The 68375-nt window shown below is 46.8% G+C and overlaps 2 protein-coding genes across 2 annotated transcripts; both read right to left on the bottom strand.

Moving 5' to 3' along the window:
• Positions 1-17499: 17499 nt before the first annotated feature.
• Positions 17500-20211, bottom strand: LOC123050264 (probable WRKY transcription factor 47). Its single transcript, XM_044473086.1, has 3 exons — positions 19922-20211; positions 19676-19816; positions 17500-18157 (listed from the first exon to the last, which is right to left on the bottom strand). Exons 1-3 carry the CDS (start codon positions 20209-20211, stop codon positions 17500-17502), a joined length of 1089 nt encoding a protein of 362 aa, XP_044329021.1.
• An 11929-nt stretch (positions 20212-32140) lies between these two features.
• Positions 32141-35124, bottom strand: LOC123054823 (uncharacterized). The gene is made up of 3 exons (XM_044478675.1): positions 34882-35124; positions 34633-34788; positions 32141-32446 (listed from the first exon to the last, which is right to left on the bottom strand). The coding sequence occupies exons 1-2, from the start codon at positions 34952-34954 to the stop codon at positions 34637-34639; spliced, it is 225 nt and encodes a 74-aa protein (XP_044334610.1). The 5' UTR covers positions 34955-35124; the 3' UTR covers positions 32141-32446; positions 34633-34636.
• Between the last annotated feature and the right edge of the window lie 33251 nt (positions 35125-68375).

Genomic DNA, 68375 nt, shown 5'->3' with positions numbered 1-68375 from the left:
TTGAACCAAGTAGTACTAGATTTGAGTGCATGAACTAGTTTTACCTCTTAAACGTAAAAAAATTAGGTGGTTTTCGAACAGCCGATCGATCCTATCTACGAGGGGGCCTGAGAAATAGTAAAAGATACAAATGCAGCGACGTCAGGAGCTCGGGAAGTAGAGCAAGGCCGGTTTCAAAGGAAGTTATACCTGATGGTCGCCGTGATGTCGCTAGGTGGGCGGCGGGAGGCCGGATCTACCCACACTACGGCAGCGAGGAAGAAGGGGTCGAAGGCCCTCCCTCGCCAGCGGTGCTTGGGAGAGAACGGCAAGGCAGGCTGATCAGGACGCGGCCAGCAGTGGGTAAGAGCCGTCGCCGAGGACGACCGCGTGAACGTTGCACCTTCTCACCTTCCCCGGCGGAGAGGATCCGGCTGGATCTGTGACCAGCGGTGAGCAGAGAGAGAGAGAGAGTGTGTGTGTGGCCACCGCTGTCGTGTTTAGATCTGGAGAGGCCGAGACAGTGTGAAGAGAGCAACACTAGCAAGCAAGCGCGGAGGCTCCTACCTATATAGTGGAGTAGTACTAGTTTTCTTTTGTCTACCGGAGCCGGCTTGACCTCGTCAATGACTGTCGAGAAGTCTTCATGCACGTGGCCCGGAGGCGCAGTTGTCGTCATTTTGATCTGAAGCGCCGGATTATAACATATAACACGAAAAAATGCCAAATGACAAGAAATCATAAAAAATGCCACATGACAAGAAATCATAACCTCACTGCCCAAAGGAGACAACATGAATCCCGACGGACAAACTAGACGAGGAACAAAGCTCAAATTAAAGATAAACTCGTAGAAAAGGGGTTCATCGATAGATGTCCTAATTAACATAGCCGGCTTGACCTAGATGGCAGCCGAGTAGTCACTGTTCGTGCATGTGCTCCCAATGACTAGCCCAACTCAGTTGTCGCTGTTTAACCCTCGCAGTGATCCGAAGCACATGACACCTAATTTTGCGAGATGACAAGAAACCTTTTTTTAGATTTCTCACCACAACTACAGCCATGTACAACACAGCCTGCACGATATGTAGATGATAGCCAATCCAGGCGTGTCTGCTGGAGTCTTGTCACATGCATGGACGAACTGATCTTCCGTGTCTTGCAGGGATCGTCCAGGCACCAACGTAGTACAACACTTCTCTAGTACTATCGCTCGTCTCCCTCTTCTATTAAGTCACCCGACTTGTGGGGCCGGGGAGTGTGCCTCTGGTCGGTTCTCAATTGCCGTCCCACATGTGTGTGCAAACTCAATATGACGAGCGTTCCATTCGAAGAGCAGCGTGCCAGACCGACCGACCGTCTCGGGTGCGACGCGAGCGCGACGGGCGTGCTGTATACTCCGTACATGTGTACCGCCGTTTTCTAGTCGCTTTGCTCCATGGCGCGGGCGCAATCCATGGATACAAAATTAGTATACTATATACTATTTAAAAGTCGAGGGCGGGGCTTTTCCTGCGCGGTAGGCGGGGCAGTTCCGCCTAGTCGGTTTGACAGAGACACGAGAAGACGAGGGAGTAGGCTGCTGCAAACGTAGGGCTATGTGATTTGACAGCGAGTTACTGCTGGACCGGTGGGGCCCGTGATTTGACTTGCCATTATCATTTTAACTGCGGCGCTACGACCGGCATGAGTCTCCCGATTCCTGACCACCTCCATACAGGTGCCTCTCCCAATGCTCCACCATGTAGTAGAGGCTGGCTCTTGCATGAGAGCCCACTTCTCCACTTTTTCCTTGCCTCTCTTTCCTCCACATATGCAAAAATGCCATGTAAAGCGCACTATTGTACTTACTTTTACTTGCTCCTACAGGTGCTTAAGCTTGCCACATAGGCATAAAGTCTGATGTGGCAAGTTAATCAAGAAGAGAGAGACTAGTTTGGTGACCCAAGGAAGAAACGGTGCTAAGCGCGTGTACCTAGGTGAAAAGACAATTTTGAGTCTATAGCTAATTAAATGAAGCAAACTTAGCAACACCATTTCATTGGAAGAGGTCACTCCTTGGCAAATGCAATAAATACTAGTACTCCCTGTGTCCCATAATATAAGAACGTTTTTGGCACTACACTAGTGTCAAAAATGTTCTTATATTATGGGATGGAGGGAGTACGAAGAAAGAGAGAGAGAGGAGTGAAAAAAATTACACTTATAGCCAACCTTGTTGTAGTATGAGTGACTAAGTGATGACTATGTATGACATGCCAACATCAGATAGCCTAACGCACCATGTTAAATCTCCAAGGGCGCGACCGCGCGAGCGACGCGACGGTCGTGGTAGGCGCGACCATGATACGGGCTGCTGGCAGCCCTTGGATCTGAGATCAAACGGTCGCATGCTAAGTTGCTGAAAATTTGCAGAATAACCCTTCAGGATAGGATATTCACCCATAGGTCTAGAATCACGCCATGCAACCTTTCGATCTCAGATCCAAGGGATCTCGGAAGCCCGTATCATGGGAGAATGGAAAGCCACTACCCTGCCGTTCACACGCTGGCAGTTCGCTCCTACTCGTCCCTGCACGTCCTTCAATACTACGGCGGTTCGCTCCTAGTCGTCCTGTCCATTCACATTACGGCAGTTCCACTAATCCTAACCCTCCTCCCAAATCCATGGCGTCCCAAATCTCCACGATCGGCGGTGAGTACAAGGTTAGAACCATCACCGGCGATGAGTTCGACGTCATCTACACCCGTTCTTCCGCGACGGTGAAAGGATGCCTTTCTCACTTCAGACGCATGTTCGAAGACTCAGATGATGAGTGGGTCGCTGGGCTAGATGTTGAGTACACCATAGTCCTGGGACGAGAGAAGGATCTAAAGGACGAAGAGAGGAAGAAGCCCGCCGTGATCCAGGTTTGCGTGCATGACTTATGCTTGGTCTACCACATATGCCATGCCGACGTTGAGTGCCGGGATTTTAAGGACTTCCTCGAGAGCAACCTAGTCAAATTCATTACTGTAGACTTTGGTAACGACAAAGAAGTCCTGCGTCGGATAGGCCTCGTTGTAGGCAACACCTTCGACCTCCAGAAGAATCGGCTGGTGTCCTCTCGTCAGCCTTCAATGCTGACCCTGGCAGGAGCCATGGTTCATGCTTCGTACGGTAAACTGGAGAAACCTCCATACACGTTTCATCGTCATGCATGGCAGCGGAATGTACTAGATATAGACCACATCCACTACGCTGCAATGGATGGCTACCTTTGCTTCAATATCTACAAGGGTTGGATGAAGAGCAACAGCCAAGTGTGCGGTTCAAGCAAAGAAGTATCGGCCAAGAGGAAGAGGGACACGGACGAAGTCGAGGACGTGGACGAGGACTCCGAGTAAGGTGGCAGTGTCGTTGCTCATGGTGGTTCTAATGCAGTGTCTACCGGAATAGTTGCAAAGTTTAATTTCAGGTGTGCTTAATTTAATTTGAGGGGTGTGTTGTGTTGAGCCCCAGCAGAACTATGTTATGTTTCTTCTCGTTACTTTAACTCTTCAGTACGTACATACTAGTATTTCTTACATTTCATCTTTTAGTTGGTATAGTACTACCACTCGTTTCTTCACATTATATACGTACAATATATATGGCCAACATCATATAGCCAGCAGTTTAGTTGTCAAAGAATTTCAGGGTGCTTAGTTTTGTCAAATAATTTCAGGATGCTTAGAGGGTGCTTGGATCCAAGGGACTTATTTTAGTCTGACTAAAAATAGTCTCTTTTAGAGGCTAAAGTTCCAAGCACCCCTGACTAAAGAGGGGCTAAAACTAGTCTTGAGACTAATTTTTTTTAGTCAGGGGTACCCCTACTAAAATGTGGATTAGTCCTCTCTCTACTTATTTAACTCCTCTTCTTTAACACAGGCGAGTTCTGGATTGGAGGGTTTGGGGGATAATAAATGCTCATTAACTTGATTTTAGCCTTTTTAGTATTTGGATCCAAGCATGGGTGAGGCTAGCATGTTTTAGTCCCACTACTTTTAGTCATGGGACTAAAACGTATCCAAGCACCCTCTTAGTTTTATTTGAGGGTTGGGTTGTGCTGGACACCATTATTGTGACTAGCCTTTTTAATAGTACTATATGCATAATTTGGCGACGAGCGCTCTCTATATGTACCACCTTTTTTTTAATTTCAAGTTTTGCTCCATGGCGCAATCCATCGATACTACTGCTGTACAAAAGTATACATTTTTTAAAAGGCTAGAGGGCGGGGCAGTCTAGCTTGGTCGGTTTCACGAGAGGCGAGGGCCTTTGTGATTTGAAGGCTCATTACTGCTGGAAGGCGGGGCCTTGTGATTTGACTGCTCGTATAAATCCGCCGACGACCTGATCGAGGAGGAGCAAAGAACCGTGCGGTATACTCAAGTTTCCACTGGAGTAGTACTGCGACGGAGGAGCACGAAACACGGCAGCCCAGTGCCATATGGCGATAAAAAATGATCTAATTTGCTAGCCATCTCATTGTTAGCATTGTTCTATTCATTCCCTAAAAAAAACGTTGTTCTATTCATGCCTCGCAGAGAACGTGACACGTGCGGCGAAACACCCGAAGCAAAAGATGAAACACAGGAGCAAAAGAAGAAGGAAGATTATCACCCCAAATGATCTAATTCGCCGCGGAGTCGTAACTGCTTCTTCATCGCCTCCACGACCTCCATCTCCTTGTGCGTCTCCTCCGCCATCTTCTTCATTCTGTCCATGACGCGGGATTTCTCGACGCGAGCCTTCATCATCTGTTCCACGGCCGCATTACGTACCTTGACAGCAGTCGGGTGCTCGATGCGGAGCTTCGCCAACTCCTCCTTCTGTTCCATGATGAGGGCCTGCAGCATCTTCATCGAGGAACTACTATTCTCATGCAGCTTCTTCCAGCCGGCGTTCTTCTCCTTCAACAGGTCGATCTCGTGGCAGAGCTTCGCCTTGTCCTCCTGAAGTCGGAGGATTTCGCCGGTCGCCTTCTTCTCCGAGGCAATGCTCTTCTTTAGCAGCATCACCAAGCCGGCGGTGAACTCCCCCTACTGATTGAGCTCAGCGGGCATGTCGTCGAGGCTCTCCTTCAGCAACTCCATCAAGCCTTGGATAAACTCCTTCTGCTTATTGAGCTGATCGGGCATGCCGTCGAGGGATAACGACTCCAGCTCCGCCGGCTCGGCATGTTTGCCTCCGCGGCTAGGGCGCTCCTGGGAGCCATCGCCTGCCCGTGAGAGATCTTTCGAGGTCTCTGCGTGGCGGCGAGCCCTCTTTTTTTTCCGCAGCCTTGGTTGCCGCTCCCTTGTTACGAGTAGTTCTCGACCTAGAGCTCTGCTCACCGGCCATGGCAACGACGGACGAAGAAGAAGCACTTATGAGGAGGAAAGGTAGAGTAATTTTCGGTTAGGTAGTTCCCCTTTTTATAACCTAAGTACTAGCACTAGTACTAATACCTGCATAGTGGGAACACGTTCAGGTTTGGTACGTACTAGTAGGTGTGAGCAGGCTTTTGAATGTGATGGGAACAAGGTAAAGATTAATTGATGGTTTTGGTTTTGAGGCCCGAAACGGCTCCCGATGAGTTTAGCGGAACATAAATTTCAAGTACTACACTGCTCAAATGCGTAAATATTATGTTACTGTCAAAAATTGGCACAAAATACGAAGGAGACCAATGAAAGTACTACTAGCAACCCACGATTTAACTACTCGCATGCGCGCAGTGGAGTAATAATGTCTTTCTTCCGCCCTCACGTCCACTCAATTTGCATGCGCTGTATTAATTGACCATCAATGAAGTGAACGACTTTACACGCGTCAAATTATCACATTGGGTGCATCTTGGTACAAAATTGCGTCCGCCCGTGTACCCGCGTGTGCGTGCGAGGGAATGAGTGCGTGCGTGGCGTGCGTGCACATCTTCGCTTCGTGCATGTACCGCCAGTATGGCTCAGGGAGGACGAGTACATTCTTCTCGAACCAGCAGCACGTCACTGTGATCAATCCACGCAAGGAGGTCGCGACAACGCCTCCACATGTGCCACGTGGCTTCATGAACTGTAAGAGAGACACTGTGTAGTGTGCCATTGGTATTCTAATTGACGTGTTTTGCACATACTCGAAGTACTAGTAAGGTACACGTGCATTGCACGCATCAGATTTTGCAACCAAATTATGAATAAATACCACACTATAGCTAGTAAGCTCTGAGTCATATATGCCTGACGTAGCCCTTCGTTTAATTCTTATAGTTCATATCATTCAAAATCAATTAGTTTTTATAAAAAAGCTAAGAACGCGGGAATAGGAAAAACATGGGATTATAGTGGAATGTCGTCTTCAATCCTACAGGATTGTACGAGTGTTTGATTGTGCATAGAAAAAACGCAGAATTCTTTCAAAGAGGTTTGAGTGGATGGGATGTTTCCTATGAAATCTAGTGCAAACGAATCATATGGAAAAATTCCTATGGTTTACAATCCTACGAATCAAACAACCAAGATAGGAAAAATTCCTAATGATTAGAATCCTCCAAAATTCCTTTGAGAATCCTTTGAATCAAAGAAGCCCTTAATCTATTTTATGATTCATGGAATTGTGCGTTGTAAAGCATACAGTAAAAACAATTAATGGCAATTCAACTAGAAAAAAAGTTTGGGCAGTTATGATACGGAAGATTCTAGAACAAAAGAGAACCACTGTTGTTTTGAGGTTTGTGCATTATGCTTAAGTTCAACCATGGAGTCTGCTAGATTGTACATGTGGCAAAATCCGGTGGGGGCTAGAAGATGGTGCGAGGGGCCGAGTGGAGGGAGACTATGAAGGAATGCACAAGTGCGAGATCGATATTTAGAGAGAGGGGCGAACACGTGCGCTGTTGCGCGCAGTGGCGGAGCCATGAAAAATAAATGAGCTAGGGGGGCCAAGCATTGCTAATCCTTTACGAGGAGGGTCAATTCATGAACTTAAACCATTTTTAGCAGCAATTGTCTAATGATCACATTCATATTAGCCTCGATATATAGTGATGTTAGGGGGGAGGGGGCAGGGCCCTTACTGCCCCCTGTCTTCGCCATTGTGCACGCGTCTGAGAGATGAAGCGGAAGGCATGGATGATGAGAGGGGGACGTTGGATATATAATTAATGTGGGTGTATTAGCTATATATGTTAATCCTATATAGAGAGGTATAGATTGATCGATGTGGACGTGGGAAAGAGGGTGAGACCTCACTGGATATATCGATTGATCGGTTTGTGTGGAAAACTATGAAAGACCTAGCTATATACACACATACATAGAGGAACATCGATCGTTGCGCATGCACGCGTGAGAGATAAAGAATGCCCGATATGATGGAGAGGGGGATGTGTGTGGGTGTGTGCCTTCATGGGAGACCGACCTGAAGAAAAAGATTGCATGCGTGCGATGGATAATGCCGACTGGTAGTGTGTGTGCATGCATGCACGAGAGAAAGTTAGTGGTACAATTATAAAGAGAAGACTACTGTGTGGGTGTAAAAGAATAGGTGAGGTCATAATCAATGTAAAGTTGAATTCAAATATTTGAATAAGAGATCCTGATGTTTGAACCCATGCATGCATGAATATAACGGAGATCTGCGCGGTGTGGTTTGGAAACGAGCATGTTGTAATGTATACACATTGAACAAGGTCAGACTGATTTGAATTTGAGATACCGATGGCAGACATCATTTGGCCACGTCGCATCCGTGCATGGACACACTATTCTAATTGGAGATGATGGGCGGCTTTCGCATCACATATCTATATCTATACCCCTATATATATATTATATATTATTTTATATTTTTTATATTGTGTGCGGGTAACTTTAACTTTGAAAGATGGTCGTTGATGAGGCGAATCCGATGGTCCAAAGATGGCAAATTTGAGCACTACTGGCCGTTGGATATCATCTAGATTCCACCAGATTTCGCCACATGTATAATCTAGAAGACTCCATGGTTGAACTTAAGCATAATGCACAAACATCAAAACACAAGCACTTCTTATTTATTCTAGAATCTTCCGTATCAGAATTTCCCAAATGTTTTTCTACATGATTTGCCATTATTTGTTTTACTTTATGTCTTACGACGCACAATGCCATGGATCTTAAAATAGATTAGCTTTCTTATAAAAACTAGATGATTTTGAATGAAATGAACTATAAGAATTAAACGAACATCTACATCATGCATATATGACTCAAAGCTTGCATGCTATAATGTGGTATTTATTCATAATTTGGTTGCCAAATCTCATGCGTGCAATGCACGTGTACCTTACTCTAGTCTAAATGGTGTTTGTGCGTGTGTTGTGCGTGTTGAGGTGCAAATTGTCTTTTTTTTGGTACATGTTAAGCTTGTTCTTTCGAAATTTCAAGCCGCGCCTTGTTATGCCGAAAATTCAAGCTAGCGTCTCTGTCTATCGTGCTGCGAAACTCCCGCCTCTTCAACCCGCGCCTTGTTAGCCCGAAATATTTAAGATATATCTTTGTCTCGTTGTGCTCCGACAACTCCCTCCATCTCAACCCGCGCCTTGCTATTCCGAAATTACAACGCACGCGAAAACTCCCACCTCCCGTGAAATCCCGACACGCGAAATGCCCGTGGTACCCCTGAACCGAAAGAACCGCCTCAAATCGGTGGGGGTACTTTCATAACTTACCCCACATTTCGGACAAGCGCGTCTCTAAGCCATGGTTCCCCACTGCCATCCCATCCGCCCACCCATTCGTACACCGATGCCGCGAAAAACCCGCGACGAAACCCCACACCCTGCACCGTCCGCCACCCAGCCGGAGCCTCTTCCCCGACGACATCGTCCACAGCAACACCTCGACGTCCCTCATCCACCGTACCGGATGAGGATCCGTCGTCGATCTCATCGTCCCGCCGGTTCAGCCACCCCGTCCTCCACCTCCAAGGAGCTGCCCCGACGTTCCCCTCATCTTTCGCGCCACCTCCATTCCCACACCGCCGTCTTCACCTGCACCACCGGAAGAGCATCATCATCACCGTTTCGTCGGATGAAGCTGCGGCCTAATCGGCGCCACCAAAGAGGTTGTACACTAATCGCCGCATTTTCTTCTTGATTCGATCTCACGGTGCTGCCGGCGCTCGGTCCCGAGCCGACACGGCGCGGCTCCATCCACGGCGGCATCGCCGGCCACTTCCTCCACGGCGTCGCTCCCTCGACGGCGACGTCCACATCAGTAGGAGCTGCTGCTGCTTTAGCTCTTGCTCGCGCTGCTGCTCTGCTCTTGCTCTCGGTCCCCTGCCTGGTCTGCTCTTGCTCGCGCTGCTGCTCTCGCTCTTGCTCTTGCTTGTGATGCTACTCCGATTTAGCTACACTTCAGTCGACTGAATCGACTTTTGGGTCAGTCAATTTTCAGGGGGTGGGGGGCTCGTGAAGGAAGAACCAGCCGCAGCGGGGAGGGGGGCTCGCCGGAGAGGTACCCCACTATCTATCTTAGGGTTCAGGATGGGGGCGGTGGTCGCCGGCAGTGGCGGGGCGTTGGCGGGGCGGTGGCGTGGGGATCGCCGGAGAAAAAGCTCGGCACGGGGGGGCCTAGAGGGATGGCTGGGGCGGCGGCGGACCGGCGGTGGGGAGTGTTTTCGGGGCGGGCGGGGCGGCGCACCGCCGGCCGCGGGCGGCGGGGAGCTGCTGTTTGGCCGGTGGTGGCTAGCGGCTCAGGGGGGTGGAGGTTGAAGATGAACCGCAGGCCATTGATTTCGTATCCAACGGCTGCAAAATCGACTGATCAGAGATGAAAAAGTCAGTCGGCCGACGTGTAGCCTCACCTTGCTAGTGCGTTCAGTTTCGACAGCAAAATTCAGTTTCGACAGCAAAATTCAGTTTTGACAGTTAAGTTCAGTTTCGACAGTTAAGTTCAGTTTCGACAGTTAAATTCAGTTTCGACAGTTAAGTTCAGAGATGAGCGGCTGATGTATTTTACATCTAGCACTTTGTGGTTATGTATTTTACGTCATGTATTGGAGATGCTATTAGAATTCCACTCAGGTTAACGTTGTTCGTTGTCTCTCTTGTCCTGCTTCAGCCTCGGCGTCGTACAACTCACCGGAGCTGCTCCAACGACGAAACCCTCCATCACAGCGGAGCAGTACCTCGGGCTCCATCTCCAGACGCCTAAGATCTTCTTCCCCTCCTCCGACAGCCAAGTCAGCCGGAGCATCCTCACCGGCCAACCCAATCACGCTGAGATCGACATGGCTTCGCCAAAGAGGTTGTACACTTGTTGCATCTCTTTTTTACTCTACATGTTATATATATTGTCCACTGAGCACTCGTAGTAACGGGAAATACGATTATTTTATCCTACTATATGACAAGCAGTGAGGTACCAGGCAACTTAGCTATCCGTGATGGACTCTCTTGAACGCCATCATTATTTATCTCTGCGCGTTTGAGCTGTGCATTTGTCGATGGGCCTGGGAGTTGAGCTAGTATGGCAGTGGCCTGGGTCCAAAGTAATAGAAGTAGCACAAAAACATTTTTTAGTGTAGGATTTTCCTTGCTCAAGCCTGCCTACTAGAATCGCCAGTGCTTGAAAGGAAAAGTGAATGAAAAACATCGGAATTGGAAAGTTTCCTATGGTACTACTTTTCATGAATTTGGTGCAAAGGAATGGAGCAAAGGAAAACTGTAGGATTTGTTCCTTTAGTGTCTCATTGAAAGAAAAACCGTAGGAATTCTAATATCCACTTCTCCTCATTTTCATATTCCTATTCATCAAGCACAAGACTAAGAGATAGTAGCATAATAGCATTATAACCGTACATTTTCTTGTGGTTTGACTTAATCTCACCATGCTTTTTTGCATCCTGTGATCTTCCAATTGTTGTGAATCAAACACCCAGATTGGCAGAAATCCTGTGTTTTTAAATTCTCTGTTTTGCACGTGCATTCCTATCCTATTCCTGTCTATTTCCTATCCCTGCATTGTTAGAATCCTCAAATTCAAACAAGCCCTTACTCAATTACTTCTGTTACAGATATGTGTCAAAGAAAACCTTGTGTGGTTTGTCCTGCTCCTGCGGCGCTATGTTCCACCCCAGCTCAGCTGCTCCAACGACGGAAGGGTTCACCACAGCAGGGATCCGCTCTCCAGACTATCTTTCGCCGCCTCAGATCTTCTTCCCCGCCGCCGGCAGCCACGGCAACTGCATTACCATCATCAACTGAGCAGATGACCTTGAGGACTACACGGGTCCGCAAGAGAGGTCGCACTCTTCCGTGTCTGCTTACGTTATGCGTCGCTTAATATGATGACATGCTACATTATCGTCGTGTTCACCTATTAGACTCCGAGTCAGGTCCAAACTAATGCTGAAACTTGAGTTTTTAAATGGTTGTGGGGTACATATTGGGGCAGCAATCAGTACTATCTGTCTACTATCTGGTTAATCTCCGGTGTCTACTATGAGTTTCATGTTGGGTGCAAACAAACATTAAAGGAGCCATTATCTGTATTTTTTAACTAAAGCTATTATCTGCCTGCTATCATTGGTTTTGGGTCTATCCACAGTTTGCTACCATCACTCTGGATTTGTGCATGCACTCCTTACATAATCTCACTATGTTTTATTCCTATGCATGCCAGTTATTGTACACAATGGAACTGATCATGTAGAGCAAAAGAGACGAGCCTTGCGTGGCAATAAAATTTCATGCAGACGTCGTTCCATGGTGGGCGCAAAGGCAGCCCCCCCTCCACCCATTTCGGATCGTAATCAAGAGGAAGATAACTGTTCTGAGGGGGATTCAGAAGGAGAAGACCACTCCTATTTACCCCATGAGGTCTTCGCTCTAACTTGGCATGCTGATGTTGGTAATATCATGCATATGGTGCCTTGCATTGCTTACTGTATACATTAAAGATGTCATCTGCTTAGTTTAGACATGCTTTGTGTCAATGCCATCTGTTTAGTTTCTTTATCGTATATGTGAATCATGCAATGCCATCTTGTCTAGCCAGGCATCATATATGTGAATTTTGCAATGCCACCCTGGTTAGCCAGTCATCTTATATGTGAATTATATCATGCCATCATTTTTTATTACGTGTTAAATTTGTCAACAATTTAGTACATTCAATTACTCTTCCTATGCATCAGCCATTCGGCACGGTCATGGAAAAATCTGGAGTGGAAACAAGGTCTTCAGAGCAGACAATGCTATCTGACAAAGCGCATGTCTTGCTGGTTACCGATAGCTCCTCAGAGGAGGATTCAGAGACAGATGACCAGTCATATCCCCCCCCCCCCGAGGTGCATGCCCTAACTTGGCAGGGTTATGTTGCTCATATCGTGCGTATGGTATCTTGCATTGCTATGTCATTTTCTTAGTTTAGACATGCTTTGTGTGAATGCCACCTATTTAGTGTCTAATTACCATATATGTGAATTATGCAATGCCATCTTGTTGCAAGACATTATATATGTGAATTATGCAATGTTATCTTGTTGCAAGGCATTATGTATGTGAATTATGCAATGCCATGCTGTTTAGGCAAGCGTCATATATGTGAATTATATCATGCCGTCCTTTTTTGTATTTCTCATTGCTTTTGTCGACAATGTTTGTATATTCAACTGCTCTTCCTATGCATCAGCCATTTGAATTGGTGATGGAGAAATCTGGAGTGAAAACAAGGTCTTCAGAGCAGACAATGCTACCTGCTGAAGCAGATATCTTGTTGGTTACAGATAGCTCTTCAGAGGAGGATTCAGAGGCAGATGACCAGTCCTATTATCCCCCTGAGGTGTATGCTCAAACTTGGCAGGGTTATATTACTCATATAATGCATATGTTGTATTGCAATGCTTAGTTTTTACATCATATACACAATATTGAATGCCATCTCCTTAGTTGACACATCATATATGCGATTGCCCTCTGCTCACTTCCTTAGTATATAAATCATATATTTGAATTATGTCATGCCATGATGTTTACATAGACAGCATGTATCTGAATTATGGCATGCCAACCCATTTTCTAAAGACATAATATAGTTATATCATCTCATCCTGTTTACATAGTCATCATATTTTAAATTATGTCATTCTATCCATGAATTATATCATGCCATCATGTTTCCATCGACGGCATGTTTGTGATTTATGGCATGCCAACCACTTTAATAGACACATCGTATAGTTATATCATGTCATCCTGTTTACATAGTCATCATATTTTGAAGTATGTCATTCTATCCTGTTTAGTTAGCCATCATACATGTGAAATTGTGTCATGCTATCCTGTTTAATTAGCCATCATATATGTGAAATTATGTCCTGCTATTCTGTTTGCTTAGACAACATAAATGTGAATTATTTCATGCCCTGTTTTCTTCCCTACTATCCATTGCACCTGTCTATCTTACAATGTCTGTACATTCAATTACTTTTCTTGTTTATCAGCCATTTCAATTGGAGGGAGTGATGGCAGTATCTGTGGGAGTAAAAACACGGTCTTCAGAAAAGATCGTGCTACCTGTCGATGCAGATAGAACCACGGTTGTACTTGCCCAAGAACCAGCCCCACCACACATAACCCACACTCATGCAGATTGTACCCCTACCCAGTTGGACAGAGAACCAGCTACACCCCTTCTAACCCCAACCCCAGCAGATAGACACCCAGTTCCCGTTGACACATCACCGTCTCCACCACAGAGCACCCAAACACGAGCAGTTAGTAAGGCAACTGCAGTGCCCAAATCACGAGGACCACCACTCCGAACCCGAAGTCAACGCTTAAAGCAGAAGAAGAATTGTTCTCAGGTCAGGTTCCGTAGCTATGGTTCATACTACTTTGCTCTTGCATCACTGTATTTACTGATACCAACTAATTTCAAATTTGAAGGATGCAATTGAAACTCCAATGGCGCAACAGGTATGTTTTAAACCTGTTTCTTCAACGTGTTTGGCTGTTTGCTGTTGTAACTTGCTCTATGTTGATTTCAGTTTCAATTGAATAAACAGTTATGTTCTCATGCCATGCACATTACAAGTGTTGTTATTGCTGTGTAGTTTCCCACACTTATATTCTGTCTATGCTGCTTTGTCTTAAATAGATATGATTCGAACTGTATCTATCTTGATTTGGCAACATAAACTAGAATGATATAGACCATACAGTGACCATACTACATAGATATATGTTTGTTTCATGCTGTTATCCTGTCCACCTTACTACTGAACTGGTTTACCAAAATGAGTTTCATATACTACATTGTAAACCTGAGATGTGTTTCTTTGTTTCTCTTTTAGAACGCGGATAAATATTGGAGAAGAGTACCCTGTTATGCAATGGTAAAGGAAGTAATGCAGATAAGGTTCAAGATAGTGAGACCATCCCTGTTGGTCTCCAAGAAAGCTGATAAAAACTATATTGAAGACACTGAGACAACCCCAAAGTCCTGTCTTGATGTAGTGTTCGAGTTACTGGCTACCACTGCTGGCACCAGCTCTTCGAACTCGTTGCCTGAATCAGTTCGGCTTCTTGAGTCTCAACTTCAAGTTGAAAGACATCGATCAGATGTTATGCGACAGGAAGCCGAAGGACTGAGGAAATCCTTGCAGAATTCAGATGCATACTTTCTGGTGCAACAGCAAGCGCTGGAGGACTTAAGCGCCAAACAAGAGAAAGTTAATAAGCTTGCTAAGCATCTTGCCAGCATTATGGGTACCCAGGATATTGTTTCTTAAGCCCTTCTGAAGTGGTTTCAGTTCTGGACTTGTTTTGCTGCGGCGTTTATATGCTGTTGTGTCCCCTATATTTGCACTGGTGGCGAACTTTGATGCCCAGTGGATGTAATATGTGTAATAGCCGTGATAGCCTAGTGTAAGTTCCTTGCTTATTTATTTCCTTGTTGTCTTGTTTATTTGTTTGCTTGTAGTCAGTGCAGTTCTTTTTCTGCGGTTTGCTAGTGGCTGCAATAACCTATTTTTTAAAACTAGGCCACAATAACCATGGGCTAATATTTACTGTAGTGACACTGGGCCTCCTACGGGCCGTAGAAACAGTGGGCCTTCTATGGGCCATAGAAACAGTGGGCCTTCTACGGGCCGTAGAAACAATGGGCCTTCTACGGGCCGTATCATCAATGGGCCTTATACGGGCCGTATGATCGATTGGCCAAACATGGGCCAAACAGACCGCATTCTGGCCGTAAACGGGCTAGAGTTGGAATCGTCCGTTCATGGGCCGACCATAACGGGCCATCGTTAATAGGCCGTCTTTGATGACGCTATGAAAACGGCCCAACATATTAATGGACCACAAACGGGGCGACTGTAACCACGGGCTGAATTTGGCCCACAAGCAGAAAATGACAGTAACGGGCCGTAAGTAAACGAATGCTGGAAAATAGCCCAAGAATAAATGGGCTCTGAGAAGGCCGAAAGATAACATGGGCTGGAAACGGCCCAACGGTATAACGGGCCGTTAATAGGTATAAAGTGATACACTGTTCTTTACGGGCCAGTTTCACCACGGGTCGTTAATGGATGTAAAGTGATACACTGTTCATTACGGGCCAGTTTCACCACGGGCCGTTAATAGGCCAAGAGTTACATAGGGCCTCATATGGGCCGAAAGACGTCATGGGCCATACATGGGCCCGAAGTGAAAACGGGCTGGAATCATATTGGATGGCTCAGATGACGCTACTAGGCCTAATTCGAATAGGGCGTAACGGACCTTGGGTTAGCGGGCTGTAAATGGGCTATATGCGAACAGGCTGTTAACAGGCTTTCCATGGGCCGGCCCGCCACCTTTTGACCAAGTCAAACGGGCCGGCCTTTTCACAGGAATGGGCCTCTGTTGGGCCGTGCCACGTGTCGACGTATCATAGGCGCCTTCTGTCCAATGAGTGGATGACATCTGTCCCAGCGATGAGCCGACACGTGTTTCCTTCAGCCAATGATGATTTTACACGTGGAAAATCCCCATTGGTCGGGGCTGTTAACGGGTTATCGGATCCAAAACCCGACCCGATAGCTTAACGGCGTTCCGTTACGGTGGATGCCACGTGTCGGTCACCCTTGACGAAAGCACTTCTGTGACGCGCGATTTATCGTCATGGAAGTGGACACTTCCGTGATGATAATTTTGGTAATGGCATGGAACACTTCTACGACAACACAGGTATGACTATCTTGATTCTGTCATAAATTTGTCATGGATGTACATGCATGACAAAAAACGCGACGTACTGTGACAAACACGTATCATCATGGAAGTGTATTTTTTTGTAGTGACGTCTTCTTCCCTCTATTCCCTCTATAATCTCTACTATTAAAGGGAGGCTATACGTCGTTCAATCCCCTGAGCCCCACCAATTGTAGGATCTTTCCACGATTCTCCATTTCCTTTTACTGCCTGCAACCCCCACCTAGTTCGGCAATTTCTGATTCAATCACATTTTCTTCATTTTCTAGGATGCACTCACATGTGTGCCAAACATATCCACGACCATAAAAAATAAATCAATCATCAATAAAAAAATTCTCCATCAGTTCCAACCGATTCACTATCATACACGACAAATCTATCTATATGCACTACCTAGAAAAGACATAATGTTCCTATTTTGCTAAACTTTCACCCGCTTCCATTCCATGCTTAGCACGCCAAGAAAACTAGGTGAAAACCGACACACACTTATTCTCCCCTCTATTCCCTCTATAATCTCTACTATTAAGAGGGTATGTCGTTCATCCCTCCAGCCCCACCGATCGCATGCAGGATCTTTCCATGATTCTCAATTTCGTTTTACCGACCGCAACCCCACCCGGTTTGGTAAGTGCTAATTCAATCACATCTCCTTCAGTTTTAGGATGCACTCACGTCAAGCTGGCAATGTGGATTACCCATGCTGGTATGGGACTCCCATCCCCATCCCAATGATAGGCTCCCCACATCTATCCCCATCCCCATCCCCGCCCACGGGGAAAAAAATCCCATCCCAGGCCCTGTCTGGTTTTTCATCCCCGTGGGGAAACCCATACCCGCAATCAACAGCAACATTCAACAACATTTCAACAGGAAAAACATTCAACAACATGTAAGGCCATTTGGGGCCATGTGTTGTGGTTAGTTTATGGATCTCTTTGGGCTTCTTTGGGCCAAATAGCGGGGATGGTAGAAATTTGCGTGGGTATTTGCGGGAATTGAAGGAAATATGCCCTAGAGGCCCGGCTGGCATGGCGAAATGGCCTCTCCTTGCCATATTATGATATTATTATTGTTCGTCGTAATATTGTGTACACACGTACTCCCTCCGTTTCAAAATACTTGACTTTCATTTGTTCAAAAATGAATGTACTTATATACTAAAACATGTCTAGATATATCTATATTTTGACAAATGGAAGTCATGTATCGTGGAACGGAGGGAGTATACATTATGCTTTTTGAATGGCGGTGACGGTGCCGGACGACGTATTCACGAGTAGCGTGGCCACGCTGACGTTGTGTCTGTAAACCTAGCAACAGCCATGGGCACATCGTCCGGACGACTGATGGGCCGAGCCGCGACGGGAGAAAACAGCGGGCCGCACGGGAAGTAAATATCGTCCATCGCCATAGCGTCCGTGCACGGGGAGAGTCCGCCGCCGGCCGGCACGTACACCGCTGGATCACTCGAGCCGATCGCTTCCACGGGCAGCGAGGACGGCGACGACGACGACGACGGACCTGCAGGTGCCTTCACCGGAGCAAATGGCGAGCCGCACGAGATCTCCGCATCCAGGCCCGTGCTCACGTCCAGCGGGCTCGGCGTACGCCCGCCGTCAGGGATCGCTCCCACGGGTGGCGGCGACGGCAACGACGAGGACGGCGGACCTGCAGGCGCAGCTCCTCCGATGACCATGGCGAGGCACGAGGCCATGGTGTCGTCATCCAATTCGGCGTGTTGAGGTTGAGGATCGAAGTGGCCGCTCCTGGTAGCTTCTCCGGGAGGCACTGTTTGTTGTTGGCACCTGTGCTTGTGCAGGTAGGTGACCTGGAACATAGGACGATCGCCGCTGCTACTATCCTGCTGCTGCACCGTCTTCTTCGCTCTGCAGCCGAGGTCATGGCTAAACATGCATTTGTAGTAGGACCTGCATGCATATACAGTTAGAGAGGCTGCGGTCATTTCAATTTTACTATTTACGAGGGAGCATTTGAACTCCAGAGCAGAAACAGAACACCCTCTTTGGAGCGTGGGTAAGACAAAGGTTCACGTGTAGATTATTGTCTATTAATTTTAAGTTGTAAAGTTTGATCAAATATCAGTATCTACAATACTAAAAAAATATGATAATATATTTCATGGTGGATCTAATGGTAATATATTTGGAGTATTATGATGTTGATTTTTTCTATAAATTTGATCAGACGCAAAAGAAGGTTGACTTCTGAACAAATCTATAAACCTGTGTTTAATTTATTTTTTGATCGACAAAGCTCAGAAATTTATACACCTTTTAATTTGGAACTTGGGGGCGGGGTGGACACTAGAAATACATAGTTGGTCCAATTCCAAAAACAAATAAATACATTATCGGTACCAGAATGTTGGAAACAGTAAACGAAATAGTTATGGTCAACTAGAAGAAAGGAAACAAGTTAGAGACTCCTCAAAAAAGTAAAAAAAATCTGGCCATGTGTTTTTTATAATTTTATTTCTGTTTTTTGCAAAGCAAATATGGTCTTATAAGAGTTGGACAATTTTAAATGAACTAGTAAACAAAAAGGTTTTGACATTTAAGAAAATTCAAATTGGCGTAGACCCAACGAATTACTAGTTCAAACCATGGGTGGAGCGAAATCCTGCGATGGCTATTCATTTAAGCCTTCGGGTAGCACTCCCTGCAAAAAAAAGCCTTCGGGTAGCACCACCAGATCTTTAACATTTTATTAAGTATGAATTTTTAAAGTTTGAATTTCAAAATTTTAATGTTCCCTTAAATTTCTGAATTTCAAATATTTGAAAAGGTTTAACTTCTAAAAATTGAGTTTCTCAAAAAATTCAAACATTGAAAGTTACGCCATGAACAAAGTTGGTGCTGGAATTTCTAGAAGTTACCAAAAATGTGCAGTTTGACCAGGCGTTGAATTTCTTAAATGGAATGTTTGCCTGACTCGACTAACCAGTTTTGTAGTCTGACATATTTATCCAGCATCCCTTCGGTTTTTATTTCAAAGTGTGCACACCTTTAAAAAAATCATGGGTTTGCACTACTCATCATCAAAGGTGTGCACCTTCTAAAATTTGACCTATGGATGTATCTTATAGCAGACACTGTTTTTATTAAGAGTATATCAGTCTAATTAGATACTCCCCCATCTCTGAAAAGAGGGTCTATAACTTCTTTCTGAATTCAAACATTGTAAAATTTGACCAATTTTGTAGCAAAAATTATTAAGACCTATGCTACCAAATTTGATATCATTAGATAGTCATTAAAATAAAATTGCATATTATATCTATTTTAGATTGTAGTTGTTGATAGTTTTTCCTATAAACTTGGTCAAATCATGTATCTTTTGACTTAAGAGAAAGTTTATAGACCCTTTTTTCAGAAATATAAGGAATGGTGCCACATAAAGAAGCCCTGGAGGTCTTAGCACTTCACCTTGCAAATTTTCTTTTGTGAATGTTCTTTTGTCCGTATTTTCTCCATTGGTAACCATCACTGTGAGGCGAGGCTGTAATCTCCTTCTTGGTAACCTCGTTTTCTCTGCCCTTCCTGTGGGGAGCAACCTCTTCTCCACCACTATATTGTTCCATGGAGACAACAGCACAGCAATACACATCTGGTGAATGAAGAAATCACAAGAGTGCATATAGCCAGGAAAAATGACAAGAGTCAGTAGTGTACCAGATACGCATGTCCTTCGCCGGAGCCCGATCATCGATGCTACCATCAGTGATCGTTGCCGCTGGCGATGCCATCCTGTCTACCACCGGTCTGTTGCTCTCTCGAGAACTGAGCATGAACAGAGACACCATGAACACCCGGGAGAGCTCCTGGCTCATCGCTGCGGCCCTCTCCTGTCCACGTCTGTCGAGGGGGCCGCGGCGCAGCAATGCCAGGAGCCTCGCGTTGATATTGTACCCGCCGACGAGCTCCTGCGATAGTTGTTCTATGGCCTCTTGCCCGAAGGCCATCTTGAGACTGTGAGTCGCACGAGGTTCCAGCGACTGGAGTATTGTAGGACTTGGAGGTGGTCTAGCAGCTGAAGCTATTTATATTGGGGAGACGGACACGTACACTACACTGAATCACTAATGAGGTACGATGACCTCCATGCATCTACTCCCTCCGTACGATCACCTCCGTGCATCTACTCCCTCCGTCCCACAATATAAGACGTTTTTGCAAGATAAAAAAATGTAGAAACACTTTTTCAAAAAAGAAGTAGAAACAACAACTCTGTTTACTGGCCATATGTTCGACTTCTAAGATTAATTCTAGTGGATTCCCTAAATGTTTTAGCATTTATAATGGTTTTAACATGTCAAAAAATTCATAATGGTTTCAAAGCGAACGGAATGTAAAAATTAAAGCCTCCTGAGCAGTTGTGCAAAGTCAGACTCTTTGACTCTTTGAGCTTCATCCATATTTTTTTCCTACTATCACCACTGCACCGCCACCTCCACCAGCCGAGACGGCCATGCCAGAGGCCGCTGTGTGCAGCCTGTGCCGCCCTTGCCCCGGGCCATCGCGTGGCCAGATCTAGCGAAACCGCCGCTGCACCAACTGTGTCCGCCACCACCGACAATCCTAGCACGCACCGCCACCACGCCGCCCGTCACGCAGCTGTCACACCACCATCTCAGCTCTGCTCCACCCCGACGCCACCCTGCAGCCCGCCTAGCGCCGCACTCCAGCCCGGCCGCCCCGCCTCGCGTCAAGGCCACTGCATGAGAGGACGAGAGGGCCCCACCACCATCGGTGCCATGCGCCCTCTGGCGACGGTGAGAGAGGAAGGAGATGAGGAGAGGGCCCAGTGTTGATAGCTAGATTTCCCTCCCGGTTGCCCGGGGGGGGGGGGGGCAGGGGGAGGGTTGGGAGGGGGTGAGTGGAGTTTTTTCCCCATTGATTGAAAATGACAACATGAGCGATGAGTTTTGATACACATTACTTTAAATGACCATATTAAAATTCAAAGATAGATAAGGTCCAAATTTAACATAAAAAATGATAATAACGGTCCAAGTGAGATTACACCAACGACATAATCTAAAGATAATGCAAGTGCATGACATAGCAAGGATCATTGCCGTCGTCTGAAGATATCTCCATCACGACCATGTTGGACTCCTCGGCACCCCTCCTTCGGGCCCCACTCTCGGCCCCGGTGGCGATCTCAGCAGCGGAAGCATCCGTCGCCCCCTTGAGCATCCGCTCCTCCTCCGCCACCACGGTGGAAGAAGCATATGCATCCATTTCGAGCATCCACTCCTCATCAGTCACGCCGGCGGTCTCGGCTATGGCCTCCACAGCGGAAGCATCTATTGTTTACTAGCTCATCCACTCCACTTTAGCAGGGGTGGGCTCATCCTCCTAGAGCTCCTAGGGCTCCATGAGATTGTCCCAATCGATCTCATCATTGGATTCACGAGAGGTGAAACAGGGCGCACGGCGAGGTGGGATGACACTGGCGGAGCGAGGAATGAGAGAGGAACTCCCTTCCACCGTCAGGCCAAACTAGCGAGTGGTGCGGCTCCCGTGTCCACGAGCACGGGGTGATTACCGGAGAGAATTTGTTAGAGTGTGGTTTTCATTCCCTACCCTTTATATTGGTAATTTCTTTTAAAGGGTGTGTGTTTTAAAGGCTCTCCTAGAGTTGCTCTAAGGTCCCTAGAAATAGGGAACTCACGGGTGCTTTGGGTTTGTGGGTTTCATGAAGGCCCTATGCGTTGTCGATTAAACAATACTTGCGATTTCCTGTGGTGTTCCGCTTGTCTGTGGTGTTCCATGAAGGCTCTTACTCATTACCTCTCAGTTACTCATTCATTTGTCTGTGGTGTTGTAGGCCGAAAGGTCGACAGACGGTATCAACGGTGCGTGTGGGGTCCTCGATTGTTGCATTGTTGTGCTCGTGATTAAAGGTACTTCCACGACAGTATACAAAATAGCTTCCCCCATGCCACTAGTGAGGGCAAGGGCGTAGAGAAGCCCAAGGCACCTAGGGTCATGGCTTGGGTCGTGAGGCTAGATCACTTTATTTACTGTAGTGATTTGAACACTATTTAGCACTTTAGCAAGTATTTGGTCTAGGGCTTGCTCAGGGCTTGGCACAATCCTGGCTAGGCACTGAGTGAGGGTCAGACACATTAGCGTGCAGAGCGAACACAATGTGAAGATAATGTGAAAAAGATAAAGAAGACCAATGAATGGGAAAAAAAGTTAAAGAAGACCAATGAATGGGAAAAAAAAAGGTAAAGAAGACCAACCACATTTCTTATGGTTGGTTAGGCCAAACCAGCCATGTTAACTAGGCCGAAGTTAGTGACGGATGTTCACGCATGAAAATGTGAGCTGTTCAACCATGCCCACAGCTTTCGATTGATCTCACACTGCAACCGGTCCCAGCAAAAACTTGAAAATCACGACAGAGAAGAGCCCACGAGCAAATATGCAATCAAGGGGTAAACATTACTCCCTTCGTTCCAAAATAATTTAAGTTTCAGGATTTTCCTATGTCAATCTTTTTTTGTTTGATCTATATCTGTAGAAATTTTGTAGAATTATACAATACAAATATATAATAAATCTAATGAAATATATTTCTTGATATATTTTAAAATAGACTTTAATAAAGTTTAACTTAGAAAAATCCTAGAATTTTAGTTATTTTGGAACAGAGTAAGTACAAAGAAAATGACTCACGCCTACTTTAGCTAGTGTCTAGGGTGTAGGGGTAGGGGCGGTATATGAGACAAATAGATGCATTGAAAAGTTTTCTTTGTCTTCGAGACGGGTTGATTGCTGAGGCTTGATTGCATGCAATATTGAGGATATCGCTTATCGTTAGCGTTTTGGTGGGCTGAAAATTAGAGATTAGTTGTAAATCAACCGATTATTTGATTTTATCGGTCAGTTTTGCTTGCAATTCTCAGGTTCCAAGCACTAATAAGATAAAAATGGAAACAACCATCAGTGTGCTCTAAGCCTTTAAATAGGACAACATTTTATCAATACGTAACTATATATTACATGTCAAAAAATGGTCAATGGCAAATAAAATAAGACAACACTATATCGAAGGGCCGGTGGCCGAATTATATTAGATAGGAAGAGAAGTACATAGTACAGCCGGGAAGCAGTCTAGGCGGACTAGAGCTGGGACCCAACACAAAATTAGACGTTCGCCGGCAGGTCGCAGATGCAACCTGCAGCCCGCCACATTCTAATGTCTTCCTTAATTAACTCCAGCACCCTGTCTACGATGCTGGCTACATTATCAAAAATTCTCGCGTTTCTCTCCTTCCATATCCTCCAGTGAAGGGGTATCTGGTGAAGGGGCTCAACTGAATAGTCAGCCGAGCCCCTTGTCAGATATTTTGAACATTGATCGCATGCACACGTACGAAAACAACATAGTGATAGTCACGTGTCATGTGCGTACTACGGAAAGCTCAGGTGATGAAACCCGACAATGGGCAATTAGGCATCGCGCACTGCAGATATTTTGTGTTCTTCAACTTCACGTATATTCAAGGTTAACCAATCCGCTACGTGTTTTCTTTCAAGCAGATATTTTGCGTTCTCCAACTTCAGGTATGTTCAAGGTTAAGGGTATCTTCAACGTGAATCTTCAAATAACCCATAAACACGTGGATCAAATTGTATAGGCATACTTTGTCATTCAACGTGGACCTATAATTTTATATTTGCCCACGGACGCATCCATTTTTCCACAAACCGGAAGCAAACCAAGGGGACTTTCCGGACCTCCGCCACGCTGGACTATAATGTCCCTGGCCCACCCAAAACCGAGGTGGAGCCCGCACATTTGGAGCGGTTTGCACTGTTTCTGCGCCAAAAACCGCGCTTTCTTCACCCTCCCCGTTTCGATCGACGTCGTCCTCCACGCCAATTCCCGCACTTTTGGCCTTTTGCTGCCGCATGGACCCATAAGAAGAGATGCCAAAGGCGAAGCATCAACAAAAGGTGACCGCCCGCAAGATTAACTCGGTGACATGGCAAGCCCGCCGTCTCAAAAGGAAATGAAAGGAGCAAGAGGAGGCAGCAGCCAGCAAAAATAAACACGTCAGGCGTGGACGGGAGGCGCCACCAACGCCATCCACACACACACGCCCTACTTCCACGCCTCCAAGTAGCTCGGTCGTCCGCAGCAGACCCGACCTCCGTCGTCGGGTATGTGTCGTATTCCGTCGAGCTCGACGCGGCGCCGCTCCATTTCGTTGACTCATCATCGCTATAGCTTGTCCGGTTACGGACACCAGGAGCGGATCAGCTGGGTGGTTGATCTCTATTCGGCGGTTTGTCTCAACCAGGCGCGACAACATCTGATGACGCAATAGGGGAGATGATTCACGGCGGAGGCGGAGGTGGCTTCGATGACACACAAGTGATGACTCCCAGCTGGAGGTGTACACCCAGCAGCCAGACTCGTACACCAGGAAGTCGGGCACATACAACCAACAGCCGGAGTAGGACACGTCCGCCGACGAGACGGGCCTCGATCCAGAGGATTTGCTGGCCGATCCAAGCAGATGAGTAGAGGAGAAAGTTTCAACATGAGGGAGGACAAATTGTTGTGATATGTGTGATTGGCCACTAGCATTGATCTGAACCATGACATGGAGCAAAAGGGCGTAACATTTTGGTCCAATATTCATTCTTGGTTCCATAAGCACAACAATTTAATTTCGAGCCCTGACGCACGGAAGTCGTCTGAAATCGTGGGACAAGGTCGCTCAACCATCAATGGTACATCATCCAAGAGTCCGTGAGCAAGTAGTAGGGCCACTACAAACAACTAATCGGTCGGTGGCCAAGTGGTGCGCAAATCGCCGAGAAAATAAGTTGTTATATGTGTTGGTCATTTGGTCGGATATGCAACTAGTTGGCCGAATATGCTCTATGTGTTGGTCATTTGACCAGATATGCACTTTGTTGACAATGTTTTTTTTTGCTAGCCCTCTCGTGCGTGCACATTGTATTTGAAGGTGGATAAGAAGAGCTTTGTCCTCATGCATTGTTTGTTGAAGTTGAATAGGCAGCCCAAGTGACAATTATCCATTGTCCATTCCATCAAGACCGTCGTCATCGCCAATGAAGACGAAGCGGATGATCCAACTGACTCAACAAAAGAGCCACCCAAGAAGGTTAGAAAGAGGTTCCGGCGAAAGAAGTTGGAGGAGGAGAAGGAGAAGCGAGAAGGAACGGCGGCCAATATGACGGAGGGGTTCAAGGACACCTTGGCGAAGGAGGAGGGATGTTTCAAGCGCTATGGCTTGAAGGAAAGAAGGCGGAGAGTTTTAACATCTTGATGGCGGCGGCTGAGAAAAAGATCAACCTCGAAGAGAAGAAGACCAAGCTCGAATAGAGGAGGGTTGAGCTCGCGGCCGCTTTGGAGGATACCAAAATGTTGTCATGAAGATGGACGAATTGGATCCCGATGCGGCGATGATCGTGCAAGCCGTCTGTGTTAGGATGTTGAAACGCTTGACAACAGAGATGGGGGGCGTCCAAGAAGGTGGCGGCTAATGGGAGAAGCCGGCGACAGAGTGAACGAGGAGGCACGGACAATTGGTCTGGGAGTGCAAAATGTTTTTTTTCTTGGATTATCGGATTGAAACTTTTGTGATCCGACGCATGTAAGAACTCTGCACATCCGCCTCCTTTTGGTTTATGATTGGGCATAAAGTACATTGCACTTTAATTTGCTTATATTATTATGCCTTTGAAATAAAGGAAGCTAGACTTAGAGAATGCGGTTGGATGGCTAGCTTTCATATCCGTATTCACGTGTCCACAGACAGATAATGTGCATACGTTTTAGGGGACGGAGATGCCCTACCAACAACAGAAAGCCAGATCAAAAAGTTGAATGCTACGTGTCTAATCAGAAATCGTACTCGCTATGTACTGTATACATTGTAAACACGTCACTTCTTCCTTTATCCACCGCTCAAGGAAGTCAAGTTTGGGGGATATTTTAGATCCACGTGATTTATCATTGTCAATAATAATTCTAGGATGTTAAAAGTCACAGTAGGCATGGTATTGTCTCTCATGCATCCGACTCTCGTCTCAAACTTCCCGGGCGCACCTAAGTTTGGCTTTGTTTTTTTTGTTGTCTTTTTTTCCGGGGTTAAAAGGATTTCATTGCTCAACTGTTGGAATGTTTGTTTCTGCATAGTAGAGGAACGTCTGCAGAGCGCAACCAAATTGCAGTTCGGCCCTCCGATCGTTCGAAAGTAGCAAGGGTGTGGCTAACGGCATTCTGATTCCTACTTACATGAGCAATAGTCACACTGTTGCCAGACTTGCTGCTTTCAAAGAAAAATCTTTGGATCCGCTTTATGATAAAACCAAAGATAACATCACAACCATGGAAAATGCTCCATTGGAGATGGATTTTGCTTCTGCGGCATAATGTCGATTCCAGTTGAACTTGAAACCAAGTCACTTGGTACTATACCTGGCCATCTGCCGGGCCGGGCCGGGCCTACCAAAGCCCGAGGCAGAAAACCTAGGCCCGAGCCCGGCCCGGCCGTCGGGCCTAGTTTTTTGGCCCAAGCCCGGCCCGAAAGTGATAAAGCCCGCCGGGCCCCTTTCTTAAAATGCAAAAATGCCAAGCCCAGGCCCAGCCCGACGTGTGCTTCGGGATCAAAACTCAGGCCCAGGCTCGGCCAGTGGGCAACATTGGGTCGGGCTGGGTCAGGCTTTTTCGGGCCGGGTCGGCTCGGGCCGACCGGGCCGGGTAACCCATGGCCAGGTATACTTGGTATCAACAACCCAAAACTCCTGTGATGCCCATAGAATCCATCCTTCCCCAACGCATGAAAGATGGACCGCGGCAATCGAATTGGCAGCAAGAAACTACAGTACAAAGACGAGATCTGATACTGTAGAAATTATTGATCAAATATCCAGAGTAGGATTAATCAACTGTCAATAGTGGGATGCTACCAAAAGGAGAAAACTTGGAGAGAGAGAAAAATCAATTCCATCATTTGCGTTGAGAAGCCATGGGATGATAGGAGTAACACAGTAGTACTAGGAGTTAAGTAAAGAGTTTCAGTTTGGAATGGTAGTCCTGGTCCAGAATAACTAAACATGTTAATCAACGGAGAGTGTATACAAGAAAATTAACAAAAGCTAGGTATTTATACTTCTGCATAACATATTTCTTTCGAGCAACTGGCCGCAGTGTTTCCTTTTCATTAAGAAGAAATAGAATATTTACAAAGTGGACGTGTTTTAAAACGTGGACACGAAGGAACTCTTAATAATCTTCTTATTCTAACTACTCATGATTGCGTTTTTTTAAATAAAGAGCAGATTTTATTAACTCAAAATATAGCATCAAGAGTGTGAAACGCATAATACGTTCAATATGACTTCTGCATAACTAAGATGCGTACAGTTAAACTCAAACGCACACATTCTCATAAACATGCCCCAAGCAAAGTCATGGCAGACCAAAACTAAGCCTAATGTATAGAGGGTGGGAGGCCTATCCAAAGACGGGGCCGCCACCCATGTGAGATAAAAAAAAACTTTGTTGCCTAGTACAGCCCCATGTACACCACCACAAACATCGATCAGTGTTCATGTCTTCATAGAGAAGACCATAAACACGCAAAACTTGCGTGGAAGCCCATCCAGTCACCGGCTAAACATGTTGGCAACACTTCGTGGTGGGTGTCAACTCTTGCCCAAAAGGCCATGTCCCTTTGCATGATATCCTAATTGTCAGGTACGCCACCTTGATCTATGTTAATTTTGTGTCATTGAATATTCGATGATTCCTCTCTTTTAATTACAAGCATTCCACATGACGTAGATAACGAACCCACTAAGCCTTCACTTGTGGTTATTGTCGATGCGCAAAATGTCATCCCACCACACATCAATTGTAGGGTAGGTGAATGTTGAACCCGAGAACTTGTCATTAACCCAATATAGCACTGGGTTGTGAACCGTTGTGCTGTAGGGGCGGTTCTTGCATATGTGAAGAGTAGTCTCAAGGGCCCTTAGGCAAAGCTAGCAAATAGGGTTGTGCGGCCAACCCCGTTGTGCCAGCTGATCTATGGCAAGAATCTTGTTGTGGTGGACAAACCAAGAGAATTATTTGCATTTGGCCCTGCAAGTGCATGGGCTTTCCAAATTTTCTCCCTCGAGAACTTGGGATGAGAACCTATGAATTGTTTCAGATAGGCAGAGCTAGAGTAGTGATGCCCAAGGATGTTCCAAAGCCAGGTGGTGGTATCCGTCGTTGTTGGGGGTTAAGAGCCACCGAACCGATGCTAGAGGCCAAAGTCAATGAACTCCCACAATTGCTTAGGTCTATTTAATCACACCATTGAGTGAATCCGGTTGTTATCACGCATCTCGTTATGCACCATCCTATTCACGTTCTGCGGTGCCAAAGAGCCGAGGGAAGACCTCTCCAGCAACAATCCATTTGACATGCCAGAAGGAGGCACTTTATCGTCATTGATGGAGATGGAGATGGAAGCATATAAGAGGCCTCCGGGACATATTCCTCCACGTCCACGTGCAGTCTTGGTGGTGTATCCCTTGCGCGCTTGGGGACCAGCACTGATGACCCACAAGTATAGGGGATCGCGACAGTCTTCGAGGGTAGTATTTCACCCAAATTTATTGATTCGACACAAGGGGAGGCAAAAAATATTTATGAGCCTTAGCAGTTGAGTTGTCAATTCAACCATACCTGAAAAATTATATTTCTGCAGCAAAGTGTTTAGTAGCACAGTAACAATAGTAACAGGAACAGTAAAAGTAGCAGTTTGTAGTGATTGTAATAGTAGCAGCTACGAAAATAACTTAGTAAGAACCAATATGAGAAAAGCGTAGGCATTGGATCAGTGGTGGCTATTTGTGTTGGATGATATTCATCATATAACAGTCACAACCTAGAGCGATACACAATAGCCCTAATTTATCAATGTAATGTAGGCATATATTCCGTATATAGTCATACGTGCTTATAATAAAAACTTGCATTACATATTTTCTCCTACCGGGAGCGACTATAATAGAAGAAGGTCCACAGGTGCAAAAATAGAAAAAAAAACATGTCTAGGCCTTCTGATCAGGATGAATGGTCCAGATTCTAGTGGACGGATCTGAGCGTACAGGTACTAGGTTCTTTGCATAAAATTCCCTTGCTTCTATTCGTCTTGCAGGAGCATGTCTGGGACTTCTTCTTCCTAAGAACGCAGCAGCGCGAACCCAAATCCCCATGGTGGCCACTCCGCAAGGTCGGCGTCTCAGTGGCGCGGGAGCTCATGGCGGTGGCCGACGACGCGCTCTACACCACCATCGCGGAGCCGGCTGAACTCCAGGCACAAGTCTCTTTACAGTGTAGAGGACATTTACTTTTTTGACTTACATGGTATAAAATTTGGGTTCGCGCTCATGGCGGAAACCGACGACCGCGATCGTAAGCCACCAAGTGCAGCGGGAAAGAGCCTGCAGCACGGAAGAGATCCACCGACAACTCACCGCCCACGCGGTCAAGACGCCGACCATCCACCCCCCGCGAACGTCGCCAGCCGAGGGCGCCATCTCCATGCCTAACGGGGCCGCTGCCCCAGGTCCAGGTTCCTCCACGATGGCCGGAGTGGGAGATCCGCCACGAGCGACGAGATCCGGCACCGCGCGGCATACGCCATCGCCCAAGCCCGCCGTCAACCGATCCCACCGTCGCCGGGAGCCCGCACGCTGCCTGGAATCCCACACCCATGGATCTGGGCGCCCGTGCACCGCCGCGAGCCCGCCGCCTCCGGAATTCGCCACACCGTCGGGAGGGCCGCACCCCACGGATCAGGACGCCCGCGCCGCCGCGGATCCGGGAGAGGGAGGAGAGACCCTCCGCCGCCGCCGTCGCACGCACGGGCTTTGCCCGGCGCCGACCATCGTCAGCGGCGGAGGGGGAGAAGGGCGCTGGAGATAGGCTGCGGCGGCGGCTGATGCATATTCATTTCATTAGATAATGATGAGTAAAAAAATTAAGTACAAATGCATGACACTTGCATGGACCTGTGCTAACTGAATCTCGTTTGCTAGGTATGACGCCTCCCAGCACAAGAAGATCGATAAACAAGAGGCACTAGTACTGGACACAAAAGGCTGTAGCTTTTCTATTGTGTACCATCAACAGAGCAAAACTTGATGCAAATTCTAACGGCAAGCTTGTTCAGCGGACAGCAGTGCTTACTTTATTAGTCCGTCATACGTAGTGTTGTCTGTGATGTACCAAAAAGGGTCCTCTCATGCTATGTAACACTTCATATGTGTGTGTCTTTTCTGTTCTGGGATCGTGCAATTTAAAATGTATGTTTAGTTATGACTTGAAGTGGATGGATTAATTTTCTCATGTCTGAAATATTTGTGATGATGTGCTCATACATTTTGGTGACCAACATGTTTTGGATTTCTTGCATGATTCCGGATGTAGCAGAAGCTACTAATGTAATCAAATATATATCAAGTTTTGTACAGTACATGTGCAATTTTTTGTGGACGGGTACAGATCTGAGAAATTGTCTTATTTATGAGTGACAGTATGATTGATATATCAGAAATCAGAAATTTGGGGGTGGTTATTGCAAAAATTATCTTCCATATGTAACTATTAGTAGGGGGTTTTGAAGTTGTACACTTACAACCCTCCAACTCAATCTGTACCGGTCATCTTCCATCGGATGGCCATGGTTCGTTTTTCTATTCTTTCACCGTACACCCTTCTTCTATTGTAGCCGTTCCTGCTACAATAGGGATTGGGGAACTGAAAACCATAGAACCATGCAAACGCTGATGGACGCCGTAGAACCTTTTGCTCTGAGGGTGCCAATAGGGATTGGGAAACTGAAAACCATGCAAACACTGGGGTACCTCGCAAGGGGAAGTTTTGCTTCTGGAGGTCATCGCGAGCCTACTGAACCTATCCATTCTGCTTCTGGAGGATGTATGTCGCTGCAGATTGAAGGGCCTCTCACTTTCCAAAGCGGCCTATTCGGAAGCCTCGTGGTACTCGAGCTTTATTACATGCGCATGGGAATCGAATCCTGGGAGCTTGAGCTAACATCGATCCCCGAGACTTGAGATGCTGAGGCTGGAACTTGTGAGTTCTACAACCGGCTTTTCTTGTCTGGGATTCCTCCCAAGCATCAAGGAAATACGACTGCCGTTATTTGCTGGAAGCAAATCGCGGGGAAGATGAAGCCAAGAACAATATTAGGAAGCAGCTTGCTGCCAATAAAAATGGACATAGAACGATTTTGAAGGTGGGATGAATGAGCTAGGTGGACAAGTGTAGTTTCCCTTTTTGTTTCATTCTGTTGTGCTTTGCAACTCACAGGAGGCAATGAAGCATGAGAATGACGGGGAAATCACAAAGAAGTTTGTAGGTGGTGTGTCCCCTTGGGTTATCATTTCTCTTCTACTTCCCAGGATGACGTTTCCATTGCTTTCAGGCTGTACTCTTTATAAGATGCAAAAAAAAGAAAGGTATGTTACGCATGTTTTGTGCTCCAGCAAGTGTTAAGGTGATGGGTGAAAAGGCTGGAAAAAAAAGTGAAATTAAAATTTACTTTTATTTTCACTTGAAGCTGCATCAGTGGTATAAGTGGTGAATGGCACAGTTGGTGGTATCCAAAATCTGTGGAAGCTGTTTTGAGTGTTGTCATGAAATTATGTTGCATTTTAAAAAACTGATGCGGATTTGTTTTGAGTGTTGTCTAGTTTTAGAGCTCCTCAATTCAGAAGAAGAAAAACCATGGCAGCCCAGCACAGCCACGCCCTGTCCATCACCAGCCGCACCACACACGGAAACAGATTGGCAATGCCAAGTGGTGACCAGTTCCACTGAAAAAGGGTCCAGAAACATCTGGCACTCTTTCTTACCATAAAGAACTTCACCATGTAAAGTTACAGGTTCATTTCTAAGCAACACACAGGTACATGAGGCAGCAGTATTTGGAACCAAGCAATTCCACAGTTTCATGCCCCACGCAGGTACATACCTCACTGCTTTACCAATAAAAATGCCCTAGAAAAAAGTTTCTGGAGACATCAAACGATGAACCGTTTAGTCTTGGCTGGCGAAACGTGGGCTTCGGCAAACTTTGCCATGTAGAGTCGCTCAAGCTCAAGCAAACTCTTCTTCACTCGCTGCAAGAAAGGGGCTTCAGTTAGGATGCTGCATAGATTAGAAAAAGTACTAGTGCAAGAAAGGGACTTTGCTTAGCATGCTGCATACATTAAAAAAAAAGTAGTGTAAGAGATACTTCGGTTGATCAGAAGAACCGTAGCTCTATCCCTGTGCTGGGTATTTCCACTTAAAATTACTACCATCGTTTTGCCATCAGTCGTGTCATTGCTCTATTTTCCTTTTGCAGCTGCCACCAATCCCATCGTTTAGCACGATCAACTCTAGCACAGCTGATTGTACGAATGTATCTTTTGTACAAGGAACGATTGAGGAAAAACACAGATCGCTATAACAGCTATGATGCTAAGTAGGAAATCAGTTTGCAGTAACTGCTGCCCAGCAGATGTATCATTTCATTAAGTGATAAGCATACAGATTGGGTTAACATCTGCTGAGGCATGACTACTGAACTCTACTGAGACCAAAGTGAAGAGGACCAGATGGCATAAGCCAATGAATAAGGTTCAGAGCAAGCTGGACATGGTTTAGATTCAAAGTGAAGAGGACCAGATGCAAGAAGTTTAGAGCAAGATGGATAAGGTTTAAAATTCACAGACTGCATAAATTTTAATGCTGTATGAAACAATAGGTGCACTAGGAAAAAGAAAGTTCTGGTGCACATATGGAGTATGAACATGCTCACTGTAACAGGAAGAAAGTTATAAAAAGGTAAAAGATATATGGGAGCTAAGGAGTCGATTAGCTGGTGTTATGCCCATTTTATGTTTGTAACTTTGTATTCCTTGTAAATACAGACGGTATGGGTAGTTGAAGGTACTGGTAAGTAATTCACTATGGTTGCATCTAGCATAATGTCTGAAGTCTGAGTGAAATTCAGATCTACATCATTTGATCTCTAGACTTCCTACATCATTTAATCTAGACAATTAGACTATATATAAAATAAGTGCAATGTCATATACTTGTGTTCCACATCTTTTTTGTAGTGACATGCAATCATTACCTTTTTTTAAAAAAGCACTATATCAAGTACAATCTTTGTATCGCTACTCTGGGCATGAATAAGAGTATGAGACCACTGGTTGTGGGCCAGGCGTAACAGAATGTCCATTATAAAGCAGGAGAAACTCTCTTCTGTCTACTTGCATCCTTCTCTTCACTCACTCTTAACTAAAACAAACATCACTGACAAACTCCCTATAAACCCTGTGTTCATTTCCTAATTTCTACATCACAACAAGTTAACCGATTGATAATCACTAGTGGAGGGGAGCTCTTTTCTGTTCTGGGTGGCTCTTGGAGTGTATGCTTTGAAGCCAAGTTGATAGCCCAGAAGATTTGAGGGTTGCTTCCACTAGCGTGATACAACTTGAAGCACGAATAGTCTATGTTCAGTAATCGGGATCAATGCCAGCTTGAAACCATCTGCACTAGATTGCTCTAGGCTAGATAGTAGATAGCTTTTATGACAAATGGCAACGCTTGGTCTAACCTTGTAAGCCACATGACTCGAGCAATGGTTCGTATTTCACAAAGATATCAGTGCAGATTCATGGATGAAAGAATTATGTCCTCGTTACTCCATTAGCATCAATCCTGTGTGGTGGACTTAAGATGCCGTCAACTTGGGCTGTTAAAGTGTCATCTCATACTTTCAGAACACCAGAAACAGATCCTTACAATTACGCAGCTGGAACTTGGAAGGCTCAAAACCTAGCTAAAATTGCAGCCTGAGACTCATGATTGCTACCGTGAAGGAATACACAGAAGGCGCTTCTTGGATGTTGACGGCCATGTTTATACTTAAGTGGCCAAAGAGGAGAATGTACTCTGGATTACGTCGACCGGATGTATCAGAAACTTGAAATGGACCTGGTTTGTAAATTGTACACAGGGGCCAGGGGATATCTCTGAATTATAGCACAGTGCGTGTTTATAAACTAGCTAGTACAACTGTTTATAACAAGATAAGCACGGTCACGGTGAATATGAACACATTGGGAGTATGCAGCTCCGTGCTGGGACCTAATTCGATCACCGAATCGACTTTTAACCTTTGTTGAAATGCACTCGAGAAAAAAAAAACAGCATTTCACATGATGTGATTCTTAAATCGATAATCTTAGCTACTGTAAAACTGCTCATCACACAATTCAGTCAGTGGGGCGCAGGTGGGCTCCCGTACCTGATCAATTCAACTCGTCGTCCCTCATGACGCGCTCGCCGGAGGATCCGCCGCCCGTGCCGCCACCGCCTCCGCCAGAACCGGCGGCTTCGTCTTCCTCCCGGAGGATCATCTGCATATCGTTGACGCGCGTCCGGACGACGTTGGTGATCATGACTGCGCGCGAAATCAGCGAAATCAGCGCCGGCGGCGGCGGTGGATTGCACGACTAGGGATACGGGGAGGAGGGGAGGGGATGGGGCGGCTTACTCGCGGCGGTGCCCAGTGTCCAGATCCACAGGATCTTGAGGCCGGGGCTCTTCTGGCTCCACCTGGTCACCATTGGAGCCGCGACGACCTGGAGCGCGGTGGTGGGCCGGAGGGAGCGGCGCGGATTCAGGCAGATTTTCGGCCGGCTTGGAGGACGACGAGGTTAGCAAGGGCTTTGGGTTTTCTCAGAGTAACATTTCGCTTGTTTTACGAGGATTGTTTTGTAATTCAGTTTCCACGGAAGAAATGGGAAAAAAAAACATAGCAACGAGATCGGCTTCCGCTAGGCAAGAGAGACCCACGAACTTGTACTCCATCCGTTCCGAATTACTTATCGCAGGTATGGATGTATCTAAATGTATTTTAGTTCTAGATACATCCATTTCTGCGACGAGTAATTTGAAACGGAGAGAATATTGGATGTGATGATTTAGTCCACAAAATTGCAAAAGGTGATCAGCTCATTCATAAACTCGAAATACATGGGATGATTTAGTCCATAGCAAATCAGGAGCGGACAAATGGCGCCTCGCTGGCAGTTTTGTGGCACAGCCGCCTAGTCTAGCGTTTTTGCAAAAAACCCTCCACATTTATGGAAATCACAGCTGTTGTACATGCCTGGGCTGCCCTTTGGTTACAGAGCGGCGCCGCATGCTGGTCTTGGCCTGCGGCGGTTCATCAAACCCGCTCCTTTCCCATGCAGAGATGCTCGTGCATCCAAATTTCCTGCGGAAAAAGAAACACGCAGACCGAAAGCGCAACATGCATGCATACAAGGCATGGCAAAAAAGCCTAAAAGGGGAGAGCAACGCATGCATCTTTATTCAGAAAAAATTAGTTACAAGTTTTTTTAGGGGAAAAATTAGCTACAAGCACTGCTAGCTAGTCAGGGGTAGGCAGCCACTATACACAGATCACAATATGGCTTAGAGCATTTACATCCGGGCGCCCAAATCCAAACCCTTAAATGCCCGTGGACACGATCGGGACAGTGACCGGTCACGTCTTAAATATTTGATTCTACAATCGGACACCTCAAACTAGAAACCTCAAATCCATATTATTACATGCAACGTGAAACCGAATCTAAGCGGAGCTCACCCGGTTTCGCCGTGACCATGTCCGGCGGCCGGCTACGCTCCCCTGAGTGTTGGTCCGGTTGCCGGCAAGGTAGAGTAGGGCATGGGACACGAGCCGGCTCACGGGACTCAAGGCGTCGTCGTCTCCCATGCCCTACTCTTCCTCGTCGGAGCCCGGAACCGGAACGGTGGCGGTGTACATCAGATCGATGATGTATCTGTCCTGGGACGAACCAGCGACATCCACCATGACGCGGTTGCGGCGCCCGGACGCTGCACCATACGGGTCGCTGGAGAATGCGACTCCGCCATGCCATGTTTTCGTTCGACGACGCCCATGGTGCGTCTGTGGTCTCGGCGCGCCAACGAAGGAGTTGCGTGTCCGCCACCGCGTTCGGACGCCAAACGGACCGCACCACCTCCGAAGAAGCAGCGACGGCACACCTAGTGCCAGATCCATGCCCCATTTGGGCGGACGCAATGGATTCCCGACGGAAGGAGTCTGATCGCTGCCTTGCATGGGGCCTCCTCCTGAGAGCGGTGGAGCGCAAGCTGGACGGCCATCTCCTCCTCGTGGCTGCATGGGATGAGCTCCAGGTCAGTGGATCTGGAGGTGAAGGACTCGGATCCGCTACCCCTCCCCCATGCCGGAGACGGCCGGATATCGCCGAACGTGAGCTTGAGTGGCGGAGGGGAGTGGAGTGAAGTGACTAGGGTGTGGTCCGGCGAGCGGATGAGGAGGAATATATGTGGAGTCAGATGGGCCAGCGTGGGTCGGGTCCAAAGTGGCGGGCGCGCCCTTATCCACCCCATATTTGGGCCGGATATGAGGGATGCCCGCCAACCCGGACGCTTCAGGCCCGTTTAAGACGCCCGTCTGGGTCGAAATTTCGAGACCGGTCAGTGACCGGGTGGACCGCCCGGGCGTATGAGGCTGATTTGAGGCGCCGTCTGTAGATGCTCTTATGTTGTTAACTTTTTGGTGGAAGATATATGGCGTCGAGATTTACACCCATGATATATCAAGTTTAAAATTGATTAGTTGTCAAATTATAAAATACTAGTTGACTGATTACCAGTGCTTAGTTGTTAGATTTTACCATGCGTAATTACTAACCCACACAAAAACAAGCTTTAACTACTAGATTATAGAATAACAAGTACTTGTCAAAATTAAACATGCCTAATCACCAGATTATCTGGTACTTAGTTGCCAAAGTTAAACATTTTTTTCTAGAATATGCACAAGCGTGTATATCATGATTTGCCAAAATTAAACATGCTTAGTCGCCAGATTATATAGTACTTAGTTGCCACAAATAAATACACTTGATTGCCTGATTATGTAAGTACTTGTTAGAAAGTTAAACACACTTAGTTGCCAGAGTATGAAAGTACTTGTTTGCCAATTTCCAAAAAGTTTGGTTGTCAGAATACCTGTATTCAGTTGCCAGTTAGAAAAAAAACACACTTACTAGATCACACATACTTGTGTGCTAAGTTCTAAAAAATCCCATATTTTCCCAGATTAAAGTACTTAGCTGCCAATTTACCTTTGTAATCCTAGATAACATGCTGCTTTTCATAAATAACCAAGGGGCAGCCTGAGCATGTATTGCGGGCGTGATTTTCATAAATGTGGAGGGGTTGTTCACAAAAACTCCGGGCCAAGCGGCTATGCAACGAAGCTGCCAGCGTGCGCCAATTGTAAGCTTCTGATTGGATGCGGACTAAATCATCCCATGCATTTCAAGTTTGTGGATGAGTTGATCATATTTTGCAACTTTGTGGACTAAACCATCGCATCCAATGCAAGTTTGTGGGTCTCTAGTGCTCTTGCCTCCTTGTTTTTCTAACGGGATGGGATCCAAAGGTTCTAGAACTGAGCAAAATTGATAAGTCTTATTTCTCTATCTTGTAAACTAATATGAGATGTTCTAAATCACTAAAATAGTTTGGATACTTCGTCGAAGACGCTATGACCATCGCCTCTGACCATTTACTTTGCCATTGCTCAGCAAGGGAGAAAGGCATCCCATTCCTCAAGGTTGAAGAAGGATGCAAAGGTGATTAACACCAGGCTACTGCATCATCAACAATCAACTCAAGCCATCCTATATGCAGACTGGGGACAATTGTTGATTATAACTTCAATCCTGGCCGGAAAGTGATCATTGTGCATATGAGAAGATGAGGATCATCGTAGTAGCTTGAACACCCCTTGGGGTACTAGATTCAGTGAGTCCATTCTCATCCCGACCTCCCCTTCTACCACCTCGGTAGCAAGGGAGGAAAGAAAAAGAACATATCAATCTGATCCATGTGCCTATCAGGGTTATTGACGGAGCAACAACCCAATCTACCACCGGCCATTCACTTTTACATGTCTGTGGGGGGATGGGGAGGGTGGCCACCATATTTTCCTCGCTTTCTTTGGTGATGAGTTCCCTGACATAATGCTTGTCATCCACATTACCATATCCATGGCTGGTCCGAGATGCCCTCCCATCCCCACTCCAGGCAGTGACACCGCCGAAGAAGGAGAAGAGGTGAGACGGGGAGATAGAAGAAACTCTCAGAAGAAAGGGAAAAAAGGAGACAAAAAAGACAAGAAGGAAATGAGAGCCCAACTCATGGCATCGCTAAAAGATATAAAATATGAACTTCTTCAAAGATGCATGCAGATAGTTCACAAAGACTGCATGTAATTGTATAGACAATAAACTTGGCATAAACTTTTCATCACTTACATGCGTATTTCACATATTGACATGTTAGACCCTTATAAACCCATGATTTATTGTTGCATCATATTCTCATCTCCTCATGTGATGGTATGTTTGAATGTGTGAGATGTGCAGTCATGTCACATAGAAAAACACTTGCGCGAATGTCGAGCGATGGCTCAAAGCGACATGAAGAATGTTAGTATTTAGTTGTCATTACAATGACACATACGCCATTAATTAACACATGTAGTGCTCTCAAGACGACATTCAATTGAGAGCATGGTTAATAGTATAGCCAGCTGCTGGCTATAAGCCAATGCCATGTCATCTACAGCCCATCTTATAGTCAACATGTACAATAGTACATCAAAAGAGTGTACTACTTTTTTATTATGTGGCCCACCTTTTATTCTCATAAAGTGCCTAGGAGCACGTGCTAGAGCTGGCTCTTCACGAAGAGCCCACTTACCTTCTCTCTCCTCTTCTCTTTCCTCCAACTAAGCGAAAATATATTAGTTTATTCCTTATAGCCCGCTGACTCAGCTCTATTGTACTTGCTCTGAACCATGCCACCTTCAGATTTATGTGGTTGTCATGCATATGGACATCAAAGTGTTGTTCCTCGCAACAAAACACCTACTACTTGTCGTGGGATAACAAATTGGCTTAAGTTTTAGGTTTCAGTTACCGTCGCATGGATTTTGATAACAATGCTTGGCCACACCCTTTTTTCCCTATATTCGATGCCTTGCTTTATTTCATGGCTATTTGTCTACATCATGATGTAAGATGAATTCCGCATGACACAACTTAGCTACCATAAATTGAGATTTGAGATGTCTCCATATATCCTATCTTATTCACTATCTCGGCGAACTATGGAGCAAAGAAAGACACATTTTATTCAATGAGTTGCCACTAATAAAACATCATATTAGGCACCAAGTTGATTACGATGTGCATAGTCTTGGTGTGTGGCGTACACTTGACCAAGCCACCCTGCCTGAGAAAGCTCCATTGTAGCATATATGATGACTTTTTTGCCGTCTTGTTCTACACTAGCCTCCTCCCTTGCCATCACTAGCAATATTGCGCGATCGAAGCTTGCTATCTTAATGTGGCGCACCTGATCATATTTGAGACTAAGATAGATGGTCGTACTCAACACATGTAAAACACAATGAACAAGCCAAACTATAACATCAAACTTGTTTCCTTGTATAAATTCAAAATGGAGTGAACTCGATCATCAAGAAGAGGAACCTACATGATAATTTTATGTTGATGAGGCAAGTGGCTTGGAGATTGCATGCGTGGAATGAACCAAGAGTTTTGTTGAAACTAGACATTTCCAGGGCATTTGATTATATTTATTGGGCCTTTATCTTCGAGTTCTGATATACAAAGGGTTGTATGCATGATAGATTAAGTGGATTGCAATCATTTTTGCTCTTTTTAGCTCGAAGGTGATCGCCAATGGTGTTCGGGGTAGAAGGATTGCTCATGCTAGAGGTTTGAGACAATGTGATCCTATCTCCCCCCTTTTGTTTGTTATTGCCATGGAAGTTATATCCGCACTTGTTCAATGGCCTTGGAGCAACATGTCCTTGGACCACTGCCGACGATCTCGACATTGCAAAGGATTTTGTTACTTTATGAGGATGTCATGTTGTTCATGCAACCGCCGACTTCTCACCTGTTATGCATGAGACACATGTTTTTGGCGTTTGGAGAAGCCTAAAATCTCTAGGTGAATTATGTGAATCATGAGTTGTTCTCATTAGATAAGGCATTGTGATGGAAATATGCCCTAGAGGAAGTAAGAAAATGGTTATTATTATATTTCCTTAATCATGATAAAGGTTTATTATTCATGCTAGAATTGTATTGACCGGAAACTTAAATACATGTGTAGATACATAAACAAATACCGTGTCCCTAGTGAGCCTCTACTAGACTAGCTCGTTGATCAATGATGGTTAAGGTTTCCTAACCATAGACATGAGTTGTCATTTGATAACGGGATCACATCATTAGGAGAATGATGTGATGGACAAGACCCAACCATTAGCATAGCATATGATCATTTAGTTTATTGCTACTGCTTTCTTAATGTCAAATACAAGTTCCTTCGACCATGAGATCATGCAACTCCCGAATACCGGAGGAATACCTTGTGTGCTATCAAACGTCACAATGTAACCGGGTGATCATAAAGATGCTCTATAGGTATCTCCGAAGGTGTCTATGAAGGAAATATGCCCTAGAGGAAATAATAAAGTTATTATTTATTTCCTTATTTCGTGATAAATGTTTATTATTCATGCTAGAATCCGGAAACTTAGTACATGTGTGAATACATAGACAAACTGAGTGTCACTAGTATGCCTCTACTTGACTGGCTCTGTCGGATTTCGGGTTCCGGCAAAACCCTTGAGGTTCGAACTCTAGGGTGCGCACGAAGATCTCTCCTCCCCTTAGCTCACGCTCTCACCGCGATCTCAAAGCTCAGCACGTCGAACTCGCAGAACAAGGGACACAGGATTTATACTGGTTTGGGCCACCGATGTGGTGTAATACCCTACTCCAGTGTGGTGTGGTGGATTGCCTCTTGGGCCGAGGATGAACAAGTACAAGGGAAGAACAGCCTCCTAAGGAGAGGTGTTCTTGGGCTCGATGAGCTTGTGTGTGTGAGGGTGGAATGGATCTGATCCAAGATGAGTTTGTGTGTGTGAGGGCGGAAGGGATCTGATCCCAGATCAGTTTGTGTGTGTGAGGGCGGAATGGATCTGATCCCAGATCAGTTGCCTCCTACTGTGGTGGCTAGTCCTATTTATAGAGGCCCAGGTCCTCTTCCCAAATGTAGGCGGGAAGGGATCCAACAATGGCCAAATTTGAAGGGAGACAACCAGTACAAGTTATCCTGACTAAAGGTGGTCTTCGCCTGCCAAAGGTTCTGGTGGTGACGCCGTCCTGGGCTCCACGGTGACCTCCGTCCTGTCGTCCTGCTGGTCTTAGTCTTGTTGCACCAATATGGAAACCTTTGCCTGATGCCTCGGGACTCCTCGCCTGTGCCTGCCTCTTTAGCACCAAAGAGGAAACGAGTACACTGCGCGCTGGCGCCCGCCTGGCCTTGGTCGTCATGGCTTGCGTCACAGGAACCTCGCGAGCCAGCCTGGCGAGGCCGCCCCCGAGGAGGTCTTGCGTCGTCCGCCTCGCTAGGCTTGGCCCCTCACGAGGTTCTTAGCATTTGCTGGTGAAGATGGGCCATACAGGGCCGTTGGTGGAGCCATGCCGTGGGTCGCAGGCAGGCAAGTCTGGGGACCCCCGTTCCCAGGACGCCGACAGTAGCCCCCGGGCCCAAGGCGCGCTCGGACTTGGCTTCGAGGCGAAGCCAAGGGGAAAGTGCGGAGCGCCACGGGCCCCAACAGCCTGCGGCCTCGGTTGACGCGTGGCGATTGATGGGACGTGGGCGTCTCCGCTTCCCCACGCTGCCTCGGCAACTGTCCGACTGAAAAAAGGCTGGCGCGGGCTGTATTTTCTTTCATTGCTTTCCTTCGTCTTGCGCTAGATCCCTTTCTTGCTCTTTGCTTCCAGAGACTCCAGATCCGCCCAGATCCTCCTTCGCGCCTGCCGCCAATGGCGCCCAAAAAAGCTCGGGCCACTCCTCCGCCATCTTGGTACGAGCCTGCGCTCGACGCGCCGAGTGTTTCAGAGAAGAACCTTGCCGCCATGCTCCTGATGACGGCGGAGGGTGATGAGAAGAGGAAGACTGTGCTTCGGGCTGGCTCCGCCGAGCCGGAGGCCTTAGGTAGCACTTTCTACCCCTTCTTCATGAGCAGCATCGTCGCCGGGTTGGTTCCCCCCTTCTCCAACTTCTTCTACTCCGTCCTCAGCCATTACAAGATCCACACCCTTCATCTTCATCCCAACTCCATCCTCCTCCTGTCGATCTTCACCTTCTACTGGGAGGCGTACGTTGGAGTGATGCCGTCCGTGGAACTGCTGCGCCACTTCTTCTTCCTCCGGATCAAGGAGGGCCACAACTCGGGGTGTGTCAACTTCGTCGTGGCCAACAAGACCAACGCGATCTTGAAGGCCGGGAAGAAGGCCAAGGGCTTCAGGAGCAAGTGGGTCCTGATGGATGCCAAGTGCTCTCACCCCCGGCTGGTGCTGCCGACGGAGATGCCCGTGTCCCACGACGGGTGGTCCCGCGCGAACCTCATCGACCCTCAGGTGGCGCAGGTGTTGGAGAGGATGACCGCCGACCTGAAGCCCGTTGACCCAAGGGCGGTGAAGCTGACGGGGGCCATGATCGCTAAAGAGTTCATGGTGCAGCGTGTGGCTCCCCTCCAGGCGCGCCCGCGCCCCTTGTGGAAGCTTGGAGACGAAGGGGACGACCTCCACCTGCGTCCGGAGGCCCTTTCTGACGAGGAGTTACGCTCGGCCCTCCGCTCCTTGGTTGGGGACGACCAAGGGTACCCGCCGGACTCCTTCGTTCCCTTGTTCCGCCGCCCAGATGGGGCGAAGGCTGCCGCCGCCATGCCCGTCTTTGACGGGCATGGGCTTGTGCCGCCTGCGCCCTCGAATGTTCTGGTGACGACTCCAGTGGACGTGTCTTTCGACGAGTCTCGCGAGGAGGAAGAGGAGGAAGAGGAGGAGGAGCGCGACTTGGAAGCGACACGCGAAGGGGCGGGGGCCCCTTTGCGCAAAGCCGACATCCTCAGCACCCTGCCTGATGGCGATGACGAGGTTGATGTCTCCCTGGAGAGGGAGGAGCCGCCCACGGCAGGGGGCTCTATGAGGTCCAAGGTCAGTCCCCGGAGGGGGCCACCAGCCAAGGTTCCGACGAGGGGCAGGTCGGCGCTGATATCCCGAGACGACGCCCCTGCTCTGATGCTGCCCGGAGCTGCTTCCGGCCCATCTGCTGCCCCTTCCTCCGCTCCTGGAGCCCGCGCGCCCGTGCCTTAGGCTGCGAAGCTCTCTGGTTTCAAGCTTAAGAAGCAGAGAGACTACGCCGCGATGGACCAGTAAGTGTTCTTGTCCTGCCTTGTTCTTGCTTCTGCTGCTGATTCTTGATGCTCCTCCGTTGTGCAATTAGGCCGACGCCCACGGCAAAGAAGAGGAAGGAGGAAGCGGTAGTACTGCCCGGGGCCAATTCGCCTGCGGCGGCTGCGCCCCCCTCCGCGGGGAAGGGCAGCAACGGTGCTCGTGCTTCTCCGGCCCGATCGTCCTCGCGAGGCTTGGGGGAGCGTCCTTAGGAGGAGGCAGCCCCCGTAGCCCCGCTGGCTCCGGAGGTGCCAACGTCCGGCTCGGTTGCGGGGGTCCCCCAAGCTCAGGAGCTCCCGGCTTCCCAGGCCATGATGACGGCTGATACGTCTCCAACGTATCTATAATTTATGAAGTATTCATGCTATTATATTACCCATCTTGGATGTTTAATGGGCTTTACTAAACACTTCTATATTATTTTTGGGACTAACCTATTAACCCAGAGCCCAGTGCCAATTTTTGTTTTTTCCCTTGTTTCAGTGTTTCGCAGAAAAGGAATATCAAACGGAGTCCAAACGGAATGAAACCTTCGGGAGCGTGATTTTTGGAACGAACGTGATCCAGGAGACTTGGAGTTGAAGTCAAGGAAGCTTCGAGGTGGCCATGAGGCAGGGAGGCGCGCCCCCCACCCTCGTGGGCCCCTCGTGGCTCCCCTGACCAACTTCTTTCGCCTATATATATCCATATACCCTAAAAACATCGAGGAACATAATAGATCGGGAGTTCCGCCGCCGCAAGCCTCTGTAGCCACCAAAAACCAATCGGGACCCTGTTCCAGCACCCTGCCGGAGGGGGTATCCCTCACCGGTGGCCATCTTCGTCATCCCGGCGCTCTCCATGATGAGGAGGGAGTAGTTAACCCTCGGGGCTGAGGGTATGTACCAGCAGCTATGTGTTTGATCTCTCTCTCTCTCTCTCGTGTTCTTGAGATGGTACGATCTTGATGTATCGCGAGCTTTGCTATTATAGTTGGATCTTATGATGTTTCTCCCCCTCTACTCTCTTGTAATGGATTGAGTTTTCCCTTTGAAGTTATCTTATCGGATTGAGTCTTTAAGGATTTGAGAACACTTGATGTATGTCTTGCATGTGCTTATCTGTGGTGACAATGGGATATCACGTGATTCACTTGATGTATGTTTTGGTGATCAACTTGCGGGTTCAGTGACCTTGTGAACTTATGCATAGGGGTTGGCACACGTTTTCGTCTTGACTCCACGGTAGAAACTTTGGGGCATTCTTTGAAGTAATTTGTGTTGGTTGAATAGATGAATCTAAGATTATGTGATGCATATCGTATAATCATACCCGTAGATACTTGAGGTGACATTGGAGTATCTAGGTGACATTAGGGTTTTGGTTGATTTGTATCTTAAGGTGTTATTCTAGTACTAACTCTATGATAGATTGAACGGAAAGAATAGCTTCGTGTTATTTTACTACGGACTCTTGAATAGATCGAGCAGAAAGAATAACTTTGAGGTGGTTTCGTACCCTACCATAATCTCTTCGTTTGTTCTCCGCTATTAGTGACTTTGGAGTGACTCTTTGTTGCATGTTGAGGGATAGTTATATGATCAAATTATGTTATTATTGTTGAGAGAACTTGCACTAGTGAAAGTATGAACCCTAGGCCTTGTTTCAACGCATTGCAATACCGTTTACGCTCACTTTTATCGCTTGCTACCTTGCTGTTTTTATATTTTCAGATTACAAAAACCTATATCTACCATCCATATTGCACTTGTATCACCATCTCTTCGCCGAACTAGTGCACCTATACAATTTACCATTGTATTGGGTGTGTTGGGGACACAAGAGACTCTTTGTTATTTGGTTGCAGGATTGCTTGAGAGAGACCATCTTCATCCTACACCTCCCACGGATTGATAAACCTTAGGTCATCCACTTGAGGGAAATTTTCTACTGTCCTACAAACCTCTGCACTTGGAGGCCCAACAACATCTACAAGAAGAAGGTTGCGTAGTAGACATCAAGCTCTTTTCTGGCGCCGTTGCCGGGGATGTGAGTGCTTGAAGGTATATCTTTAGATCTTGCAATCGAATCTTTTAGTTTCTTGTTTTATCACTAGTTTAGTTTATAAAAGAAAACTACAAAAAAATGGAATTAAGGGTGCCCCATATGCTTCATCTTTTTAATGTCTTTCGTGAAAATGATGGGAAGGAAAATTGTGCTCAAGTACTAGAAGAAGAATTACAAAGAATGCTTGGCATAAAATATGTGAATGATGAGCATGATTGCAATGTTGTTAGTATGAATTCTTTGAATACCCATGATGCTAATGATATGCAAAGCCACAAGCTTGGGGATGCTATGTTTGATGAAGATGATATGTTTAGTCCCCCAAGTTTTGATGTGCAAACTTATTTTGATGATAGCATGCCTCCTACTTATGATGATTATATTGATGAAAGTGGGTTTGGAAGAGTGTCAACTTTAGGAAGTAATGATCCCACTATTTTGGAGGATGTTAAATCTTATTGGGATAATTATGAAAGTGGACTTGGAGAGGTCATGCCTTTATTTAGTGATGAATCCACTATTTCGGAAGAGGTTTCAATTGATTATGATGAGAACAAAGTTGCTACTTATGATGATTATTGTGATGAAACTTATGCTATAAAAAGTAGTGAGGACTATATTTATAAAACTTGTCATGATTATGATTACCCTTTTTCTGAACATTACTCCTTTAATGTGAAAACAATTTATAGTATTCGAGTTTCTTATGATACTCCCACTATTCCGAATGAGAAGAATTTTGCTTATATGGAGAGTAATAAAATTTCTATGCTTGTAGATCATGAAAAGAATGCTTTAGGTGCTGGTTATATTGTTGAATTCATTCATGATGCTACTGAAAATTATTATGAGGGAGGAATATATGCTTGTAGGAATTGCAATAATATCAAGTTTCCTCTCTATGTGCTTAAAATCTTGAAGTTATGCTTGTTTTGCCATCCTATGCTAGTTGATTATTGTTCCCATAAGTTGTTTGCTTACAAAATCCCTATGCATATGAAGTGGGTTAGGCTTAAATGTGCTAGTCATATTCTTCATGATGCTCTCTTTATGTTTCAATTCTTATCTTTTATGTGAGCATCATTGAAATCATCATGCCTAGCTAGGGGCGTTAAACGTTAGCGCTTGTTGGGAGGCAACCCAATTTTTTGCTTTTTGGTTCTATTTAGTAATAAATAAGTCATATAGCCTCTGGTTAGATGTGTTTTCATGTTTTAATTAGTGTTTTTGCCAAGTAGAACCTTTGGGAAGACTTGGGTAAAGTCTTTTTGATCTTGCTGTAAAAAACAGAAACTTTAGCGCTCACGAGATTAGCTACAACGTTTTACTGGAGAGTGATATTTAGTTGATTCTTTTTGAAGATGATTAATAGACAAATTCCTCGGGTCCACCAATTTATTTCAGAATTTTTGGAGTTCCAGAAGTATATGTTTGATACAGATTACTACAGACTGTTCTGTTCTTGACAGATTATGTTTTCTATGTGTTGTTTGCTTATTTTGATGAATCTATGAGTAGTATCGGAGGATATGAACCATAGACAAGTTGGAATACAGTAGATATTAAACCAATATGAATTTAGAATGAGTTCACAACAGTACCTAAGTGGTGGTTTTATTTTCTTATACTAACGGAGCTTACGAGTTTTCCGTTAAGTTTTGTGTTGTGAAGTTTTCAAGTTTTGGGTAAAGATTCGATGGACTATGGAATAAATGTTGGGGAACGTAGTAATTTCAAAAAAATTCCTACGCACACGCAAGATCATGGTGATGCATAGCAACGAGAGGGGAGAGTGTTGTCCACGTACCCTCGTAGACCGAAAGCGGAAGCGTTAGCACAACGCGGTTGATGTAGTCGTACGTCTTCACGATCCGACCGATCAAGTACCGAACGTACGGCACCTTCGAGTTCAGTACACGTTCAGCTCGACGACGTCCCTCGAACTCCGATCCAGCCGAGCTTTGAGGGAGAGTTCCGTCAGCACGACGGCGTGGTGACGATGATGATGTTCTACCGACGCAGGGCTTCGCCTGAGCACCGTTACGATATTATCGAGGTGGATTATGGTGGAGGGGGGCACCGCACACGGCTAAGAGATCCAGAGATCAATTGTTGTGTCTCTGGGGTGCCCCCCTGCCCCCGTATATAAAGGAGCAAGGGGGGAGAGGCGGCCGGCCAGGAGGAGGTGCGCCAGGGAGGAGTCCTACTCCCACCGGGAGTAGGACTCCCTCCTTTCCTAGTTGGAGTAGGAGAAGGGGGAAGGAGGAGGGAGAGAGGAAGGAAAGGGGGGCGCCGCCCCTCCTCCTTGTCCAATTCGGACTAGAGGGGGAGGCGGCGCGCGGCCTGCCCTGGATGCCCCTCCTCTTCTCCACTAAGGCCCATCTTGGCCCATTAAATCCCCGGGGGGGGTTCCGGTAGCCCCCGGTACTCCGGTAAAATCCCGATTTCACCCGAACCACTTCCGATATCCAAATATAGGCTTCCAATATATCAATTTTTATGTCTCGACCATTTCGAGACTCCTCGTCATGTCCGTGATCACATCCGGGACTCCGAACTACCTTCGGTACATCAAAACACATAAACTCATAATATAACCGTCATCGAACTTTAAGCGTGCGGACCCTACGGGTTCGAGAACTATGTAGACATGACCGAGACACGTCTCCGGTCAATAACCAATAGCGGAACCTGGATGTTCATATTCTACGAAGATCTTTATCGGCAAACCGCATAACAACATACGTTGTTCCCTTTGTCATCGGTATGTTACTTGCCCGAGATTCGATCATCGGTATCTCAATACCTAGTTCAATCTCGTTACCGGCAAGTCTCTTTACTCATTCCGTAACACATCATCCCGTAACTAACTCATTAGTTACCATGCTTGCAAGGCTTATAGTGATGTGCATTACCGAGTGGGCCCAGAGATACCTCTCCGACAATCGGAGTGACAAATCCTAATCTCGAAATACGCCAACCCAACAAGTACCTTCGGAGACACCTGTAGAGCACCTTTATAATCACCCAGTTACGTTGTGACGTTTGGTAGCACACAAAGTGTTCCTCCGTTAAACGGGAGTTGCATAATCTCATAGTCATAGGAACATGTATAAGTCATGAAGAAAGCAATAGCAACATACTAAACGATCAAGTGCTAAGCTAGCGGAATGGGTCAAGTCAATCACATCATTCTCCTAATGATGTGATTTCGTTAATCAAATGACAACTCATGTCTATGGCTAGGAAACATAACCATCTTTGATCAACGAGCTAGTCAAGTAGAGGCATACTAGTGACACTCAGTTTGTCTATGTATTCACACATGTATTACGTTTCCGGTTAATACAATTCTAGCATGAATAATAAACATTTATCATGAGAATAAGGAAATAAATAATAACTTTATTATTGCCTCTAGGGCATATTTCCTTCAATAAAGAGTGGCAAGAGCCTAAGCTTGGGGATTCCCAAGGCACCCCAAGGTAATATTCGAGGATAACCAAGAGCCTAAGCTTGGGGATGCCCCGTAAGGCATCCCCTCTTTCGTCTTCGTCCATCAGTAACTTCACTTGGAGCTATATTTTTATTCACCACATGATATGTGTTTTGCTTGGAGCGTCAATTTATTTTGTTAGGATTTGCTTGCTGTTATTTAGAACAATGTTTTGCATCTTTTACTTCAATAAAAGTGGCATTGATAGCCTTGACTATGCCTATTTTACAAGTCTTCATGTTGCTGTTTGAAAACAGAAAGTTTACCGCGGTTGCAAAAATTCCCTAGAAAAGTCAGAATGTGGTAAAATGTTGAAACATTTTGCATAATAATCTCTGATAAATTTACTACAGTGGGAATTTTCGTTCATAATTTTTGGAGCTTGGGAAGTATGGATCTTGTTGCATTCTTTACAGACTGTCCTGTTTAGGCAGATTGCTGTTATGTTTGCATTGTTTGCATATGTTTGTTTCTTTAATGATTCTATTTGAGGATAGGACTATTAAATATGCAGAGGCATTTAGTATGCAATGTTGAATAATAATTTTAGTGATTTGCTACAGTATAGTATGATAAGGTTTTTGCATTGGTTTATACTAACCTATCTCACAAGTTCTTGTTGAGTTTTGTGTGGATGAAGCTTTTAAGATTTAGGGAAACCGCGATATGAAAGGAATTAAGCAGACACAAATGCTCAAGCTTGGGGATGCCCAAGACATCCCTAATTACTATTTCAATAAGTCTCAAGCATCTAAGCTTGGGGATGCCCCGGTTGGCATCCCACCTTTCTTCTTCAACAACTATCGGTTAGTATCGGTTGATCCTAAGTTTTTGCTTCCTCACATGATGTTTGTTATTCTTAGAATGTCATTTTATTTTGTTTTGCTTGCTGTTTGAATAAAATATCAAGATCTGAAATTCTTAAATGAGAGAGAGTCCTTCACATAGCTAAATAATTATTTAACTACCCATTGATCTTCACTTATATCTTTTTGGAGTAGTTTGTCATTTTCTCGTGTGCTTCACTTATATCCTATGAGTAAATAGTTGAATGAATTGAATATCATAAATCTGAAATTATACATGTTTCATATGCTTATCCCATGGGGAGTAATGACTTTACATATAAGAAGTAGAGGTGGTAAATTTCTTGAAGGTTAGCAAACATTGTATTGGTCACTTGAACAATTCATGAAAGAATATTGAGGGAAGAGAGATTTCACATATAAATATACTATCTTGGACATATTTTATGGTTGTGAGCACTCATTAAAATATGACATGCTAAAAGGTTGATGTTGGACAAGGAAGACAACGTAATGGGTTATGTTTTCTTATATCTGAAATAAAGTATATTGTCTTGGATCATTCAACATGCTGAGCTTGTCTTTCCCCCTCATGCTAGCCAAATTCTTTGCACCAAGTAGAGATACTACTTGTGCTTCCAAACATTCCTTAAACCAGTATTGCCATGAGAGTCCACCATACCTACCTATGGATTGAGTAAGATCGTTCAAGTAAGTTGTCATCGGTGCATGCAATAAAAATTGCTCTCTAAATATGTATGATCTTTTAGTGTGGAGAAAATAAGCTTTATACGATCTTGTGATATGGAAGCAATAAAAGCGACGGACTTCATAATAAAGGTCCCTATCACAAGTGGCAATATAAAGTGATGTTCCCTCGCATTAAGATTTTGTGCATCCAACTATAAAAGCGCATGGCAACCTCTGCTTCCCTCTGCGAAGGGCCTATCTTTTATTCTTGTCTTTTACCTTATGCAAGAGTTATGGTGATCTTCACCTTTCCTTTTTACATTTTATCCTTTTGCAAGCACATTGTGTTGGAAAGATTCTGATATATATCTCCAATTGGATGTAAGGCATCATGAACTATTATTGTTGACATTACCCTTGAGGTAAAAGGTTGGGAAGCGAATCTATAAGCCCCTATCTTTCTCTGTGTCTGATTAAAACTTTGAACCCACAAATATCGCGTGAGTGTTAGCAATTGTGAAAGACTAAATGATAGTTGAGTATGTGGAGTTTGCTAAATCAAAGCTCTGACATAGACTCTTCCTGAAAATAAGATGAATTGTAATTGTTTGATGACTGATAACACGGTTTGTTAGTTTTCAAGAAAGTTTATGATCTATACTTTAACATGTGAATAGCTTGTTACTTGATCATGAGAAGCTTTATGAGATGAGCTACTGTTATGATATATAATGATGCTAGAAAAGGTGATTGAAATTATCATTGATCAAACTTGTGCACCTGCTAGCATTCACACTTCATAAATTATTTCTTTTATCATTTACCTACTCGAGGACGAGCAGGAATTAAGCTTGGGGATGCTGATATGTCTCCAATGTATCTATAATTTATGAAGTATTCATGCTATTATATTACCCATCTTGGATGTTTAATGGGCTTTACTAAACACTTTTATATTATTTTTGGGACTAACCTATTAACCCAGAGCCCAGTGCCAGTTTCTGTTTTTCCCCTTGTTTCAGTGTTTCGCAGAAAAGGAATATCAAACGGAATCCAAACGGAATGAAACCTTCGGGAGCGTGATTTTTGGAACGAACGTGATCCAGGAGACTTGGAGTTGAATTCAAGGAAGCTTCGAGGTGGCCACGAGGCCGGCAGGCGCGCCTGCCCCCCTGGGCGCACCCCCACCCTCATGGGCCCCTCGTGGCTCCCCTGACCGACTTCTTTCACCTATATATATCCATATACCCTAAAAACATCGAGGAACATAATAGATCGGGAGTTCCGCCGCGGCAAGCCTCTGTAGCCACCAAAAACCAATCGGGACCCTGTTCCGGCACCCTGCGGCCATCTTCATCATCCCGATGCTCTCCATGACGAGGAGGGAGTAGTTCACCCTCGGGGCTGAGGGTATGTACCAGTAGCTATGTGTTTGATCTCTCTCTCTCTCTCTCGATCGTGTTCTTGAGATGGTACGATCTTGATGTATCGCGAGCTTTGCTATTATAGTTGGATCTTATGATGTTTCTCCCCCTCTACTCTCTTGTAATGGATTGAGTTTTCCCTTTGAAGTTATCTTATCGGATTGAGTCTTTAAGGATTTGAGAACACTTGATGTATGTCTTGCATGTGCTTATCTGTGGTGACAATGGGATATCACGTGATTCACTTGATGTATGTTTTGGTGATCAACTTGCGGGTTCAGTGACCTTGTGAACTTATGCATAGGGGTTGGCACACGTTTTCGTCTTGACTCTCCGGTAGAAACTTTGGGGCATTCTTTGAAGTACTTTGTGTTGGTTGAATAGATGAATCTAAGATTGTGTGATGCATATCGTATAATCATATCCGTGGATACTTGAGGTGACATTGGAGTATCTAGGTGACATTAGGGTTTTGGTTGATTTGTATCTTAAGGTGTTATTCTAGTACGAACTCTACGATAGATTGAATGGAAAGAATAGCTTCGTGTTATTTTACTACGGACTCTTGAATAGATCGAGCAGATAGAATAACTTTGAGGTGGTTTCGTACCCTACCATAATCTCTTCGTTTGTTCTCCGCTATTAGTGAGTTTGGAGTGACTCTTTGTTGCATGTTGAGGGATAGTTATATGATCCAATTATGTTATTATTGTTGAGAGAACTTGCACTAGTGAAAGTATGAACCCTAGGCCTTGTTTCAAGCATTGCAATACCGTTTACGCTCACTTTTATCGCTTGCTACCTTGCTATTTTTATGTTTTCAGATTACAAAAACCTATATCTACCATCCATATTGCACTTGTATCACCATCTCTTCGCCGAACTAGTGCACCTATACAATTTACCATTGTATTGGGTGTGTTGGGGACACAAGAGACTCTTTGTTATTTGGTTGCAGGGTTGCTGGAGAGAGACCATCTTCATCCTACAGCTCCCACGGATTGATAAACCTTAGGTCATCCACTTGAGGGAAATTTGCTACTGTCCTACAAACCTCTGCACTTGGAGGCCCCACAACGTCTACAGGAAGAAGGTTGCGTAGTAGACATCAACGGCGTTGCCTCGTCCTCGTTCCGCCGCACTGCTGACGCGCGTCTTCAGCCACCTCCATCTTCGTGATCCCGACGCAAACCTTGACGAGGTGCTAGAGCCTGTGGATGACGAGCGCTGTGCAGCTGCTGCCAAAGCCGTGAAGGGCCAGGTGGAGGCTCTGCTGAAGAAGTTCCGTGCGTTCGACCCTGCACCCTCAGCTGGTGGCGCTGCTGAACCTGCAACTCCGGCGGGCGGCATAGATGAGGGCAACATCACCGTCGAAGGGGCACCTCTTGCGAGTGACGGCGGCGTCCAGGGATGATGGGATGACTTGCTGGCGACTCCTTTCCCTGCTTTGCCTCTGCAACATGTATGATGCCCCGTGGAGGCGTTAAATTTGTGCTTGGTATTTGGAGAACAATATGTCTTGTAATATTTATTTGAGATTTTGTAATTTCCTTCCCGTTCGCTTGGTGTTCGGCGTCGGTAGGGCCCGACCCCGCGCGTACCTCAGCCACCGTTGGGTCGTCCGGATCACCAGGACGAGACCAAGGGGTGAGGGGCTACGCGGCCAGTTAGGCTCCTGAGTCGCGATGCTCAGGAGTCCCCCTTGACGTTCAAACGACCTTCATACCTTGGCTCCGCTCGGGAGGGCGCGTGACGACCAGGTCCGAGAGACCTGGCAGGGTGGCGTGCGCTTGGGCATGACCCAAGCGCAGCCCCCGTGCCCAGCCCCCTCGCGCGGCTCTCCCGAGGGGAAAGCGTTGCGGTGAGGCCGGACACCGAGTCGGGTGGCTCCCTGAGGTTGGTACGGCCAGGGGCCGCCCTCAGTTGTTTATCACCAGCGCGGAGCATAGCGCTTCCGCACTTGCACGAGCATAGCCGCTCCTCGACCGTGTCGACTGCCAGCGCAGAGCATGGTGCTTCCACTGGTGCGTGGGTGAGGGCTCCCTCTGAGTGGAGCCCCCGGGGCATGTACAGCCCCGCCCTGACACGTGGCTTGAACGGCAGGGCTGGAGGCCCTACCTCAAGGCGGGTTGCGCCTGGTCTTGGTTCCTGATGGCTGCGATGGTCCTGCGAGATGGTTAGGCAACCTGCGCCGGGCGAATCTCCTGAGGCGATCACATGAGAAGGCCAGACACCAACGACCCCAGGAGGTGACGTGAGCGGGACCGGCCCGCCAGACAGAGCTCAGTCATTGGATTTATCGACGTTGCAGGGATGGACCCGAGCACAGACGCCGTGCCTAGTCTTCTCATGCGAAGAATCCTGAAGAAAGACGACCGGCACGCGGCTCCCGCGATGGCGAGTAACCGGGTCACGCGCCCTAGCTTGCCCATCCATGACTAGCTCATGCGAGAACAAGGCACCAAGGGCCACGGGAGGTGACGTACACGGGAGCGGGCCCGCAAGCCAGAGCTCAGCCTCTTGGGTTTGGCGACGCTGCAGGGACGGACCCGAGCACAGACGCCGTGCCAGTTCCTGTCATGAGGTGGTCGTGGGTGGGCTTTTCTAGGGCATGTGATGTTCAAGGCAACGTAGCGCCGGGCAGGCAGGTGGTAATCGTAGGTGACTTGTGCGGGGGAAAAAGCTAACTTAGATAGATGCGAGAACGATACATGCCACTGGGACGGACCCAAGTGGTTTGGGGATGATGCAGCCCGAGGGGCGCCCCCAGTAAGGTAAGCTAAAGATGCAAAAGGATACACGCCGCAGGGGCAGGCCCGTGCGACCTGGTAATAATGTAGCCTGAGGGGCGCTCCCAGCTGAATGAACTTGGAAAATGTCACCTGGTTCCGTTGTCGAAGGAGTGTTGGGGTAGCTGAAGATGCGTGATGAAGGAGTCGCTCCTCATGAGCCATCAGGGCCCCGAGCCTCGGGAGGCTCTGGGGGCTCGGGTGGTTCCTTGTGGACTGTCTCCATCTCCGCCAGGACTACGTGATGCCTGGCCTCCTGAGCTGCCAGGATGCTCTGTAGGTCGTGCTGGAAGGCGGCTGCCATGCTCGTCTGGCCAAATGGCATGCGAACATAGCTGTGAGGTGGACCCTCGCAACGCCCAATGCGCGAAGGCCAAAAGCGCTCCTGAGATGCGGTCCGGTTGAGCCCTGGGATGTCGACGCAGACGTGCAGCTCGCCGTACTCGTCGGGATGGGGGGCTGCGCCCGGTGGTGGGCGGTGGTCTTCGCGCGTGGCTCTTGCATCTTGTAGCTCCTGAGTGGTTTTGGTGATGAACTCCTGAGCACCAGGCACTCCTCGCCCTGCGCCATCTTGAGGGAAGCGTGCGCCAAAACATGCCTCCACATGGTGCCCGAGCGCGTCCCTCGCGACACTAGCTATGTCTGAGGCCCTCCAGAAGAGAGCCCCCGAGCCCAACCTGAGGAGGGCGCCGGGCGCGCCTTCCTATGCAAGGGAGGGAGGCGCCCCAGGTGCGGGTGCTGATCCTGAGGCGACGCTGCTAGAGACGCCGCTCCCCTAAGGCCCTGTGCGGAGTAGTTGCTTCTTCTTCTTGGGGATGGCCTCAGGAGGGTACATGGTGCCTTGGTTGTCGGGGTCTTCTATTGCTGCAGCTTGGAAGGCGCGCTCAAGGGAGCACACCGCATCTCTTTCTTCGCAGGGGACTATGATGATTCCGCCGCTTCCTGGCATCTTGAGTACGTTGTAGCCGTGGTGGGTCACTGCCATGAACTTGGCTAATGCCGGATACCCAAGGATGGCATTGTACGGCAGACGGATGTGGGCGACGTCGAAGTCAATGAGTTCGGTGCGGTAGTTGTCGTGTTGGCCGAATGTGACAGGGAGACGGACCTGCCCTATCGGGGTGGTGGAGCCGTCGGTTACTCCTGAGAAGGGCTCGGTAGGCTGTAGCTGATCTTATGGTACTTGGAGACTATCGAACGTCTTGACGGACAAGACATTGAGCCCTGCACCGCCGTCAATGAGGGTCTTGGTGACTTGGACGCTGCTAATGACGGGTGAGTAGAGCATCGGGATGGCGCCAGCAGTGGCCGCGCATTTGAGCTGATCCGCCGAGCTGAAGGTGATGGCGCACTTGGACCACCTGAGCGGGCCCGTTGCCTCGAGCCTGGGAAGGGTTGCGTTCACTTCGCGAGCAAACTGCTTGAAGATGCGCTGGGATGCTGGGGCCTGAGCTCCGCTCAAGATGCAAGCGATGGCGCGCGGCTCCTGGAAGCCCCCGGCCCCCTCGTCCTGATGGTGGTCGTCGTTCCTTCTTGGTGGTGGCGGCAGTGGAGGGAGACCAATATTGCCCTAAGGGTGGTCCTCGCGAGGCTGGTCCCTCCATGCGCCCTCACGAGGCTGGTCCTGCCAGCAGTCCTCACGAGGCTGGTCACGGCACTCCTGGCGGGGGCAGCGGTCGTCCCAGCGTCCTCCACCTCGTCCTCCTCCTCGGTCGTAGCCCCGGTCATTGCGCTCGGTGCATCGACCGAAGCGTCCATCTCGAATGGCCCTGAGCTCCTGACAGTCGTTGGTGTTGTGGCTGTGTACGTTGTGGAAGGCGCAGATGTTGGGGAACGTAGTAATTTCAAAAAAATCCTACGCACACGCAAGATCATGGTGATGCATAGCAACGAGAGGGGAGAGTGTTGTCCACGTACCATTGTAGACCGAAAGCGGAAGCGTTTAACACAACGCGGTTGATGTAGTCGTACGTCTTCACGATCCGACCGATCAAGTACCGAGTGCACGGCACCTTCGAGTTCAGCACACGTTCAGCTCGATGACGTCCCTCGAACTCCGATCCAGCCGAGTGTTGAGGGAGAGTTTCGTCAGCACGACGGCGTGGTGACAATGTTGATGTTCTACCGACGCAGGGCTTCGCCTAAGCACCGCTACGATATTATCGAGGTGTAATATGGTGGAGGGGGGCACCGCACACGGCTAAGAGATCAAATAGATCAATTGTTGTGTCTATGGGGTGCCCCCTGCCCCCGTATATAAAGGAGTAAGGGGGGAGGCGGCCGGCCTTGGAGGAGGGCGCGCCAAGGGGGGAGTCCTACTCCCACCGGGAGTAGGACTCCTCCTTTCCTTGTTGGAGTAGGAGAAGGGAATGGAGAAGGAGAAGGAAGGAAGGGGGCGCCCCCCCTCCGTAGTCCAATTCGGACTAGTCCATGGGGAGGGGTGCGGCCACCTTTTGGGGCCTTTCTCTCCTTTCCCGTATGGCCCATTAAGGCCCAATCCGAATTCCCGTAACTCTCCGGTACTCCGAAAAATACCCGAATCACTCGGAACCTTTCCGATGTCCGAATATAGTCGTCCAATATATCGATCTTTACGTCTCAACCATTTCGAGACTCCTCGTCATGTCCCCGATCTCAGCCGGGACTCCGAACTCCTTCGGTACATCAAAACTCATAAACTCATAATAAAACTGTCATCGTAACGTTAAGCGTGCGGACCCTACGGGTTCGAGAACTATGTAGACATGAACGAGACACGTCTCCGGTCAATAACCAATAGCGGGACCTGGATGCCCATATTGGCTCCCACATATTCTACGAAGATCTTTATCGGTCAAACCGCATAACAACATACGTTGTTCCCTTTGTCATCCGTATGTTACTTGCCCGAGATTCGATCGTCGGTATCTTAATACCTAGTTCAATCTTGTTACCGGCAAGTCTCTTTACTCGTTCCGTAATACATCATCTCCCAACAAACTCATTAGTTGCAATGCTTGCAAGGCTTAAGTGATGTGCATTACCGAGAGGGCCCAGAGATACCTCTCCGACAATCGGAGTGACAAATCCTAATCTCGAAATACGCCAACCCAACAAGTACCTTCGGAGACACCTGTAGAGCACCTTTATAATCACCCAGTTACGTTGTGACGTTTGGTAGCACACAAAGTGTTCCTCCGGTAAACGGGAGTTGCATAATCTCATAGTCATAGGAACATGTATAAGTCATGAAGAAAGCAATAGCAACATACTAAACGATCGAGTGCTAAGCTAACGGAATGGGTCAAGTCAATCACATCATTCTCCTAATGATGTGATCCCGTTAATCAAATGACAACTCATGTCTATGGCTAGGAAACATAACCATCTTTGATCAACGAGCTAGTCAAGTAGAGGCATACTAGTGACACTCTGTTTGTCTATGTATTCACACATGTATCATGTTTCCGGTCAATACAATTCTAGCATGAATAATAAACATTTATCATGATATAAGGAAGTAAATAATAACTTTATTATTGCCTCTAGGGCATATTTCCTTTAGTCTCCCACTTGCACTAGAGTCAATAATCTAGTTCACATCGCCATGTGATTTAACATCAGTAGTTCACATCACCATGTGATTAACACCCATAGTTCACATCGTCATGTGACCAACACCCAAAGGGTTTACTAGAGTCAGTAATCTAGTTCACATCACTATGTGATTAACACCCAAAGAGTACTAAGGTGTGATCATGTTTTGCTTGTGAGATAATTTTAGTCAACGGGTCTGTCACATTCAGATCCGTAAGTATTTTGCAAATTTCTATGTCTACAATGCTCTGCACGGAGCTACTCTAGCTAATTGCTCCCACTTTCAATATGTATCTAGACCGAGACTTAGAGTCATCTAGATTAGTGTCAAAACTTGCATCGACGTAACCCTTTATGACGAACCTTTTATCACTTCCATAATCGAGAAACATATCCTTATTCTACTAAGGATAATCTTGACCGCTGTCCAGTGATCTACTCCTAGATCACTATTGTACTCCCTTGCCAAAATCAGTGTAGGGTATACAATAGATCTGGTACACAGCATGGCATACTTTATAGAACCTATGGCCGAGGCATAGGGAATGACTTTCATTCTTTTTCTATCTTCCGCCGTGGTCGGGCTTTGAGTCTTACTCAATTTAACAACTTGTAACACAGGCAAGAAACTCTTTCTTTGACTGTTCCATTTTGAACCACTTCAAAATCTTGTTAAGGTATGTACTCATTGAAAAAACTTATCAAGCGTCTTGATCTATCTCTATAAATCTTGATGCTCAATATGTAAGCAGCTTCACCGAGGTATTTCTTTGAAAAACTCCTTTCAAACACTCCTTTATGCTTTGCAGAATAATTCTACATTATTTCCGATCAACAATATGTCATTCACATATACTTATCAGAAATGTTGTAGTGCTCCAACTCACTTTCTTGTAAATACAGGCTTCACCGCAAGTTTTTATAAAACTATATCCTTTGATCAACTTATCAAAGCGTATATTCCAACTCCGAGATACTTGCACCAGTCCATAGATGGATCGTTGGAGCTTGCATATTTTGTTAGCACCTTTAGGATTGACAAAACCTTCTGGTTGCATCATATACAACTCTTCTTTAATAAATCCATTAAGGAATGCAGTTTTGTTTATCCATTTGCCAGATTTCATAAAATGCGGCAATTGCTAACATGATTCGGACAGACTTAAGCATAGATACGAGTGAGAAACTCTCATCGTAATCAACACCTTAAACTTGTCGAAAACCTTTTGCAACAATTCTAGCTTTGTAGATAGTAACACTACTATCAGCGTCCGTCTTTCTCTTGAAGATCCATTTAATCTCAATGGCTCGCCTGTTCATTGGGCAAGTCAATCAAAGTCCATACTTTGTTCTAGTGCATGGATCTCATCTCAGATTTCATGGCCTCAAGCCATTTCACGGAATCTGGGCTCACCATCGCTTCTTCATAGTTCGTAGGTTCGTCATGGTCTAGTAACATAACCTCCAGAACAGGATTACCGTACCACTCTGGTGCGGATCTTACTCTGGTTGTCCTACGAGGTTCAGTAATAACTTGATCTGAAGTTCCATGATCATCATCATTAACTTCCTCATTAATTGGTATAGGCGTCACAGAAACTGGTTTCTGCGATGAACTACTTTCCAATAAGGGAGCAGGTACAGTTACCTCATCAAGTTCTACTCTCCTCCCACTCACTTCTTTCGAGAGAAACTCCTTCTCTAGAAAGGATCCATTCTTAGCAACGAATGTCTTGCCTTCGGATCTGTGATAGAAGGTGTACCCAACTGTCTCCTTTGGGTATCCTATGAAGACACATTTCTCCGATTTGGGTTTGAGCTTATCAGGATGAAACTTTTTCACATAAGCATCGCAACCCCAAACTTTAAGAAACGACAACTTTGGTTTCTTGCCAAACCACAGTTCATAAGATGTCATCTCAACGGATTTAGATGGTACCCTATTTAACGTGAATGTAGCTGTCTCTAATGCATAACCCCAAAACGATAGTCGTAGATCGGTAAGAGACATCATATATCGCACCATATCTAATAAAGTACAGTTACGATGTTCGGACACATCATTACACTGTGGTGTTCCAGGTGGCGTGAGTAGTGAAACTATTTCACATTGTTTTAACTGAAGGCCAAACTCGTAACTCAAATATTTGTCTCCGCGATCAGATCGTAGAAACCTTATTTTCTTGTCACGATGATTTTCCACTTCACTCTGAAATTCTTTGAACTTTTCAAATGCTTCAGACTTATGTTTCATCAAGTAGATATACCCATATCTGCTCAAATCATCTGTGAAGGTCAGAAAATAACGATACCCGCCGCGAGCCTCAACACTCATCGGATCGCATACATCAGTATGTGTTATTTCCAATAAGTCAGTTGCTCGCTCCATTGTTCCGGAGAACGGAGTCTTAGTCATCTTGCCCATAAGGCATGGTTCGCAAGCATCAAGTGATTCATAATCAAGTGATTCCAAAATCCCATCAGCATGGAGTTTCTTCATGCGCTTTACACCAATATGACCTAAACGGCAGTGCCACAAATAAGTTGCACTATCATTATTAATTTTGCATCTTTTGGCTTCAATATTATGAATATGTGTATCACTACGATCGAGATCCAACGAACCATTTTCATTGGGTGTATGACCATAGAAGGTTTTATTCATGTAAACAGAACAACAATTATTCTCTAATTTAAATGAATAACCGTATTGCAACAAACATGATCAAATCATATTCATGCTCAACGCAAACACCAAATAACACTTATTTAGTTTCAACACTAATCCCGAAAGTATAGGGAGTGTGGGATGATGATCATATCAATCTTGGAACTACTTCCAATACACATCGTCACTTCATCCTTAACTAGTTTATGTTTATGCAACTCCTGTTTCGAGTTACTACTCTTTAGCAACTGAACCAGTATCAAATACTAAGGGGTTGCTATAAACACTAGTAAGTACACATCAATAACATGTATATCCAATATACCTTTGTTCACTTTGCCATCCTTCTTATCCACCAAATACTTGGGGCAGTTCCGCTTCCAGTGACCAGTCCCTTTGCAGTAGAAGCACTTAGTCTTAGGCTTAGGTACAGACTTGGGCTTCTTCACTTGAGTAGCAACTTGCTTGCCGTTCTTTTTGAAGTTCCCCTTCTATCCCTTTGCCCTTTTCTTGAAACTAGTGGTCTTGTTAACCATCAACACTTGATGCTCTTTCTTGATTTCTACCTTCGTCGATTTCAGCATCGCGAAGAGCTCGGGAATTACTTTCGTCATCCCTTACATACTATAGTTCATCACGAAGTTCTACTAACTTGGTGATGGTGACTAGAGAATTCTGTCAATCACTATTTTATCTGGAAGATTAACTCCCACCTGATTCAAGCGATTGTAGTACCCAGACAATCTGAGCACATGCTCACTGCTTGAGCTATTATCCTCCATCTTTTAGCTATAGAACTTGTTGGAGACTTCATATCTCTCAACTCGGGTATTTGCTTGAAATATTAACTTCAACTCCTGGAACATCTCATATGGTCCATGACGTTCAAAACGTCTTTGAAGTCCCGATTCTAAGCTGTTAAGCATGGTGCACTAAACTATCAAGTAGTCATCATATTGAGCTAGCCAAACGTTCATAACGTCTGCATCTGCTCCTGCAATAGGTCTGTCACCTAGCGGTGCATCAAGGACATAATTCTTCTGTGCAGCAATGAGGATAATCCTCAGATCATGGATCCAATCCGCATCTTTGCTACTAACATCTTTCAACATAATTTTTCTCTAGGAACATATCAAAAATAAACACAGGGAAGCAACAACGCGAGCTATTGATCTACAACATAATTTGCAAAATACTATCAGGACTAAGTTCATGATAAATTTAAGTTCAATTAATCATATTACTTAAGAACTCCCACTTAGATAGACATCCCTCTAATCCTCTCAGTGATCACGTGATCCAAATCAACTAAACCATAACCGATCATCACGTGAAATGGAGTAGTTTTCAATGGTGAACATCACTATGTTGATCATATCTACTATATGATTCACGCTCGACCTTTTCGGTCTCAGTGTTCCGAGGCCATATCTGCATATGCTAGGCTCGTCAAGTTTAACCTGAGTATTCCGCGTGTGCAACTGTTTTGCACCCGTTGTATTTGAACGTAGAGCCTATCACACCCGATCATCACGTGGTGTCTCAGCACGAAGAACTTTCGCAACGGTGCATACTCAGGGAGAACACTTTTATCTTGAAATTTTAGTGAGAGATCATCTTATAATGCTACCGTCAATCAAAGCAAGATAAGATGCATAAAAGATAAACATCACATGCAATCAATATAAGTGATATGATATGGCCATCATCATCTTGTGCTTGTGATCTCCATCTCCGAAGCACCGTCATGATCACCATCGTCACCGGCGCGACACCTTGATCTCCATCATAGCATCATTGTCGTCTCGCCAACTATTGCTTTTACGACTATCGCTACCGCTTAGTGATAAAGTAAAACAACTACATGGCGATTGCATTGCATACAATAAAGCGACAACCATATGGCTCCTGCCAGTTGCCGATAACTCGGTTACAAAACATGATCATCTCATACAATAAAATATAGCATCATGTCTTGACCATATCACATCACAACATGCCCTGCAAAAACAAGTTAGACGTCCTCTACTTTGTTGTTGCAAGTTTTACGTGGCTGCTACGGGCTTAGCAAGAACCGTTCTTACCTACGCATCAAAACCACAACGATAGTTTGTCAAGTTGGTGCTGTTTTAACCTTCGCAAGGACCGGGCGTAGCCACACTCGGTTCAACTAAAGTGAGAGAGACAGACACCCGTCAGTCACCTTTAAGCCACGAGTGCTCGCAACGGTGAAACCGGTCTCGCGTAAGCGTACGCGTAATGTTGGTCCGGGCCGCTTCATCTCACAATACCGCTGAACCAAAGTATGACATGCTGGTAAGCAGTATGACTTATATCGCCCACAACTCACTTGTGTTCTACTCGTGCATAACATCAACGCATAAAACCAGGCTCGGATGCCACTGTTGGGGACGTAGTAATTTCAAAAAAAAAATCCTACGCACACGCAAGATCATGGTGATGCATAGCAACGAGAGGGGAGAGTGTTGTCCACGTACCCTCGTAGACCGAAAGCGGAAGCGTTTAACACAACGCGGTTGATGTAGTCGTATGTCTTCATGATCCGACCGATCAAGTACCGAACGCACGGCACCTCCGAGTTCAGCACATGTTCAGCTCGATGACGTCCCTCGAACTCCGATCCAGCCGAGTGTTGAGGGAGAGTTTCGTCAGCACGACGGCGTGGTGACAATGTTGATGTTCTACCGACGCAGGGCTTCGCCTAAGCACCGCTACGATATTATCGAGGTGTAATATGGTGGAGGGGGGCACCGCACACGGCTAAGAGATCAAATAGATCAATTGTTGTGTCTATGGGGTGCCCCTGCCCCCGTATATAAAGGAGCAAGGGGGGAGGCGGCCGGCCTTGGAGGAGGGCGCGCCAAGGGGGGAGTCCTACTCCCACCCGGGAGTAGGACTCCTCCTTTCCTTGTTGGACTAGGAGAAGGGAAGGGAGAAGGAGAAGGAAGGAAGGGGGCGCCCCCCCTCCCTAGTCCAATTCGGACTAGTCCATGGGGAGGGGTGCGGCCACCCTTTGGGGCCTTTCTCTCCTTTCCTGTATGGCCCATTAAGGCCCAATCCGAATTCCCGTAACTCTCCGGTACTCCGAAAAATATCCGAATCACTCGGAACCTTTCCGATGTCCGAATATAGTCGTCCAATATATCGATCTTTACGTCTCGACCATTTCGAGGCTCCTCGTCATGTCTCCGATCTCATCCGGGACTCCGAACTCCTTCGGTACATCAAAACTCATAAACTCATAATAAAACTGTCATCGTAACGTTAAGCGTGCGGACCCTACGGGTTCGAGAACTATGTAGGCATGACCGAGACACGTCTCCGGTCAATAACCAATAGCGGGACCTGGATGCCCATATTGGCTCCCACATATTCTACGAAGATCTTTATCGGTCAAACCGCATAACAACATACGTTGTTCCCTTTGTCATCGGTATGTTACTTGCCCGAGATTCGATCGTCGGTATCTTAATACCTAGTTCAATCTCGTTACCGGCAAGTCTCTTTACTCGTTCCATAATACATCATCTCGCAACAAACTCATTAGTTGCAATGCTTGCAAGGCTTAAGTGATGTGCATTACCGAGAGGGCCCAGAGATACCTCTCCGACAATCGGAGTGACAAATCCTAATCTCGAAATACGCCAACCCAACAAGTACCTTCGGAGACACCTGTAGAGCACCTTTATAATCACCCAGTTACGTTGTGACGTTTGGTAGCACACAAAGTGTTCCTCCGGTAAACGGGAGTTGCATAATCTCATAGTCATAGGAACATGTATAAGTCATGAAGAAAGCAATAGCAACATATTAAACGATCGAGTGCTAAGCTAACGGAATGGGTCAAGTCAATCACATCATTCTCCTAATGATGTGATCCCGTTAATCAAATGATAACTCATGTCTATGGCTAGGAAACATAACCATCTTTGATCAACGAGCTAGTCAAGTAGAGGCATACTAGTGACACTCTGTTTGTCTATGTATTCACACATGTATCATGTTTCCGGTTAATACAATTCTAGCATGAATAATAAACATTTATCATGATATAAGGAAATAAATAATAACTTTATTATTGCCTCTAGGGCATATTTCCTTCAGCAGAAAGGATGACTGCTCTTGGACGACTCGGGGTGTTCCCGGCCGCACTTCGTGGCTGGCTCCGCCGCAAGCATGGCCACCCCCTTGCGCTTCACGTCCTTGGCCTTGGCTTTCTCTCCTCTGGGTTGGTAGCAGGGAGCTCGAGGAGGGAAAGGCGCCCTTCCTCGGCTCTTGCGCACTTGGTCGCCATGATGAACAGCTCCAGAGCCGTGCATAGCTCCTCGTGGATGGCGAGCTCCTACTTCATCTTGACGTCGCGGACGCCGTCAGAAAACGCTGAAATGATGGCCTCGTCCGTCACCTTGGGGATCTTGAGACGAACGCTATTGAAGTGTTGGATGTACTTCTGCAGGGTCTCTCCTGGTTGTTGCTTGATGCGGCGCAGGTCACCCGCGACCGGAGTGCGGTTGCGAGTGCCCTGAAAGTTGGCGATGAAGCGGTCGCGCATTTCATCCCAGGAGGAGACTCACCCCGGAGGCAGGTTCAGGAGCCACGAGCGAGCACCATCCTTGAGAGCCCTGGGGAACCAGTTCGCCATGACTTTCTCATCACTGTTGGCCGCCTCGATGCTCAGCTCGTAGAGCTGCAAGAACTCCGCAGGGTCGGGGGTGCCGTCATAGTGAGGAGGCAAGTCTGGCTTGAACTTGCCCGGCCAGACGATGCTACGCAGCTCTGGAGTGAAGGCGCGGCAGCTTGCTGTGGCCACCGGGGCCCTTTGCAGAGGCGGAGACCGCCCTTGATGTTCGCGCACCGCCACCACAGGCGGCACGCGCTCTTGTCGTGGTGGCGCCCGGAGCGCAGGAGTGTTTTCTTGCGGCCGGGGAACCTCTTAGCAGCTTCCTTGTTCTCGCGCGGGCGCCCGGCGCGGTGCGTCACGCCGGGGGGCCGCGCGCCTTGGCGCCAGGGCGCCGTCTTGGTGCAGAGGTGGTGGAGGTGCTCCGTGAGCCACGCCGCCCGCAGCTGGCGGAGGGCGAGGCAGCGAGAGGGACGGCGGGAGAGCCCCCAGCAGCGCTGACGAGCTCGGCGATGCGGTCCAACCATTCCTCGTAGAGGTCATCGACCGGGCGGTAGCGCAGGAGCTCGCGTGCCATGAGCACTGCGGCCTGCACGTCCGTGGGTGCGCGACGAGCGTGAGAAGATGAGCCGGCCGGAGTTAGCGATGGAGTGGCGGTGCGGCCGTCCCGCCGCACAGAGGGGTGCAGCGAGGACGCTTGTTGCTCGTTTCTCGCCGGGCCGGTGGCGGCGGGTGACGGAGAACGACGGGGAGGCCCGCCGACAGGAGCTGTCTGAGCGACACGAGCGGCGAGGGCGGCCTGGTGCTCGGCGCGGGCTCGACGCGCGTCTGCCATGGATGCGGTGGAGCGGTGGAACGCGGATCGATGGAAGGAAGCTTTGGCGCACCCCTACCTGAAGCGCCAAATGTCGGATTTCGGGTTCCGGCAAAACCCTTGAGGTTCGAACTCTGGGGTGCGCACGAAGATCTCTCCTCCCCCTAGCTCACGCTCTCACCGTGATCTCGAAGCTCAGCACGTCGAACTCGCAGAACAAGGGACACATGGTTTATACTGGTTCGGGCCACCGATGTGGTGTAATACCCTACTCCAGTGTGGTGTGGTGGATTGCCTCTTGGGCTGAGGATGAACAAGTACAAGGGAAGAACAGCCTCCTGAGGAGAGGTGTTCTTGGGTTCGATGAGCTTGCGTGTGTGAGGGTGGAATGGATCTGATCCAAGATGAGTTTGTGTGTGTGAGGGCGGAACGGATCTGATCCCAGATCAGTTTGTGTGTGTGAGGGCAGAATGGATCTGATCCCATATCAGTTGCCTTCTACTGTGGTGCCTAGTCCTATTTATAGAGGCCCTGGTCCTCTTCCCAAATGTAGGCGGGAAGGGATGCAACAACGGCCAAATTTGAAGGGAGACAGCCAGTACAAGTTATCCTGACTAAAGGTGGTCTTCGCCTGCCAAAGGTTCTGGTGCTGACGCCGTCCTGGGCTCCACGGTGACCTCCGTCCTGTCGTCCTGCTGGTCTTGGTCTTGTTGCACCAATATGGAAACCTTTGCCTGATGCCTCGGGACTCCTCGCCTGCGCCTGCCGCTTTAGCACCAAAGAGGAAACGAGTACATTGCGCGCGCTGGCGCCCGCCTGGCCTTGGTCGTCATGGCTTGCGTCACAAGAACCTCGCGAGGTGCCCCTCGCCTTGATCTCTCCGCCCCTCGCGAGCCAGCCTGGCGAGGCCGCCCCCGAGGAGGTCTTGCGTCGTCCGCCTCGCGAGGGTCTTGAGCATTTTCTGGTGAAGATGGGCCTTACAGGGCCGCTGGTGGAGCCACGTCGTGGGCCGCAGGCAGGCAAGTCTAGGGACCCCCGTTCCCAGGACGCCAACAAGCTCGTTAATCAAATATGGTTAAGTTTCCTAGCGATGGACATGAGTTGTCATTTGATTAACGGGATCACATCATTAGAGAATGATGTGATTGACTTGACCCATTCCGTTAGCTTAGCACTTGATCGTTTAGTATGTTGCTATTGCTTTCTTCATGACTTATACATGTTCCTATGACTATGAGATTATGCAACTCCCGAATACCAGAGGAACACTTTGTGTGCTATCAAACGTCACAACATAACTGGGTGATTATAAAGATACTCTACAGGTGTCTCCAATGGTGTTTGTTGAGTTGGCATAGATCAAGATTAGGATTTGTCACTCCGATTGTCGGAGAGGTATCTCTGGGCCCTCTCGGTAATGCACATCACTATAAGCCTTGCAAGCAATGTGACTAATGAGTTAGTTGCGGGATGATGCATTACGAAACGAGTAAAGAGACTTGCCGGTAACGAGATTGAACTAGGTATTGAGATACCGACGATCGAATCTCGGGCAAGTAACATACCGATGACAAAGGGAACAACGTATGTTGTTATGCGGTTTGATCAATAAAGATCTTCTTAGAATATGTAGGAACCAATATGAACATACAGGTTCCGCTATTTGTTATTGACCGGAGACGAGTGTCG

Source organism: Triticum aestivum, chromosome 2D, assembly GCF_018294505.1.
Source record: "Triticum aestivum cultivar Chinese Spring chromosome 2D, IWGSC CS RefSeq v2.1, whole genome shotgun sequence".
Taxonomy (NCBI): domain Eukaryota; kingdom Viridiplantae; phylum Streptophyta; class Magnoliopsida; order Poales; family Poaceae; genus Triticum; species Triticum aestivum.
Note: the sequence above shows the minus strand (reverse complement) of the source record. Positions and strands in the feature narration are given on the sequence as shown.

Coding starts and splice junctions, on each gene's coding strand:
- LOC123054823 (XM_044478675.1), bottom strand. CDS start 34,954: ATGGTGACCAGGTGGAGCCAGAAGAGCCCCGGCCTCAAGATCCTGTGG. Junction 34,789..34,881: donor GACACTGGGCACCGCCGCGA/GTAAGCCGCCCC, acceptor TTTCGCGCGCAG/TCATGATCACCAACGTCGTC.
- LOC123050264 (XM_044473086.1), bottom strand. CDS start 20,211: ATGGCCTTCGGGCAAGAGGCCATAGAACAACTATCGCAGGAGCTCGTC. Junction 19,817..19,921: donor GCGAAGGACATGCGTATCTG/GTACACTACTGA, acceptor GGAACAATATAG/TGGTGGAGAAGAGGTTGCTC. Junction 18,158..19,675: donor CACAAAAGAAAATTTGCAAG/GTGAAGTGCTAA, acceptor ATATGCATGCAG/GTCCTACTACAAATGCATGT.